Here is a 70188-nt window from a genome sequence, read left to right as displayed (position 1 = left end):
GTGCTAAGCAATTTACTTGCATTTATTTCATTTGAATCATGCAGTAATTTAATAATGTTGATACACTTACTTGCATTTCACAAATGGGGAAACAGACCTAGAAGGCCAGTTGATGCTCCCATGTTCCTAACTGTATTCCAGATGCTTACTTGCTGGCCTCTGCTGGCTTCATACGATCTTTGGGATGTGGTTATCTATGCCTGCATGCAGCTACCTTCCATCTTCATCTCTAGTTTGGACCATTTCTCTAATGTTCTCAACCAATCTTTACATCACTTGAATATCTTTACCATCTTAAGAACATTAATACCTTGTACCTCTTCTCTCTTTCTGTAAACATCAACTTCACTCCCGAGATTGCTTGGTGACAGAGGCTGGAAACTAGATTCTTTCTGACTCTCCTCTTCCTAATTGCCCAGACACCATCACACATGGCATCTTTTCTTTCTTTCTTTTTTCTTTCTTTCTTTTTTTTTTTTTTTTTTGAGACAGAATCGCACCCTATCTCCCAGGCTGGAGTGAAGTGACGCAGTCTTGGCTCACTGCAACCTCCACCTCCCGGGTTCAAGCAATTCTCCCACCTTGGCTTCCCAAATAGCTGGGACTACAAGTATGTGCCACCATGCCCAACTAATTTTTGTATTTTTAGTAGAGACAGGGTTTCACCATGTTGGCCAGGCTGGTCTCGAACTCCTGACATCAATTGACCTGCGCTCCTCGGGCTCCTCATGTGCTAGGTTTACAGGCATGAGTCACCATGCTTGGCCAGGCATCAGCCAATTCTTTCTACAAAGTGGTTTGCATAATTTTCAGGGACCAACCCAAATACCAGCTCCTTGTTGAAAGTGATCCCCAGTTGAAAGTGATCCCAATCACCCCAGTTGAAAGTGATCCCTGCCTCCTCTGCAGTTCTGCAGAGCACATTTTACATGACACTTGGAGCTTCTACCAAGTTCCATAATGAATGCCGTATACTATTTGTGAACATTTCTTATTATCTTTAATAGATGGTGTCTTTTCATTTATGTCCTTACCTTAATGAGTAAGTACATACTCAAGTCCTATGTTGCTTTCACCCTTTGGATAATAAGAATTGTTTTCAAATCCTAGAGTATCCCCTAGGATGCTCAGGATGAATATTACAAAGAAGAAATAATTCCAGAAGATTAAGGAAATAGGAAGAGAACGCTAGCAGCTAATGCAAAGACAACAAATGATTTACAACATGAGAACAATCTGAACACACTTATGGTTTAACAAAACATAAATAAATTCATGAGATACTGAGTGTGGCAGGCAGCCACTACAATGGCCCCCAATAACCCCTGCCTTTAGGGAATGCTGGTATTGTGCTTTGGTAGAGATATGATATGATATGGAGCAGAAGCTTACGAGACTGAAGGCCAGAAGACCAAGAACTGAACTCAGGGCTGCTGTGTTTCGGATGCCAGTGGGAGAAAGAGGCAGACCTGAGTGCCAGAGCCATCTAGAAGAAGCAATCAAGAGTTAATACAATGGTCGAGCATGAGAGAAGAAATTAAGAGAGGAGGCAGACTAGGGAGACTGCTCATGGGACAGGGTAGATGGCGGTCCCATTCATTAGAATTAAAATGGTGATACCAGCAGGCACTGAGGGAGACACGCTATGGAGAGAGACAGCCAGGGTTAACATATGACATCTTTTTCAAACAGGCTTAAACTAGTTTAGGAATGTATAGGCTTAGCAGTGATGCGGGGTTGCGTGCCTTTCCCAGAGTTTCTAAAATCATGCCTGACAAGATGGGGAATGACTCTCCTAATTCCTATGGGCAAAATCAAGGAGTGGATAAGTGTATGAGAAATTCATATACAGTTACCCTAAAGACATTTTTCTACCCATCTGGCGGCAATATTTTCACCACAAATAGAATGACGTGCATAATAGTGCCTCACCTTCTGCTTACACTGTGATACTCCAGTTGGATTCTTCCTATTTAATCATAGCCCTGTCCCAGTGAAATCTCACCCTATGCCACCTCTGGCCACCAGCCTACACAGTTCTGCTGGCTGCTTCCTCAGGCAGGACTTTTAGGGGACAGGTGGCTCTTACAAAACAATCATGAGGTCAACTTATCAATGGGCTGGCAGCCGAGGTGGGGAAGTGATGCGTCCAAGGCAAAAGGTGTGACTCAGGGGACTTTTTTGTTAAAATAGCTCAGCTGCCACCGTCCTTTCTTCAGAACTGGTAATTGAAATGAGCCTATTTACTGACGTGGTAATAGGCCATGGATGACTATTAAATAATTTGCTCATTGTGGCTGGTATCTCTGGAGCTGTTATTACGAACCTGGCACTGCCGTTGGTGCTTTAATGCATTTCTCTGACAAGAAAAGGGCATAAAGTAGGTATCAGAATTTTTACTTAAGGATAAGGAGGAGGCACAGTGGCTCATATGTGTAATCCTAGCACTTTGGGAGGTCAAGGTGGGTGGATCACCTGAGGTCAGGAGTTTGAGACCAGCCTGGCCAACATGGTAAAACCCCGTGTCTACCGAAAATACAAAAATTAGCTAGGAGTGGTGGCAGGCACCTGTAATCTTAGCTACTTGGGAGGCTGAGGCAGAACCATTGCTTGAACCTGGGAGGTGGAGGTTGCAGTGAGCCGAGAGCACACCATTGCACTCCAGCCTTGGCGACAGCAAAACTCTGTTTCAAAAAAAAAAAAAGATTAGGAAACTAAGGCTAAGACAAATGAAATAACTTTCTAAAATTTGAAGCCCAGGACCCTCAGGCTCAAAGATTATGCTAACTACTTGCTTTATTATTCAGATTATTGTAGTTATATTTTATATCCACGTTTTTGTCAAAGGTTTTTGGTGTGGGGTTTCCCAGTGGAAAGGTAAATAATTATATATGGTGGAGAATAAATGAGAGAGGGCTTGGGGAATGGAAGCCATACCTCACCCACTTGGCCCAGACCACAGGGCTACTCCTGTTTTGAGGATTTCCAGCTAACTGCCTTATAAAAGTACATAGCACGGTATTTATGGTGCTAGAGCACCAAGAAAAATTCAATAAAATGATGAATTTGACATCATCTCTGGCTCAATCTCCTCTTCAATATTTTTCAAGAGATTTTATGATTGCATATATTAGGGGCCAGCAAACTCTTTCTGTAATGGGCTAGACAGTAAATATTTCCAGGCATTGCTGGCCATGTGGCTTCTGTTGCAACTACTTAATGATTCTGCAGGTGTAGTACAGAAGCAGTCATAAACAAAACATAAACAAATGGCCGTGGCTTTGTTCCAACAAAAATTTATTTATAAAACGGGGTGGCAACTGGATTTAGCCAGTAGTCCATAGTTTTCTGACCCCTGGCATAAATTCGTGAGACAGTGAGTGTGTGGCCGGCAGCCTCTATGATGGCTGCCAGGGATCCCTGTCTTTGTGAAATGCTGTTATTCATGCTCTAGTGTAAGCCACTCCTTTTGATTATGAGCTGACTGCATTCACTCATTTCTAATAAATAGATTATAAGTCTATGAAGCAATAGATTATAACCTAATCTCAGAAGTCATGAGAGTAAGCTATAAAAAGGCTGTGGGTTCAGTTTTGGATGCCTTCTCACTCTTCTTGCTCTTATGGAAGCCAGCTGCCATGTTTTGAGCTGCCCTATGGAGAGACTTTCAAGGCAATGAACTGAGGGGGTTCTCTGGCCAACAGCTAGGGAGGTGCTGAGGCTCTGAATATACCAGCCCACACGGAACTAACTCCTGCCAGTAACCATGGGAGTGAGTTTAGGGAAGTAGATCCTTCCCTGTGTAGGCTTGGGATAAAACTGCAGCCCTGGCTGACAACTTATCTGCAACTTGGTGACTGAGCTTGACCTAGAAGCACCCAGCTGGGCCATGCCTGGATTCTGCAACCCACAGAATGTGTGAGATAAACAATGTTTGTTGTTTTCATCCACTAAGTTTTGGGATAATTTGTTACATAGCAATGGATAGCTAACATAGTGAGGTATAGTGCAAAGAACAGAAGAGATTTAGAGACCTATGTTCCAGTCCCAGTTTTCTGACAAATTTACTATGTAAATTTAGGCTAACTGTCAACCAAGTCAGGCCCTTCCATTTTTTATTCTTCCTACTAAAGGGAAAGGAATCATAGATTTCTGAGGTCATTACAGGTCTAAGTCTTCATGGTTCATTGAATTGAGTCAAGCTGATTCCTGCATCTAAACCAGAGTCTTGAACTGGAAACCTATGAGTCAAATATAGTCCATCAACGTATTTTGATATTAGGTGTCAACATTTAAAAAACTAAAAATTTTGTATAAAAATCCAGCTTTCTCACTTCTTCAGAAAAACGCAATGATTAAACCACCAGGGCTCACATTTCTACATGGAACACTAAGATTTATCAAAAAATCTCTTGTCCCGTTACATCAGGGGTCCCTAACATGTGGGCCATGGACCAGTACCAGTCCATGGACTGTTAAGAACCACGCCACACAGCATGAGGTGGGCGACAGGCAAGTGAGCGAAGCTTCCTCTGTATTTACAGCTGCTCCTCGTCACTCGCATTACCACCTGAGCTCCACCTCCTGTCAGGTAAGTGGCAGCATTAGATTCTCATAGGAGCGCGGACCCTATTGTGAACTGTGCAGGCCAGGGATCTAGGTTGCATGCTTCTTATAAGAATCTAGTGCCTGATGATCTGTCACTCTCTCCTATCACTCCTGATAGAGCTCTTTATTTGCAGGAAGCCAAGCTCAGGGCTCCCACTGATTCTATACAGTGATGAGTTGTATAATTATTTCATTGTGTGCTACAATGTACAACGTAATAATAGAAACAAAGTGTACAATAAGTGTAATGCACTTGAATCATTCCAAAACCATCTCCCCCACCTTGGTCCATGGAAAAATTGTCTTCTACAAAACTAGTCCCTGGGGCCAAAAAGGTTGGGACAGCTTCTTTACGTAGAATATGAGCGCTCCAATGCACTGCAGTACCCAATTCCTTACTCTCTCTCACTGGCCCGGCTCTGATGGACTTTGGGGAACCACTTGAATGATGCTTGATTTTATTTTGAGATCTTTCCTAAAACAGAGAAATTATGTTCTTTTACCATCTGGTTGTATCTTGGGTCCAGGACACTGGCTAATTTTTAGTTCAATGTGGCCTTTGCGAAGTTCTATGATGTCATAACATCTAGATCCACAAGTCCTGCCAGCGCAAACTTCAGGGAAATCCCAGATTAGAGCCACATATTCCTATGTTAGAACATTAGAGCTCTTATGTTCTTCTCTCTCTTCCTCATACCTAGAATACTTCTTATCCCTCCATCTTTATAGAAAAACACAGATACTTCTACATACACACACACATTTCTAGTTTCACACCATTGTGGTTGGTAAAACATACTTCATATGATGTTAATGATGTTAATCTTCTTAATTTTATTTATTTAAATGTATTAACTTGTTTTGTGACCTAACATGTGATCTACTCTGGAGAATATTCTATGTGCCCTTGAGAAGAATGTGTATTCTTCTCTTGCGTAGAATGTTCAGGATGTGTCTGTCAGGTCCATTTGGTCTTTAGTGTTGTTCAGGTTCACTGTTTCTTTATTGTGTTTCTTTCTGGATGACCTATCCAATGTTGAAAGTGGGGCACTGAAGTCTCTGCTGTTACTGAATTGCTCTTACTCCTTTCAGTTCTGTAAATCTTCACTTTATAGATTTACAATTATTATCTTGAGGAATTGGCCACTTTATCATTCTATGATAACCTTATTTGTCCCTTGTTACAGTTTTTGACTTAAAGTCTATTTTATCTGATATAGGTACAGCCACTCTTGCTCTTTTTGGTTACCGTGTGCATGGAATGTTTTTTCCCACCCCTTCACTTTCATCCTGTGTGAGGTCTTCTAGCTGAAGCGAGTCTCTTGTGAACAGAATATAGTTGGATCTTGCTTTCTTATACATTCAACCACTTTACATGTTTTGATTAGAAAATGTAATCCATTTACATTCAAAGGGATAGGTAATGACTTACTATTGTTATGTTGTTGATTGTTTTTCTTTACTGTTTGTAGTTCCTTTGCTTATAAAATCAATGTACTATTCTCTTTCTAAACTTCAGATCTCAGAGTGTATAAGAATATCACGTCTTTGAGCAGCTGCTCATTAATTCAGTCTCAAAACTGGGCATCTTCTTTAAGTCAAGCTATGAGATCCTCACGCCATCCTGTGCAATGGCAAACCAAAAATGTGCTTTAGTTTTTCTCCCAAGTATATTGAAATCTCTTTATCTAGTTTTTGCAGATGGAAGATTATGGGAGTGGAAGTCAATCCCCTCCTCTTCTCTGTTAATTTCTGATATAAGCCTGTGCACAGAGGTGGTTTTTGCGATTTCTCCATTTTCCGGGGGACAGCGTCTTTGAAAAGAAAGTCTTTTTTTCTCTCTTTTTATTTCCCTAAAGGCTACTCAGCCAAATAAATGAGATAACTGTTTATTTCCCTACCCAGCATCCTATTTGTTATTTTTTCAAGATTCCAACTTCTTCTTACCTTTTTTGCTATTTTCCAGGAAGAAAAAAATATTTAATTAGATCCTAACTTGAAGAATCCAGGCTCAACACCTCCTGAGATACAAAAAGAGGGTGACAGTGTGCCTTAATGATCCAAGAAGGCATGAGGTGGAGCAGGAAAGAAATCAAATGCTACTTTGGTGAACAATAAGATCCTAATTCTTGGGGAAGTGAGAAGCATCTCAGTAATCAAGGAAATACTTCTTTCTTCACTTTGGGTTAAGACTGTACAGTCCTCAAAACCTAACATTTGTCCTGGGGAGTTATACAGATGTTCTATCTAACAGGTTCATGAGCTGTGAAATAAGCTTGTCTGCACTCACCCTGGTGGGCACCCATGGAGAAAGCCTGAGGGTTGGACCAGTACCCAGTAGACAAAGCATTTTGGAGAGCTCAGCCCCTCAGGCTTAATGTTCTCTGGAGCTTGGGTGTGACTAGACACCCATGATATTTCTGCTGTTGTTCTCGGTGACTGTTTCAGCCTGTTTAAGGGAAGGGAAAGAGGTGCTGGGACAATAAAGTGGTGTCCTCCCTGCTGGCAGGTGGGAGGGAGCTATCCCAAGCAGTGAAGGAGAGAAGGAGGGTGAATGAAGGAGGAGGACAACTTGGGGTCAAGAGACTGAGGCTGGAACATGTAAGAGCCCACTGGCCTTTTAAAGGACCTAAGCAAAGAAACTTCCCTTTTGGAATCTGGGAAAAGCATAAACGTTCCAGACTTTGATTTGTCACCCTTTGATAAAATCTCCAGAAACTCTGGTAAAATGTTCTGTTTGTACCGCATAGGTCTCGTACAAAAGTGTGAGGGAATTTGAGGGAACTTGTGGTCAGGGGAGGGTCACTGTGGTCCACTGCAACCCTCCCGTGTGCTCCTGGAAAGAGGGCATCACCTTTTACATGGAGGTGACCACAGCAGAAAACCGTGACCCACACAGCAGAGCCTCGGCTCTGGGGGATGCTCAGTGCTCACAACACATAGGAGGACCCAGAAACACTTTGTTCAGGAAGAACAACTCTGTACTTCCAGCAATGGTTCTGAGCTCTGGACGCAGAAGCAGCACAGTGAGGTAGCTTAATAAAAACAGTAAAGATCTGCCCCAGACAAGGAAGTCAGGTCACTGTAGGAGGTGCCTTAGCACAATATTTAATTTTCAAAAGCGGCCAAGATGGGACCGAGAGCCACAAGATTAGAGGCAGATGACTCCTTAAGGATGAGGACACTCATCTGGCTTAGAGACACAACCCGGCCTGTAGCTGGTACCGTCTGCACCTCAGGCTTCTCCCTGTAACAACTCAGTGACAACAGCAAACTCAAATGTGAAGCTTTTCCAGTTCCTTTGGTTTTGCTCACCTATGACATGCACCACACCTAGCATCAAACATCGCAGCTGAATATTCAGTCCTGTGAGTCACCGTGACTCTCTGCCATCAGCTGGTCAGGCAGACGTGAGTTCCAGGAAGCCCGAGGCTGGCACATCCCCCTGCCGGGAACAGACCCAGTCCCTGTCCTGTCTTGTGGCGTGAATGTGCATTCCTGGTGCTGAGACTGTCCGGCCACCTTTACTCCTAGTCATGCTAGAGTCTGCCAGGCTTTCCTCACCTGGAGGAGGACACATGAGTCTTGTGGGAGGAACTGTATAGACGGACACCCAGCTTTAGAGGAAGGAGGATGGGGAAGCACAATGATGCCAAAATCCTGCCTTCCAAGACTTCTTCAGCTGTAGCAACTTTCCCCACTTCCAGGCACTACCACACGCCTGGTCAATCCTACAGAGAGGCTGAGAGTCTCTTTGTCACCTGGTCCCCCCATTGATGTCCCTCTACCCGGCCTTGCAGCTGATGCTTCTCTCCATGGGCTCCCCCACCCAGGATCCAGGCGCTGAGTCAACTGGGAAGCAGGAAGGGAGGACAGAGTCCCTTTGACTCTCCCCACATTCTGGTGGGGCTAATCTGTCACTGTTCCGGGTGCCAGTCATTGGGCTAGTCCTTAACTTCCTTCCTTCATTTCTTCCTTCCTTCCTCCCACTATCATTCCTCCCTCCCTTTCCTCCTTCTTTCCACAAACATAGGCATCCAGCTAAATATTCAGGAAAACAAATGGTGCACAGGTCACAGGCCCTGGGTGGCACAGGAGTCTGCCGTAGAGGACAGCAGACACAGGAGGCAGTTGCATGGTGACAGACTCCAGCTCCAGGTGGGCCCGGCAGTGGAGGAGTCACAGGAGGGGCAGCTAGCCACACTTGGTCCTGAGTGTTAGCTTCCCAGAGAAAGTGTAGCCAGAGCTGCCACCTAAAGGGTGCATAGGGGAAAATGTGAGTAACGCCCCAGATGTAGGAACCAGAGGGGGTGCAAAACTGGAAAATAAAAAAAGCACGTGAGTTCAGGAATTTAAAATACCTTGGGGCTGGAAGTGGTGGCTTAACACCTTAAAAAAACTAGCAGTGTGCAATGGTGCATGCCTGTGGTCCCAGGTATTTGGGAGGCTGAGGTGGGAGGATTGCTTGAGCCCAGGAGGTGGAGGCTGCAATGGGCCGTAATAGTGCCACTGCACTCCAGCCTGGGCAACAGAGTGAGACCCTGTTTCAAAAAACAACGGCAACAAAAACAATACTTTGGGCTGGTTGGAGATGAACAAGGTAGCGTTTCTGGCTGGAGAGTTTAGCAGGGGCTTCTGTACAAGGGGTCTTGGGGACCCTATCGGGAAGTTTGGGGCTAACCAGGAGGACAGCGAGCAGCTTGTGATGAGGTTTAGGCAGTCAGTGTGGGAGTCAGACTAGGCTTCAGGACAGTCAGCCTGATACCTAGGGAGGCCTGAGAGCACCAGGCCCAGCGTCAGGGAGGCTCCTCAGCTCCTTCCTGTCTGGTGCTCATCGCCCCTTTACAGGCCACCTGGCTTTGGTTTTGATGTCTTCGTCTTGCTTTTAGACCAAAACTGGTTGCTGGATCCATGCCCAAGGCCTGGGACCTGGCTTTGCTCTCTGCTGGCCTCCCTGTGCTTGCTTCCCGAGTCTTTCCCACTTGCCATTTTCAGCTTCCACGCTGTACCCAGGATCCCACCGTAGGAAGGAAACCAGCTCACTCTGCTACATCGAGTTTTTGCATCTCTCTTGATTTTCTGCACCGTGCAGACCCACTCGGGGACTGGGGGAGCCTACTGTAGTGAGGGGTCTCATGCCTGACCCTTCTCTCTCCCTGCAGCCCTGCATTGGAGTCCTGGAATATGAGAAGCTGGCAATTCAAGGCCTGACAGCAGGCTTAAGCCAGTGTCTAGAGGCATGGAACTGTGCCTCCAGTTCCATTTATTTTTTGAGTAGGAAATATGAACAATGAATTCAAACTTCTCCTTGGAAGTTCAGATGGCAGGAGGAGAGGCCTGCTGTGCTAACATGGATCAAAGGGATAGAGCCTTTCGAGTGTAAAATCGTTCACCAGCTTCTCCCAATACCCACTGCTCGCACAGACACAAATCTCCCTCCTTCCAGGACCATCTTGCCAGGCTCCTGTCTGCTTCCTTTCTCCCAAGACAGGGCAGCGGTCCCTTATCTCTCAATCTTGAGGTGAGCTCTGAAATACCTCGGGGTGGCTCCCCAGAGCGGCATGGAGCAAAGCCCACACGTCGTTTTCCACCTTGCCCAGATCCAGTAATACACACATTTGGCAGAAACCCCAAACTCCTTTCACACATGCCCACCAAAGCGAGAATAGGAGACTCCGCTCCTTTCTTCCACTTTACCAGCTGTGTGCCCTTGGGCAAGTTTCTGAACTTGGGTGAGTTTCCATTTCTTCATGTCCAAGTAATAATAACCACTTCACCGCAGATCAAGTGTACAACATGAAAAGCAATCCTTGATGCTTGGTCTTCTGTTCACCTTGTTGTGACCACAGAGGTTGTCGCAAGCACTATTTATTAAGAGAGGGAGAGCTAGAAGTGACATTGTGGGTGAACAGCGTGTCTCCTATATTTGATGGCATAGGAACCATGTGGCATAAGGGAAAGTGCACCAAGTTGGGGGCCCATCTGGGTCCACCGTTGACTTGCTCTGTGCAGACATGCCTCTTGAACCTTAAAATAGACATAGTAAAAGTCGGCTGGCTCCTGGCTATGTGGCTCTGGGTAAGTGACTTCACATCTCTGAGCCTTAGGTATCTCATCTGCAGTGTAGGCATATTCATGCCACTCCATAGATGACCATGATCAGGGCATGGTCAGTGCTTGGTATAAAAGCTGGAGTGGAGAAAGCATTCAGTAAGCTCCAAGAAGCTGGGAGAGGTGGTGTTGCTAGGTTTACCTGCAGAAGGGCACCTGGGAGTTTAGCAGCAGAGTTCTTCTATACCTGTATGCTGGACAGATCTGGTCTGAGCTCTGCATCTGCCTAGGCCTTGTCTATGCTGGTGCTTGTGTCCCGTCCCAGGGGCCTCCCTCTGGGTAACCACGGTGACCACGAAGCCCTTGCTGGCCTGTCTATGTGGTGGGCTACTCCTTTGTGTGCGTTCTCAGATTTAGGCAGAACAGGCACATGTTTCCCTGCAGGTGAGAACTATGACTAAGCTTCCAGTGGAGTCACCTGCAGAACAACCTGCAGTGATCTCACGCACACGTGACATCCCACGGGGAGGAATCCTGGAAACAGTTTGAACCTCTGGCATCCCGCCATCCCGAGGACCATCAGGATTTTAGAGACGCTGTTTATGGTCTTCTGAGTGTGGCAGACCCTTGCTTCTCCCCAGAGTGAGGGAGGAAGCCGAGGACCTTGGGTGAATTTCTTTTAGAATTTTGGGTGAATTTCTTAATGTTCAGGTGTCCTTGGCTGAGAAATGGTAGACTAGGTTCATTCCAAGCAGACGACATTATTTGTGTGCATAGAGGGGGATGCGGAAGGCAATTCCAAAAGAGGAATTTTAGTATTCTGAGCTATTGCAGTGTTATTGTTAAAGCACATACGTAGCCTATGGTCCTGCAAGAGTAGTATTTTGAAAGGTTTCCTTGTTTTGTTAAAAATCTGTCTTACCTCTTTATTGTTGCAGTATCTTAGCAGAGAGCCATTTTCAGGTGGTCGATAATCAGCCCAGGAGAGCTACGCTGCCCGTCTCTGCCTCATGTGAGGAAATAAAGGGGCTTGGAGGAGTTTCGGTGGGATGGACCTGCTCATCTCCCCCAGCACAGAATTGTGATGTGGATGGGATTTGGTGGTAATAAATCACCTTCAGAGATGGGTGGCAGGACAAGCGCCTCACCTTTCTGTGACGATTATTCGCATTCAAGGGTTCCAAGAGGTGGCGTGACAGGCCTGACTGCCTTGATCTGAAGAGCCCAGACCAACTCTAAAATGTTTAGACATTGAGCTTATGTGGGAGATTGGCTCATGCGTGGGTGGTTTAAAACTCCATTCTGGGCCGGGCGCGGTGGGTGATGCCTGCAATCCCAGCACTTTGGGAGGCCAAGGAGGGTGGATCACCTGAAGTCAGGAGTTCAAGACCAGCTGGCCAACATGGCAAAACCCTGTCTCTACTAAAAACATAAAAATTAGCCAGGGGAAGTGGTGCACACCTATAATTCCAGCTACTTGGGAAGCTGAGGCAGGAGTATTGCTTGAACCTGGGAGGTGGAGGTTGCAGTGAGCTGAGATCACACCATTGCACTCCAGCCTGGGTGACAGAGTGAGACTCAGTCTCAAAAAAAAAAAAAAATCCATTCTGGCTATAATTGCATAGTGAGGCACTATATGTACATGATACATGTATCTGCATGTGTGTAGTTTAGTCTCTAAATTACTCCAGCTGTGTGATGTTAAAATGCAATGTGCACTCTTTCCAGATTGACAACAATCTCAAATCACATTTGCTGTATCTTATTTGAATCAAGAAGATCCAATTATTAGTTAATAAAATGAATCACCTGTACAGTCCCAATACGGTATGGTTCACAAGGAATTTTATGTATCCTTTGCTTTCAAAATCAAAGAGCACATGTGTGTTCAAATTACCAAGGAAGGGCCAAAGCTCAGTGAGGTCAAGGACGGCAGACATAGGACAAGGATGCAGGCATTTTCATTCCTAGTTCAGGGCTTTTTCCAGGATGCCATGAGGCCCATCGGGGGATGGCTTTGTTTAATGACATCCTGGGTCTCTTTTCTGTCTATGATTCCATGAGGGAGGGACACAGGGTGCACACGTCACGCTGTCAGAGGCAGAGGCTCAGTGTGGAGGCTCAGGGGCCAGGGGGCTCTTCACTTCTCCAGACCCCACATGTCCAGCCTGCCTGTCAGTTCTGCCGCCTCCTATGGCGTAAGTGTTAAGCCCCTGAAAATGAAGGGGTTACAAGTTCCGTTGTGAGGCCCTATAATAAAGTAATAAAGGAGAGTTAATAAAGGCTTTGCCCCACCTTCTGACCGGATTTTTAGAGACGAGTACCCCAATGGGAGGGGGAACGGCTGGAATGAGAAAAGGAAGAAGGCGGTGAAACCAGGGGGTTGCGAGAGATAAGACAGGGATGCGGGCTTCAGTCACAGTGGGATTTCCCGACATCCCCTGGTGAAACCTGCCCCAACGCTTGGATTAAAAAGGACAGTAGTGGCGCACTGAAGAAGACCCTTGTTTGAGGCTTAGATTAATTCACTCATTCCTTCAACTTGCAATGTCCTGGGTCTCCCAGCACCTGTTCCCAGTTTCCCCTGACCACATGTGAAAGGTGTTTTAGCGAAGACAAGGCAGGTGAACCCTCAAGTTCAAAACGGATCTGGACTGAGGGCAGGATGGGGTGGACACAATCACTACTTTTATTTGTCCTCCCACTGAGGATCATACTCCAGTCTCTCACATGGATGCGGGGGAAGCCAGTCCAGGGAGCACAGCCGAGAGGCAGCCCAGGCTTAGTCAGAGCCACCGACTGTGGGCGAAGCTCCTGCTCTTTAGGGAGCTGCCTTCTGGCCTCTGAGGCCAATCCGCCTGGGCCATCCTGCGGTCACACCTCCAGAATACAGCGGGCAGGAAGAGGAAGCCTCTACTCTCCTTATCCACAGGGCTGTCTGTGCTGCTGGCCTGTCCCTATTCCCAAATAAGAGCAGGTGCACGACAGTACCTCAATAAATATCCCTGCGGATTCAGTCTGAACTTAATTCATTTCCACACACCTGGCGTGAATGGTACCCGGGGCAGGGCAGAGACAAATGAGGCACTGTAATCAGTGCCACGACATTCAGGCCAGAAGCGTTGGTAACCTGGGCCCCCTGGCTGTCCCCTGCGGTGACCCGAGCCGCTCCTGTCCTTAGCCCAGTGCCCACCTTCAGAACAGGTGGTCAAAAAAAATCCCATCTGCAGGCTCTGGAGGGGCAGCGCGCCCCCGCGTGGTAGGTATTGGTATTACCGCGATGCCTGCCTGGCCCAGGCCTTTCAGGCTTTGAAAAAGAGCGTTTTGGGGACTCTGTCTTAGAGCCACGCCAGCACTTTTTAGGATTGAGTTCAATCCTGTACAGACGGGGACAGGATGCTATGGAGATCTGCCCAATATCCCAGAGGAGCGGAACAAGAATGTGAGCCCCAGTTTTGGGGGCTCACTTCGTCTCTGGGCTGATCCAGTCAGATTCATTTTCAGGCCTCACAGAGACACTTTACATTGAAAAAAAGAAAAAGAAAAAACAGTCAAAAAGTAAACAAAAATTAAAAAGGGAACAGGGCAACTCCGGAGCTCGCCACTGAGGACTCCAGGAGCCTGCGCCGCCTTCCCTCCCCTCCCTTCCTCCCCTCCCCTCCCCTCCCCTCCCCTTCCCTTCCTTTCCCTCCTTCCCTTCCCTTCATGTTTACTTCCCGGAAGCCTCAGCAAACACTCCCAGGCAGCCTGTTTTGTGCTGGGCAATGCTATAGGTACCAGTTTTTTACCATTCCTGACAGGTGGACAAACACTTCCTTTGGAGAAGTTTTACTTAAGAAGGAGATAACATTTTCCACAATTTAGATGAGCCCAGGCCCAGGGTCCACCTTAAAAATATTCAATAATACAGCCCAGGGCCCATGCGAGTGCCCTGCTGGCCAGCCCTGGACTCTGCGGAGGGCTCCCTGGGGGTTCTCACCTGCACCACCCTGGCAGGGAGGAACAGGGTTCCCATCCTCCCCACCTCACCTGGTGGAGACCCCGTAGGTCCTTGGGTGAGGCTCTGCTTCCACACCCACGGGCTGCTGTGCTCTGATGGGGTCTGAGATTGAGCCCAGCTCCTTCATTTCATTTCTGAGGAAGATGAGGCCAAGAGAAGGGGCTGCTGTCTAACAGCACCTGCCCAGAAGTCCCATCCCCATGGAACCAGGCTCCAGCTCCCCAGTGCCCCTTCATGTTATTTTGTGTTTCTGGTACACAGGTCTGCTGGTGTGGGTTGGTGGCACTCCTGCCTGAGAATGTGTCTGCCTGTTCTGAGGCATGGACGTTTGCTGCGTTTCACTCTGAGTCGAGGCTAATAGGGGCCAATGCCCTTCAGGAAGTCATTCCCTTCAGGGATGGACCAATGGCTCTTCCCTCTAGAGGCATGACAGAGGGCCCTGCAGAGGTGCCTGTGCCTAAGACAGACTTACTCTGTGCACTTCCAGGGGTCTGTCTGATTGTATTCAGAAAAGAGGAAAGCAAGAGTGAGTTTAGAAGAGGCTGTGAGAGGCCAAAGGCATGATGCCAAATATTCATTGCAACCTCAGCTGGGAATTGAGACTGGGCCCCAAAGTGTACATTCTAGGGGGCTCTTTGGAGCAGCTCGGCTCATTCAGAAGCACACCGGACTCAGGCAGCGACACAAACAGGGACACAGAGTATCTTCCCAAGCCCCCTGTCAGTCGGGAGAAAGCTTGGCACGTGGTCTCTACCTCTCAGCACGTTTGTTTTTATTATGTTTTACATTCCTTACCTGTAATTAGTATGCACTATCCTTGGAATTAGTATTCAACAAATTCAAGCAGGATCCAGAGAAAGGCAAAAGGCAGCTAAGCATTCAGGAATCTCCATGAGCACGGGCCCTGCCTTGCTCCAATTGCACAGAAATATGTTTAGAAGGAACATAGAAGAATGAATGCTGGCTGATAGGCATACCGAGAATGCCATTTATGAATTGCTAGCCTGGGGGAAATGTGCTTCACCTGATGATTTTCATTTTTCTTTCATTCCTAAAATGGACCTGCTTGCACCTCATTATACACACTATCAGCTTGTTGTATTAATCAATTGAAATAGCCTAAGAGTAAATGCTGGAAAGCAATACTATCCCACCAAAATGTCACCTATTGGTGTTATTGCTTGAGGAGGCATAAAGGGAAAAGGGATAAGGTGCTTTACCATCTGGGTGAATAAGCAGGAGTCTAGTGCTGGGTGTGGTAAGAAAGATGTCATCAGATGGAAAACAGAGCAGCAGATTGGTTGCACTTATGTCCCTCTGAAAATCAGTTTGGAGCTTGGTTTCTAGTCTATTCCTATCTCCAGGTAATTAAGAGATATTCCCTTGACTAGGAAAGGAAAGTGGACTATCACGAAATTCTGAGACCCCTTGGAAAAGGCAGTACATGGAGAAGGAAGGAAGTTTAAAAAATTATTTTATCAGCTCTTCACCTTTGGTGCTAAATTCATTCAACAAATATTTATTGAACACCTACTACAAGCCACACATTCCTTTAAGCCCTTGGGATACGTCAAGATCCCTGCCTTCCAGGAGCTTATATTTTAGATTCCAGATCTGCCATCGGTCTTTGGCTTCTCTTTTCCTTCTTCATCTGTATTTGATACGCAACACCTATTCCAGGGATCAGAGCAAATGTCACGCTTTTTCTCACCAGAATGGCAGAAAAAAAGTCTGCAGGTCCCTTGCTGCATAAGGCAGATGGTATTTCTAATCCCCGGTGGAACATCCCCTATGGATACAACAGAAGAGAGTTGACATTTAACTCATATAGTGCAGAGAATAGGAGACGACCCCAGCCCACAGCCAAGGGTTGCTGTATTCTGACAATGCTAAGTACTTTTGGAAAAGTCCCAACGTAACCGAACTTTGGCTTCTTAGCTTTAAAACAGGAACGATAATTTATATCTGATACGTTGCCAGGAGGATGACAGGGTGTGTTGTGTGCATGCTCACCTGGCCCATCTAGGCCCTAAAAAGCCCATGCAGCTCTTAAATCAGGGTCCTCGAGCCTCCTGGTGAGAGACGTGCACTAGAAGGAAGCAAAGGGAGTTTTGGAAAACAGAAGTGGCCCAGAATGGGGCAGGTCTTGGTCTCTAAGGAAATTAGAAGTATTAACCCATTCTCAGCTTATGGCCCAATGTTTAGTTTTATGTCCTACAATGAAAAGGAGGAAATAAAACCTGTCTCCTCACCAGGACCTGTGGGCTTGTAAGTCGCGAATGACCACCTGAATTTTTTTATAACAACAGGACAGTGTGCAAGAGATGGTTGGAAGAAAGATCTTACTTATGTCAGAGCTGCAAATGCCACGTGCAATGACTTTAAACAGCAGCAGCAGCAGCAGCAGCAGCAACAACAACACAGTGTTGGTCTTGTGTGATTATGAAAACACTCTTGCACAACATCCAACCTCCAAACGGGGTCTAATCTCTGATTCTGTATCATTGCAGCCCTGTCACAGCTTGGAGGAGACAGCAAAGTGAAGAAGGTGGGGGGTCCATCTTTAGTCAAGACAGAAGAGCCCCCAGCCTGGAAGCGTGGAGACCTGGATTCTGGTCTTATGTCTGCCAATATCTCATTATGTCTCCCTAGACAACTCATTTAACTGGTTACACTTCAGCTTGCCCATCTGCAAAATGAGTTATATGAGCAAGCAGGGGGACTATTAAAAGTTTGAAGACCTACTGTGCCCATAATTATTCATTGCACAGTGGTAAATTAACACTTTCTCTGGACTTTGGTTTTCTTTTTGTAGAATATGCGGCTGCTATGGATGATCTCTGATTCCCTTCCAGCTCTGACATTTGTATGACTGTAACTTCCTTCTGAAAACTTTTCTCAGACTGCAGTGAGTGCTTCTCACTTGTATCACAGCAAACATACCCATTTGTCTTGTGTCAAGATCCTTGTAACACTTATGTAGCTTTTAAAAAACCTTCACAGGGGAGATCAAAATTGTCCAAGGCTGATCCCCACTGTGGCCCACCTGCACCCACTAACCACATACAGACACACCTCCACACTGTCCACACAGACACACACACAAATGGAATTCCTGCACGACCTTCCCCAGGGCTAACCAGGAGACATTTACCTGAGTTTGTTTGGACCAAACAGAAGAGAACAGCAAATAGAAAAAAGACCTTCATGTTTTAAGGTCCGTTGAACCTCCCTGCCCTCCCGTGAAGGAGAGCAAATATGATGAATGACGGAATGAAATGGAGCGGAGAAGTCACCAAATGGGACATTTATAGGTTTTTGGGAATACTGATCAGCATGAGCGTATTTATCTGCTCTGCTGAGTAAGGCTGTGGGCAGGAGGTTACTGACTACTCTTCCCTTTCTGCCTAAAAATAGACTGGCTTCCTGATATTCAGAGAAGCAGGGATCAACCAAGAATTCCATATACGGATGTTGAAGAGGAAAGTGAACCAATGTTGAGGTGTGGCTACTGAGTGCCAAGCGTTGTGCTAGGTGCTAGAGACATGGTTGTGTAAAGATATATTTTCTGCCTTCAGAAAGCTGCGGTGTCCACCACAGTTGAGCCAATAAAGAGCTTATTTCCCAGCAACATGACTCCCATCTACCAACAGAAACATAGGCCCATGGGCATCAGGAGACACGTGCGTGAACGTTCACTGTAGCACAGTTCCTTGCAGCCAAGAGAACGCAACCAAATAGTGTATTATGACAACAATAAAACACATAGTGTATTTCCACACCACCACAAGAATAGAAAAACAAGATGATGCGTACAACAACGTAAATGAACCTCACAAACGCTATGCTGAAAGAAAAAAAAAAAAAACCAGAGACAATGTACCACATTATTCCAAAAATTTGGCAAAACTCATCGATTTGTGAAAAGCCAGGACGTTGTCTACTCTGGGGGAAGACGACATGGTCTTCTCTCATTTGATGAAGTTATCCCCTGTTGGAGGTGACAGTTTAGTGAGGAATGCAGAGAGCCCCCGGGGGCTGCAGGGCTGTGTCATCCTGGGCTGGATGCCGGGGGTTGTGAAAACAGTCTGCAAGGACACGATTTTTTGTGTGAGTTTGTATAATGTGTGGTATTAAAACATACAGTTGATGAAGCTGCGCATTTTGCCCCTATTTGATTTTAGTCCCAGGGTCACTTAGATTTATTTTCCTTAAAATTCTCTTAAGCATAAGGGGAAAGTGAAAAGGATGTCTTCTATCTCCCTGGGCTTCATAACAATTGCTATTAGCTTCTTATTAATCCTTCCAGAGGTGTCCCACATATATGGAAGCAGAGATGAATCCATACCCCATTTTTATGTAGGCAATAACAGACTCTAGATATTATTCTGGCCTTGCCTATATTAATATCTTGCAGAGCTTTGTTATTCTTCAGAGCATCTTCCTCATATTTCTGCAAGCTGTCTTCTGCCTTCGTTAACCTGTCTACAACAACCATATCTCACCATGAGTCTTACCTAGGCATGGATTTCGAAAAAGAGACATCAAGCAGTGGCCTTGGACTTTCTGCATGGGTGAACAGTGCGAGCATGCCAAAGAGGCAGAGGCTCAGTGTTCATTTTGAACTTTCCATCTCTGGAGAGATTAAGCAGGACAGCGTGCCCTGGCAGGGATTGTGTGATTCACAGACCTTTCTGTACCTTGCAAAAGCACCTTTGAAGTTAGGACTTTAGGGGAAATTGGGCACTCCAAGCTGCTTTTGACCCTCTGCCAAAAAAAAAAAAAAAAAAAAAAAAAGGTCACCTTAAATGTTAGCCATGTACTAAGTAATTGTAAAATAGTTATGAATATTTGTGAGGGTCCAACTCAGTACATTAAAAAATTGATTAAAATGTGAAATTCTTTCTCTGTGGAGCATTTGTTCTGAAGACATCTCTGAAATCTCTCATTAAAAAAAAAGAAAAGAAAAGAAAAGCAGTTTCATTTGCCCCTTAGGGAAATTGGCTTCCACACCAAAATGATACCCTAACTTCAAGGATCCCAAGGAATAATGATAATTCTGAATGTATCCTGTGCACGGACAAAGTGGCTGTACGATACATGAATAATTGTTTGATAAAAACACTGAGTGTGTATATTCAAAAATTTGAGGCATTTTTTAAAAGTCACTAAGATGACTTATAGATAAAACAATAAAATGCATATTTTATACTTTATATTCATTCTTTCTATTTATACTACACCTTATTTGGGAAGGATCTAAGGTAAAGCTGGATGGCATATTTTTTCTAGCAGTACAGTCACTAATCAAATCATTGTGAAATTATAGTTTAAAAAATTTCTGTATAGTTTGGAAACAATAGACTATGTTGGAAAATAAACTCATTTGAGGGAGAAATAAATTAATAGTATCAAATTTTATCACATACCTTCTCCTCCAGACTTGAATCCATTTCCAAATCACAGATCCAGAAAGCAATCCCCAAGAAACTATTTTGTGGATAATTCTGAATAATAAGGCATATCATTTCAAAGAAATCAAAATAGAAAATCAACCTTATTGGCTAATTTTGTTAATATCTGGTCATAGGCTCATAGGTTCATCTAACTGCAGATTCGAAAGGAAATAGAGTTCAATTTGTCTCTACATACAAGATAATTATTCTGATGTGCATCGTACTCAGGAATGGAAAAGAGGAGTGTAAGGAGAAGAGAGGAAAAATACATCTGGGTTTGCAAACATTTGCAAGTAGAAAAAATGTTTTTGTATTTTAAAAAATCTTGATACAATTCAACAACAAAAAGGCAAACAACACATTTAAAAATAGACAAAGGACTTAAATAGATTTTTCCAAAGAAGAAATTCAAATGGCCAGCAAGCACACGGAAGATGCTCAATGTCATTAGTCATTAGAAAAATGCAAATCAAAACCATAATGAGCTACCACTTCACATCTACTAGGATGGTCATAAAAAAAAATAAAACTTCAGAAGTGGTGGCTCACACCTGTAATCCCAGCACTTTGAGAGGCCAAGGCAGGTGGATCACAAGGTCAGGAGTTCCAAACCAGCATAGCCAATATGGTGAAACCCTGTCTCTACTAAAAATACAAAAATTAGCGAGGCAATTAGCCGGGCGTGATGGTGGGCACCTGTAGTCCCAGCTATTTGGGAGACTGAGGCAGGAGAATCGCTTGAACCCCGGAGGCAGAAGTTGCAGTGCGCTGAGATGGCGCCACTGCACTCTAGCCTGGGCGACAGAGCGAGATTCCGTCTCAAAACGAAACAAAACAGAACAAAATTTCCGAAAACAGCAAGTGTTGGTGAGGATGTGGAGCAATTGTAACCTTCATATGTTGCTGGTGGGAATGTACAGTGGTGCAGCTGCTGTGGAAGTCTGGCATTTCCTCAGGAAGTTAAACAACATGAGTTCCAAATATGGCGTAGCAGTTCAACTCCTAGGTGTATACATACAAGCAGTGAAAATAGGTGTTCAAACCACAACTTGTACATGAGTGTAGTGTTCATAGTAGAATTAGTCACAACTGTCAATGGTGGAAGCATTGCAAATGTGCATCAGTTGATGAATGCATAAGCAAAGTGTGGCACATCCATACAATGCAATATTATTCGGTCACAAAAAGAAAAGAAGTACTGCCACATTCTCTAATATGGAGGAACCTTGAAAATCTCAGATTAAGTAAAATAAACTAGGCACAAAATACCACATATTGTATAATTTCATATATGTGAAATGTGTACAGCTGGCAAATCCAGTGGCTGCTTACTGGTGTCTCCTTTCGGGATGATAAAAAAGCTAGCTGGGGGTTCTCCCCACTTGTTTATCCTCATGGACAATGCTAATGTTACTCCTCTTGCTCCAGAGATTTTTTTTTTTTTTGTCTTTCAAGAAAGAGGCAGGGTTTGTGTTAATGAATTTAATCTCTCTTTATGAAGGCAGACTAGCTTTCCATTTTGGTCTTATTATTTGTTTCCGTTTTGGTCTTATCAACTAAGGGAGATTCCCTGGGTACAGAAGGTCATTTCCATGACCCAGAGAGGTAAGAATAAGCCAGGTGAGAGCAGGTCAACCCTGCAGGGTTGCAGTGACCACATGTAGGGACAGGAAGCAAAGACTAGAAGTGACCATTATTTATGTCATGCGAGGTGCAATGGGGTAGAATTGACTGAGACTGCCCACCTGTCCCTTGCCCCGCAGACCTCAAGCATTGAGGAGAAGACAGGCTTCCTGATGACAGGGATGCTCTGGGCAATGGATGAGTCAGAAGGATCAAATCCCAGGGAAAGCTACTGGGGTGCAGGGGAGGGAAAGACACTGGGCAGAAGGTGGGCGTGCAGAGCAGAATACAAGGCAGTCAGGTGTGCTGCAGTGGGTTCTGAGACAGCCTCCAGCAAGCTCCTAAGGACCTCTTCCCACTGCGGTACAGCTGGTGGCCATAAAACGTCAGCAGGGCTCCGGGGCCTGTACTAAAAAGCTGCCGTGAGAAGAACAAAGAATGCGTAACTAATGGAATTGCTGACTCAGGACTGACCTTGAGAATCCATTATATTTATTCAGTTGTCTCCAAGCAGGATGGCAAATTATTTTTTTAATGACTGTAATTTTTATTTATTTTTATTTTATTTTACTTTAAATTCTGGGATACATGTGCAGAACGTGCAGGTTTGTTACATAGATATGCATGTGCCATGGTGGTTTGCTGCATCTATCAACCTGTCATCTATGTTCTAATCCCCGCATGCATTAGGTATTTATCCTATGCTCTCCCTCCCATTGTCCCCAGCCGAGCACTGCAAATATTATAATACCAAAGAATGAGAGGAAAATAAAATCAGTTTCTACCTGTTTTTTATGAATCCCAGATAGGCTCCGAAATCTCTCTGGGTAACATGCTTTAATGTTGTATCATCTTTTTAAAAATTTTTTATTTATTTTTTACTCACCACTATACAAACAAGGAGTCTTATCATCTTACTGCCCAGGAAGTGCTTTCTTATGTTAAATCTGTGAGTTTCTGGGTGCAACTTAAGTCTACAACAGAATGTCTTTGCCTATAATTAAGGGATATATTTGTAAATACATATATATTTATTTTTAGGCATATTAATTTTGTTCTTACAAAGGTATATTTAAATTTTAAGAGTAATTCAATAACTTGATGGTATTTTTAAAGGTATAAATGTCTAAATATCGCCAACAATTTTAACATTAGAAACTTTATTGTTTTTGAACATACTTCTTACAGTTAATTTTATATCGAATATGTGAACATTGGTATCATAATTTTTAGGACAGATACGTATTTTGAAAATGTTATGCATTTTAATGGTTTTTCACTGTGTTATATTTATGATACCTAAGGAATATGTAATATCTCTGAGTAGATGTATTATACTTTGCTGATACAGTGCTCTATTTTGAATATTTTAGAGTTTTTTAGGTTTCTCAATTTTTTTTTTATTTCCTAGGATAATTTCTGAGCAGAATAACTGAAACAATGGGAATAAGTATTTTATGTCTTACATACATATTAAGATTGCTTTACGAAGAGGTTATTTAAATGACCACTGCTTCCGGTTTTGTATGTAAGTACTAGTTTCACATACCTTCATTATCGCCGGGTGTCAGCCCTATGTGAGTGTGCCCGTATGTAAGTTGATTAAGGAACAGCTTTGTTCAGAAAAGAAGCCTGGAAAGGTGGCATTCTGTAAAGGGCTCTGTGTGCCTTGCTTTTTCCTATGCTGAGCCCCGGGATCCTGATTGTTACCCAGATACTTGTATTTAGGTTGGGGCAAAACTAATTGCGGTTTTGACCATTATTTTCAATGGCAAAAACTGCAATTAGTTTTGTAGCAACCTCATAAATAACAATATTTGCAGGAATTTTTAATGTATGGGAATTAAAGAAAGCTGCAAAGAGAATAATGAGCTCAAAGTTTTGTGATATGCAGTTTATTATTAATTAACTTGAGTTTAAAGTAATTACCACTGATGAAGATTTTACGGACAGGTTAGGCAAATATCATTATTTCTTCCCTATGTATTTATTAAAGAGATCCATGAAACTTCTTTTAAGTAGAGATACTCTACAGAAAATTTTAAGACAAACAGCAGATTCTACCCACATTGATTCTTTGCCACCTCTCAAGCCTACCCTACCAAAGCAATCCTCCACAGCTGGTCTGCTTGAGCAAGTAGATGTTAGCAGTCAGTGTAAAACTAGCAGAAGTGAAATCAGCACTTTTAAAAACTGGAAGAGACTTAACTGAACTGGAATATGTGCTATGTCAATGGAAAAATGCAGTTTTAAAAAATCAATGTGTATTCCTAATGAGATTTGAGAAACTATGGTCAGCAAAATGAGAATTAGGTCCCATGAGAAAGTCACACGTTGAGAAAGAAAAAGACTATTTGCAAATGTAAGACTCTTTAAAAATAAATAAAAATCTAATAACTGAACCTCAAAATCCAAAAATAGTAAAAAAAATAGAAGGGCTCTACAGGAAGAGAAACTGATATAAAAATAAATATCTGCAAAGTAGAGAACAAAAGGGAAAAACATGAAAATTATGGTTGAAAGATAATGAGAGGATATTTCAAGGATAACTGGGGTTTAAACAGGAGGCATTCCAGAGAAAAGAAAGACAATTGATGGAGGAAATAATATGTAAGGTTAGATATAAAAGGAGCACATATACATGGATAAGAATAAAGTAGTAACCGGGCCGGGCACAGTGGTTCACGCCTGTAATCCCAGCATTTTGGGAGGCTGAGGTGGGCGGATCACCTGAGGTCAGGAGTTCAAGACCCGCCTGCAACATGGAGAAACCCCATCTCTACTAGAAATACAAAATTAGCTGGGTGTGGTGGTGCACACCTGTAATCCCAGCCACTTAGGTAGGCTGAGGCAGGAGAATCGCTTGAACCCAGGAGGCGGAGGTTGCGGTGAGCTGAAATAGTGCCATTGCACTCCAGCCTGGGCAATAAGAGTGAAACTCCATCCAAAAATAAAAAAAAATAAAAAATAAATAAAGTGTAACCCAATAAATTATTAAATTTTACAGAAGAGAAAAAATGATCAATAAACAAATGAAAAAATGCTCAACTACACAGTAATCAAGGGTGTGCCAGACTGACATCTGCAAGATGGTGGAATCAGAGGCTCCAGCCTTTCCTTCCTTCCACAGATACACCAAAGAAATAGCAACACACAGATCAGTTCTTTCTGAGAGAAAGCCAAAGACTGGTTGAAAGACTACTACACATCAAGCAACTGAGAAAATATTCATGTGAAAAGAGGCGGGAAGAGCTGAGATACACTCCCAGCACAATCCCTATCCCAGGCATAGCACCTTACAATCAATCGGTAAGGAAGTCCCAACTCCTAGCTTCTCCCTGAAGAGTGAAGGCTTTGGACCACACATACAGTACCCTGACCTTTATGCTTCCCACCCAGGGATTTGGCTCCTAAATCACCCAGCTTGGGGTTGATAGATCTGGCATCTGCAGGTCTCCCTAAACCACAGATGCCAAAGAGATGGTTGGACACAGATTTGCAAGCACTTTTGGCAGCTGTCTCCCTGGGCTCGGGCCAGAGCAGGCAGGCAAATGCCCACCTCCTGGTTTCTACCTGCAAGGGCTTTATCTACCCATTTTCCCATTTGCTGCCTGAGGGCTGACTTCTGGGTCTGCATCTGGGAGCCAAAGGGGCAGGGTAAACAGTAGACCTGTGGGAGCCTGAACAGAGATATAGATAGGCACTGTGCCTGCTCTTCCCCACTAGCTCCAGCAAAATCCAGGTCTCCAACTTCTCCCTAGAAGGAGAATACATCAAGCATAGTTTTATAGCTGCCACGTGGGGGACTGGCTCCTAAATCACTTATCTCTGGAAGTGAATGTGAGGCAGGAGAATTGCAGAGGAAACTGGAAGTTGGATAAAGGGCAGAATGAATAAAAGCAGAAACAGAAGCAAGGTGAAGGGGTGGGTGAGCAAGAAGCAATATAAGAGGCAGAAGTGAAGCAGCCAAAACAAAAAGTAAGATAAAGAACAGAGCAAGGACCCCATGGCCAGCAAGATCCAGACCAAACCAGGAAGTGGCAGCTCTTCAGAGACAGGCACGTGCATTAAAGAGAAAAAGTATCCTTAACAGGACCCCGTATGATAATCAGCTCATTAAAGCGCATGCATATGGATTGCATATCATGCATGTACTTAAAATTATAGGCTGGAGACAACACACAAGCCCGCAGAGGCTAAAGTAACTAAGCAACACACCTATCGATCAAAAGGCAAGCACCGCCTAAAGATAAGGCAGCCTTAGGAACAGAAGGAAAAAAAACATAAAAAAAGACCCAAGTACACCGAAGTCATGCTGATCCCATTTGGCAGAAGTCAGCGCGCTCTCCCCTCTCCGGGAGTGTAATATTGGGCTTCACACACTTTTGCTGCTTGCTTTGCTCTTTGAGTATCACATCCAGTTCTTTGTTCAGGACACCAAAAGCCTGGAAATGCACAGCACCATCGGGTCATAGATGGGGCTCTGCGTTTTGTGTCTTCTAAGGCCACGAAAAACAAACGAGTAGTTTTAAAGGGGCACAAGAGGACTTCCAGTGGGTATTCTTCCAGGTTTAGCACAAAGAGAACAGGCCGTAACTCCCAGCTCCCAGTCTCTCCCCAGAAGGCATTTGCCTGCACACTCTCAGCCGCTGCTAGAGAACAGGGCTTTGAACCGGCCTGCGTGTAGTTGCTGATGGGGCTGACGAAGAATGGGTTTGACCACACACCTAACATCCTGACTACATTCCACGATACTTAGAACAGAATGGACTCCATTGCACAGAACCTAGAATAGAAGTAGGTATTCAAAAAATAGTTTTTTTAAATAAAAGAACAAATTATTTGAATTCTTTCCAATGAAAGTTTATTATATCCACATTTACTAGCACAAATTGACAAATTGTGTGATTTTGAAAATTCTGTTTGTGTCAAGCTATATCATCGTCTTTAAGATCACGGGTAGCATTTTTGTCATTTATTTTGCCACAATAAAATATTTGAATTGTCTGGCACAAGTGGCAATACCTCCGCTCCCCGCTGCTCAGACACTTCCGCAAAAAACCTGCACCTGATTGGACAACGTGGCCCAGGAGAACCAGTAAGTGGCAGAGCTTTGTTTCTATACCAGCGACATCGGTTTTAATGTAAACAACACGCATCTTTCTTTTTCGAGCAGTAGCCTACTTGCGTTTCCAGATAATTACAGTATTCTTGACAGAAGCCTTCACTTCTCTTGCAGTCGACAATTCTTAAATCTGATTCAACTTCTGCATTAAAAAAAAAAAAAAAATCCAACATTAGCTTCTTAAGACCATCTCCAGAATCAAACTGTGGTCATTACAGCCCTGAGGGACAGGGCGGGGTGGCATGGATATGAAACAGCTGTCCATAGTTAATAGCTTCAAGTTCCAAACTAAAACATCAGCTCCAGATGTATAGCTCTTCCCTGCTAAATCTCCTGTAACCAAAGGAAGGAATAATCCTGTCTCATAGGAATGCCGTTAGACTAAATAACACATGCCTACTATTGCACCTGTTTATATTTGTTGTGCAATAATTGAGTTTTCTTTTTCCCTTCCCTTGGGAGGAGATCCAGATGAATGAGTCCTTTGGAACTGAGGGCCAGTTAGAAAGGGATGGGAGGTTAGGCAGGATGCTGCAGGTGTCAGATTCAGCAGGACATTATTTGCTGGATGTCACAGCAATTTGCCAACACCCTCCTGTCTTTCTTACTCTTGCTCACTGAGCTGCTAACCTAGTTCTCCCTGTCTTACGATCAGCAATGAGCTTGGGATTAAAGAAGCATCTTGGAAACTACAGGCTCCTCCAGGCCCTTCTGGATTTGTAGCTGGTCCTGTCCAGGGGTTTGGGGGTTGACCAGAAGCCTGGCCCTTCTGGAAGAGTCCAGATGCGTGGCTGTGGACTCAATTGTCCCTTGAAATTTCCTGCTACTTCCTCGCCTGAGTAGACTGATAATACAGTCTATTCTCTGCCCCCATCCTCGGGAAGCATTTTCCAGACTGCAATGGACACCTGGCACTTAGCAGGTATTCAGTAAATTCCTGTAGGGTGGAATGACCTCCAAAGCTAACGGCATGGGGTTGCAACCTGGCAGGAAGCCACGTTTCCACCAGCGTCTCCTCTGGCTCCTGTTCTTGGAGGAAGTCAGCAATTAGACGTGGCCTCAGATAATTTGCCTTTTGGCCCCTCAAAACTTCCATGTTCCACGAGGCCCTCAGTGATCCAGCCCCAGGGGAAGTTGTGAGACCCCCAGGGCCTCCCTGACAGGCAGGGCAGCCCAACGCACCCACACCATGTCTTCCTCAAACAATGACTGCTCACCCACCCTGACCAGCACAGACACCTTCCCATCTATTTGTTCCCTTTACATCTGCCCAGTGGATGCACTTGTTTCCCGTGTTGGTCCCCGACTCACCTGGGTAATGGGGGATGCGCCGTATTATGAGGGCCCGTTTCACTGGGTGGCGTAGCAGCTGAGACCCGTTTGTGCCTTGCCCAGTGGCTCCTTCCCGGAGTTCTCTGAGAGCCTCGGTGGCTGAGTGGTTAACATGTCTGGCTTGGGACAATCCTGTGCAAGTGGAAACACATGGCTGAGGATGCTCTGAGGCCTCCGCCTGGAAGACCCGTCAGCATGAGGTACCTACGCTCTACCAGGTGAGTGAGTGTGGGGGACTGGGTGGGGGAGTTGGGAGGGATGCTAGTATTCCATGTGTGTGCACATTTGTGCACATGTGTTGTATGCGCCTGTGTGTAGAGAGAGGAGAAGGTGAATGACGTGTAAGAAATGTATGCCATGAACAGTGAGTCTGAGCACCTCAAAGCCAGCGCAGCCAGAGAATGTATTTCAAGCGTCACTAATGCAGTTGTTAAGGTTCCCTAAAATGTAATATTCTTCTCTGTAAGGGAAAGGGGAATGTTAAAAGGATAAGAAAATGGAGTCGGGGTGGGACCCTCTCTCCTGGGAAGCAAGTGCCATCAGCCAATTCAGAGTGCCATTTATGAACCCAGTTCAGAGACCCAAAGCTCCACCAGGAATGTGTGCTCCCAGGACTTCATCTCTCCCTGCCCAGCCTGAACTCCCATACCCCAGATGACCATTGCAGAGAGATTCTAGCACCCATGCCTGGGTCACCTTTCCATTTTACCTGGAAACAGCAGAGCCACAAGGAGAAGGCTGGTGAAGAACGGGAGCAACCATTGCCTCATGTCTGCCAAGAGGACTGCAAGCCAGAAAGCAGCCCGGGCGGGTGGGCAGACAGCGGGGCTCCTTTGATGGAGTGGAGCTGTGTGTGTGGGCCCGGAGCGTGGGAAGAGCAGTGCCCCAGAATGACTTCTCATTCTCAAAGGACAATGTGGACGTGCTACTATCCCACTGCTGGTGGAACAAATACTTGAGTCACGTATTTCAGGGAGTAATTAATATGCCTGAATGCCTTGGATGGGTTTGGTGAATAAGGAAGAACAGAGAGAGAGTAACAGAAAGATTAAGGCATGGAGGGGCAGAACAAACATGAATTAACATAAAGTTGCCAATGTTCTCAAATGCTTCTCAAAAGCCCCCTGATGTTCATGAGAACAGGGACATAAATAAACTGCCATGTTGATTCTATCCTGTCTGCCAAACGTTTTTATTTTAGTGTTAAAAAATCATGCATAAGACATACAACAAAACCAGTAGGACCTGGTTTTACAAACTCTCCCTTCCTGAAGTTATACAGAGAGTTCCAAGGCTGCTCAAAATGTTATTTTCTTGTTCTTCTCCTCCCTGAGTCTCTCTCCCGTTTCTTGGTCCCCTCCACTTCTCTTTCCTCGCTTTGGACCCCCTTCCTTTCTATTTTAACTTAAATTTGAGTTGTCTTGATTTTTTTCTCCCCTTTCCATTCTCTTTACCCCCAGACACCTCCTGTTGATGTCACTGGGTCCAATTCAATTCTTTAAAAAAAATCTGTGTTTGAGCCTTGGTTTTCTCCTCTCGTAATATCCAAGCAGTGGGCTTGTCTTCCCTTCTCCTTCATCTCTTTAAACATTTTAACCAAGTGTGTGTTTCTTATTTGGCTGCATGAGCTCAGACATACATGTAACCCAGACAGGCTGCTCTGGACTTAACTAAAGGGATGAAGGCTTTGGTTGAAGAGTTTTGTATTCACCTAATATCCAATATAACATCAGCGATATCTGGAAAAGATAGTACTTTTCTCATATGTCTCATTTGCATGTGCATTTTAATCCAGACAGAGAAAACAACTTAGGTCATTTGTGTAAATAAAAATACTTATTCTCTACCTGGAGAAAGCTGGAAGCAAACGGAGAAAGAGGCAGCAATGACAATAGAGACCTGGGCATCCGGGGAAGCACCAACGAAGGACAGAAGGTTTGCAGCTGCGGACAAGTGCACACAGCAGCTGCCCTGGCAGCACAATGCGGAGGCCACTATCTTTCGGGTCTCAGGACAGATTCTCCACTGCAAAGCACGAGGTGCTGGTCAGGGAGAGCAGGAGCACCATTCATATCCTTTCACTTTAAGGAATTAGGAAGTCTTCCAATTCCAGGAGCACAAGGGGACATTGCGGAGACTGGGGACAACTGGCCCATGATAAGTTTCTTTAATCACTTACTGCATCAAATTCTGACAATTGGATGTTGGAAGAACATAGATGGTCAAGAAACGAGGTAGACAGCTGCTGCTACCTCAACCCTAAACGAAGATTTATTCGCTCATCTATGTACTCTGGGTATTTTTTATACTCTAGTTCAATAGCAATTTCTTACAGTTGTATTTGTAATTATTTAAACTTGGAATGTGGATCTTTTATAAAAGTGATCGAAATTTTGGAGTATATTGGTACTTTATTTCTACATATTTTTATCTTCTCTACAAAAGGAAAGGGAAAAAAAATGAGCCTAGTCCACTATTCAGATATTAATAGTAATGAATCATTAATCAAAATCATGACTTAAAATATAACAGCATTTGAGTAATTACCACCCAGGTAATGGAATCTTCTTCTAAGTCATTAAAATTATTTGATCTGATTTAAATGAAGAAACTGAGCCAAAAATAGTTAGATCTCACTTCCTTTGTCTAGGTCTTGAGATAAAATAAGCTCCCTCTCCCATGTTTCTAAAAAGAACAATTTTAAAAAGAGCAGCAGGGGAAAACCTACTTCTGCTCTTTGACAGGCAAAAGCTGGTGAAATTGTAATAATGGCAATTAATGTTACATCTCTCCTAACACAACAGTGCTCTCAGCTCCTGTCCTCTTCTGCCATATTTCTGTGTCCTAAAAAAATCTTTGAATAATTCTCCTGCTAAAAGCCACATCCATCCTGAGGGGGAGGATGGCAGAACCCATTATAGAGTATTCTAATAATTGTTTCAAGATTTTTTCTGGTCAATTCAAATAATAAATAGTATTCTTTTTTTTTTTTTTTTGAGATGAGGTCTCATTCTGTTGCCCAGGCTGGAGTGCAGTGGCGCGATCTCGGCTCACTGCAACCTCCGCCTCCTGGGTTCAAGTGACTCTCCTGCCTCAGCCTCCTGAGTAGCTGGGGCTACAGGTGCCTGCCACCGCGCCCAGCTAATTTTTGTATTTTTAGTAGAGATCGGGGTTTCACCATGTTGGCCAGGCTGGTCTTGAACTAATGACTTCAAGTGATCCTCCCGCCTCTGACTCCCTGTCCGGAGCTGCACGCCCAGGCCATAGCGAATAATAATTGACGATTAAAAACGCCTGAGCTTTATTCATTTCCACCTTACACCTCCTCCCTATCTTTGCCTTTTCCCCTGTATTAATACCTCATAAAAGATGGCGCTCTTCCTGCTTCTTCTTCACCTATTTTTCCTGCGCCGCAAAAATTGCTACCTGACAGCGCAGGCGCCACATGACGTTCGACCAGAGAAACCAATACCTACTTGGTCACACCCTCCGTGATGAGATCATCTCTGCCTCTGGCACAACCCCTTCCCCTCCAAGTGTATATAAGGCACTGCATTACCGCCATTAAAGAGAGACTTGATCAGAGCACTGTCTTGTCTTCATTTCTCCTATCTCTTGTCCCCCAAATTCCCACCCCCTCTTCCAGGGCCTGCAGTGACGATCCCGCGGGCCGGGATAACTCCCAAAGTGCTGGGATTACAGGCGTGAGCCACCCCACCGGGCTGAGGTTGCCAATTCTGACAAAACAATCGTAACATTTTAGAACTGAAAACTGTCTGAGATACCTAACCAATATTTTAAGAAGAGGAAATGGGGGATGAGTGAAAAAGCAATGTGTCTATATGTGTGAATTAAAGACTAACGATCTGGAGCAGGCTATGCACTGCAGACACTATTAACAGAATGGAGTCCACATAAATAAACAAAGCTGTGCTCAAGGTTAAAGGGAAAGGCAGCAAATTTGTTTGGGGAAGAGCAGGAGTTCATGGTGGTCACAGACATAAGAAGAAATGTAGTTTTTCACTGGAATGGTATCTTTTCTCCATGATGCTTTTATTTTTTGTGTGTAATTTCTCACAACTGGAAAGCATTTCAGCCCCTTCACAGTCCTCAGAGGTTGACCATTTTTTTTCTCTCGGATTCAGGCACAAAGGCAGCTCTGCCATTCACCATGTGTCTGCCTTTGACTTTGTCATGTTGGGAAGACTCAGGATCCCACCTTCTTTTACCCACAGGGCCCTCTGTGCCTATGAAACTGAGGTGGTCCCAGCAGTCCTTGTGGGCGTACCACAATCTAAAATTCAGGAATAAGAAAATCTATGTAGGAATCTCTGCTTCACTCATCTGTGAGACTCCTCCAGGCTAATTTTCTTTGGGTCATGTGGTAATGCAAGAGAAGGCTGATTCTATAGCAACTTCTGAGCACAAACTTGGCTGCAATATGTTTCCCCTTTTCATAGTCATATTTCCCAGGATTTAATGGGATGTCTCTTGGGAGGCAAGAAAGAGAATGTGCCACTGTTGAAAATCTTAACTACTGAATGTTGAAAATTTCAAGTTCTGCACTTTTGGATATTTTAATAAGGACCTGGGTGGTGGATTTGCTCACCCAGAGATTTTCTCTGTCAATCTCTGTCTCTCTCTCAACTTCAAATAATAAAAAATGCATAAATTATAAAGTGAAAAATATCTAAACAATCCTTTCTTCTGTAGATTTTCATTAGGCACATTTCAAAGGGTTACTGATCATTCATTGTGAACTACAGACTTCAGATCTGTATCCATCCTTTGGAGATAGAAGATAAGTAGCAATGTTATTGGGTTTCTGGTTGTGTTTGTAGTGCATCAAGTCCAAATTATTAAATATTTCCTGCCAATTCTGGAAACAATAAAATAGAACAACCTATCTTTGTCCTTTCACTGTAAAGCCCTGAAATTAAAGTAGTGTGACTTTGTGATGTCCTTAAGTGCTGAGGATAGTAGTTCATTAATATGACTATGTGAATTACACTTGGGGGTGGGAGGGGGCGCTGTTTCAGAAACCAGCCTCTTTAGAAAGCAAAACAACAGGACACCAGGATGGCAAGCCAAACCCAGGGCTCTTCAGAGAAGACCACGATACAAGTCATCAATGACAATGAGATAGCCTTGCTTTCTGCTTGTTATTGTCTCTCTGGCCACCACGGCTGGTGGCGCTGATTAAAGTCTGTAGAAGTCCCTTGCTTTGCTCTATATTTACACTGGGAAGTGCAAGATGGCCTCTCTTGGCAAGGCATCAAATTAAATTCTAAAAGGAGGCAAAAAATAATTTTAGCACAGGGTCAGCAGTTGGGTCTGTGTTTGTAAGTGTTGTTGGGCAAAATGGCCATATGGCAGGAGGGGAAATCAAGGTACAAGTCAGATAAGTCACCTTCCCAAGGTCACCTGCTGAGCAGTAGAGCTGGGATTCCAGGCTTTGTGTATTTGTACATGTCATGCTGTGCTGCCTCTGAACTGCACTTGAGATGTGGTGTCTAGGCCTGGTCTTGCGTAATATCCTGGCCAATGTTAGGAAAACACTAGTCCTTCTGAACCGTAGTAACAATGCCTAAAAGGTGAGGATGATGACACTTACCATGCCTAATTCAAGAGTTTATGGTGAGGATCAAAGAAGATTATGTGTTAGAAGTATTTTATAAAATATGAAATATGAGAATAATGAAAAGAGTCTAAAACAATATAAGAATAAAATAAATGTCACATTGTCTTATAGCGTGTTCTGTATGTTGCATTTGGAATGTGGCATCGTTAGTGGTGGTTCAGTAGTTTCTTCTTTTCCTGTAATTGCAGTGATGAGATCTAGGGGCTTGCCCAGATATACACTCAATTTTCAGCACAATATTTTATAGGTGGAATAGAAGCACACATCACCATCTATGCAAGAGGCCTTGGAGGTAAACAACCTGAGGCAGTATGTGGACCTTCCCGGATCCAGATTCTAATACAGCAATTCTTAAAAAGGCACTTATGACATGCTCAGGGTCATTTGAATACAGATTGACTATTAAATTGTATTAAGGAACAAGTGTTGATTTTTTTCCCGGGGTGATAATAGTATTGGGGTTCTATTTTACAAAATGAGTTGTTTCCCCCCTGAGTTGCACCTTCTGAAGTATTTTCAAAAGGGCATCTTTGCAATAATTTATTTTTATTTGAGATAATCTAGGAGAGGGTCTTATTCAGGGATGAAATAAGACTAACCACATGTTGAGGCCGAGTGATGGCTATGTGAAGGACCATTACATGGTTTTGGCAGAAAGGGCACAATCCAGCCTCAGTTTCCACCCTGAAAAGGTGAGGATGATGCCGCTTACCATGACTAGCAGCTCATACATGGCATTATGTCCTTCTATTAGGAAGCCCAGGGTAGCAGGTTGTCTTTCTGGCTTATTTTAATCACTGTTGACATTCCTTGGCTAGATCCCTGTCTCCCTATGTGTTTGCAAAATGGTGACACTCCTCATTTGTTAGCTGAACTACTTTTGAGGAGAGAAGCTTTTGACTACCTTAAAATTTGGTTTGGACAAGAAAGGCGGGCAGGCCAAATGTTCATCAGTCCCGTTTCTTTACCAGTTTTCAGGATCAAGAATCCACAGCTCAGCGCAGGGCTGCTCTCTGCTGCCCTCTGCTGCATGGGACTCTCCACAGACACCCACTTGATCAATCCCTTAAGTTCCAGTGGGTTCCCAAGCTTGTCATTACACATCACTTCTTTTGTTTTTCTCCTCAGAGGTCTATGTTTTGAAATACAGTGTATTCTAAACAAGGCACACTTAACATTGATTTGCTTTCCATTTTAATTAACAAAAGACATATACAACTTCTGAGCAAAACTTTTGATCAGAAAAGAAAACCAGCATTATCAGAATAAAAAGGATGTTTTTCTTCAGTTTATAGCTGATTAGGTAGACATATTTTTGGTTCAACTTATGCAGTGTTGAAACTCATGATTAACCTCCATTACTATTCTCCATTATCACAACCAGAGGGGCTTTCCAGGCTGTATTCTTCTTCAATCTCCTATATTGGCTTTGCATTGAGTGGAAGCTCAGCAAACCTTGTTTGATAACTGAATCTGTGGTTGCAATGGGGATGCCCTTGCTGCAAGGCCACAGGAAGGAAAGCTACTGAGGTCCTGCTTCCAGCGACTCTAGGGACCAGCACTACTGCGTTTCAGGGTTTTGTACGATTCAGTAAGCTCTCATCCCATTTTCTCAAACAGCATGCATAGGAGTTGGGACATCTTCCAATTTCGTATTCTTGGCTTCGACATTTGTTCCGGCAGCGGGCAGTCCCATAACCACATATTCTGTCCAATTCAAATTCACTTCTCACTAGACAACAGGATATGGCACTGTGATTAATTGCGCACTGACACCAAAAGGCAAGGCTTTGGCAGAAGGTGTTTTCGGAGGGGGATAGAGAATGCTAGTGCATGGTGGTGGAGGTTTTCCTGCACTCCCACCCTCCTCCACTTTCCTAGACGATCGACTTGACCCTCTGATTCCCAATGTATTTGAAAATACACATCAGTCCATGTCACACGTATTTTCAAAATCCCTACAACAGTTTACTATTGTTTTTTGATTAAATCTCACCAAGCCTCTTACTGGGTCTCCAAAGCAATCATGATCTGATCTTGGGCCACTTTTTCAAACTCATGCTATTCCACTGTGGCCCTCACTCTGTCCATGATACCCTCGCCAGCCTCCCTTCTGTTTCGTGTGAGCTAACTCTTTGCTATCCTAGTACCTTCACGTGCACTGTCCCCTCTGCCTGGAAGGTTTTTTCTTCCCATACGTGGATTCTTTGAACTTTTATGTCTCAACCTTAAGATCCCAATATTGGGCATATCTTTCTCTGTCTTTTCATGTATTTAAATGCCCCAAAACTATTTTTCTCCCTATGTATTTGTTAGTCTTTTATATTACTTATCACAAGTTGTAGCTATATATCTATGTATCTATATATATAGAGAGAGATAGATACATATATAGAGAGAGAGGGAAAGAGAGAGATACTACATACCTAGATATAGATATAGATATGTGTATATGTATGTATATTTTATTATTTGGTATTCTCAATGGAACTATGACCTCCCGACAATGAGGCCCATGTTTATTTATGTTGCTTACCATTGTGTAACTGGTACCGGGAACATAGCCTGTTTTCAGTAAGGACCTGGTGAGTGAATGATTGGATAGACTAGACAGGAGGAAACTAGTGTGGATGCAAGTAGAGTGGAGGAAACTAGAAAGGAGCAGAATCCAGATTGTTTGGCCCTTGGTCCAGAGCAGTTTTCAGGAGACATGGATTTAGTTTCTCAGTCTCAGGGTGTGCTCTCTGAGGCTAAAAGCAGCTTTGTAAAGCTCATTATCTCACATGCCACACTGATAGGATCTCACAGAGATATCAGGAAAAGCCAGAAGCAAGGCTGATGGTGGGGAGGACAGTGTAAGGTGGACGGAGAGAGCCTCGCTGGAGAGGGCTTTGCATGAGGTTCTCTAGCAAACTCAGCAGGAGCCAGGCTTGGGGGAGGGTGTCAGAGGAACCCTGGGGAGAGGAGAGTCAGAGCTGCAAGTAGACCTCTTTGCAGAGGTCGGGGCCCAAGGGCCCTAATTTCACTTGAGCCCTGAGTCCTTCTCCCCTGTTGCATCTGTTCATTTTCCACAAAGCAGCGGGGCAGGAGAACTGAAACGGCTGCTAATCCTCACACCAGGGTTTTATGTCTTTCCCTTGTTCCGGTAAAGAGAAGCCTCCTGTTTCTGATGCTTAGGTGTCAAGATTCTTTGTCCAGGATGTGGGTGAGGACTAAAACGAAGTTCGACCAATTCTTGTGGTTGATAGGATATTGAACGGGTTTATTTTTGGAATGGCCCCACAGTGGGTGACGAGGAAAGACTGTTTTGCTGTAACCTTCATTCAAAAGCAAGCCCTTGTGGTCACAGTACAAGGCAATTAAGAAAGGAGTGAGGTGGGCTGCGATGTGTATCATGCTGAGCGAGTGTGGAGGTTGGGCAGCAGATATGTGCCTTCTGACCTATCTGTGGCAGGCCACTTTACAACCTGTAGTTATAGGAGGAAAAGAACGACAACATGCTTGCTCAGGGAAAACAAAGCTTAGCATTAGGGGAGAAGAAGAATAGACTAGGAAGAGAATACAACCTTTAAAATGTTAGACTGTCAGTTTCAAGTGAGCCCTCACAGGCCATCTATTCAGAGATGGGAATTAAGGCTCAGAGAAGGAAAGTGACTAAACTGATGTCACACAGCAACTTATATGTCAAAGCTGGAACAAAAACCCAGTTGGTGTGTCTTATAGTCTGAGTAAACAGAATGCGAAAGGGAGAATACAGTCCATACACTGAGCCTGAAAAATAAATACATCCTAAGCAATAAATACATTCCAGGGTAGTCTACACTACACTAGTTTCTTTCTTGCATAAGCAATTTTCCTTCTCTGCTCTATAGATCCAGAAACTCCTAGACAGGTCTCAGATCTTAGTTAATGTAGAAGTTTATTTTGTCAAGGTTGAGAGCACACCTGTGACACAACCTCAGGAGGTCCTGAGGACATGTGCCCAAGGTGGTTTTGATATGGTTTGCTTGCTTTTATACATTTTAGGGAGACATAATACATCAACCAATACATGTAAGATTTAATTTTTATTTTTTATTTTATTTTTTTTTTGAGATAGAGTCTCGCTCTGTCTTCCAGGGTAAAGTGCAATGGCATGATCTCAGCTCACCGCAACCTCCACCTCTCGGATTCAAGCGATTCTCCTGCCTCAGCCTCCCAAGTAGCTGGAATGACACACATGCGCCACCATACCCAGCTAATTTTTGTATTTTTAGTAGAGACAGGGTTTCACTGTGTTGGCCAGGCCAGTCTCGAACTCCTGACCTTAAAAGATCCGCAGACCTCAGCCTCACGAAATGCTGAGATTATAGGCATTAGCCACTACACCTGGCTGATTTACATTGGTTTGGTCCAGAAAGGTGGGAATTCAAAGTGGGGGGCGGTTAGGGGGGCCTGCAGCGGTACAGTGGGAGGGTGTGGCAGGTGGCCTTCCAGGCTATAGGTAAATTTAAACATTTTCTGGTTGACGATTGAGTTTGTCTAAAGACCTGGGATCAATAGACAGGAATGTTTGGGTTGCGACAAGAGATTGTGTTGTGGAGACCAAAGTTGTATCATGCAGCTGAAGCTTTTAGCTAGCAGGCTTCAGAGAGAACAGGCTGTAAAATGTTTCTTATCAGACTTAAAGTCTGTGTTGATGTTCATGCTGGAAAGTATCATGAGGCATGTCTGACCCCCACTTCCTTTCATGGCCTGAACCAGATTAAATTTAACCAGATTAAATTAACCAGATAAAATTTTAAGAGCCCTGGCTGAGGAGGGAGTCCATTTGGATGGTTGGCAAGTGGGGTTAGAATTTTATTTTTGGTTTACAGCCCCCATCCCCAGTCCTTGTGGGTATCTGAGGGGTTGACAGTGTGTGACAGCCAAACTTACCCAAAGTAGGGGTGGCAGGAGAGGAGGCGGGCAGCGCATGTCATTCAACCTCACCCACTTCTGCCACTTTCCTCCCAAATCCTCTTCCTGCTAAGGGTCTTTCTGAGAATTAGACTACAGAGACCAGTCTGACCCAGTCCTCAGCAGTCAAGTGCAGGTAATGGCAGCCAGCTCTGTGGTGCATTCTTGGGGATCTGGAGGGATCCCTGACCCAGGCTTTCCATCCCAAGATGTTCTTTGTCTTGGGATCACAGGTTGAAGAAAACCTGTTCTTTGATAAATTGCTACCATATTTTGACAGACCTGGAACATGCTCATAGCAGAATTTCACAGAAGTGTCTTTGGGAAATGACACGGGAAGAAAGAACAAGGAAGAGTTAACCTAAACAGGTACCCTCTGAAAAGAATCATTAACCCATCTGAATCACAGCAGAGGCACAGCCTGGAAGGGGAAAAAGATGGGTGCTGAGTGTCTGTCAAAGCCCCACAAAATTGACTGAGCAGCTTGGAAGAGAAGATCCGATGGCCTCTATGAGTCAAAACAATTGGTTTCGTCCCAGCACTGCTAGTCTTATTAAGCAACTCTAAAAATCTTATTTTCTCTCACTGTACTATAGAGAATGTTGCTCAGCTTGTAAAAGAAACTGAGCAACATTTTGAGACTCTGTCTCAAAAGAAAAAAAAAAGAATGTTGCTCAGCTTGTAAGATTAGATTATGTGCTCTCTCATATCCATTCCAAATAGATAAGAAATATATGCTTCTAGGGACATAGAATAACGTAGGAGTCAGAAGATTTCTGACCTCTCAGTCTAACTTTAAAATTTACTTAGCAGAGTTCAAAGGCACCTGCTATTTGTGTTGTCAGTAATTTATATTCTTGCCTACTAAAATCACTGCATCCCCTTTTATCCTAATCATCTGACTTCATATGAAAAGTTGCAAAATTTAGGAGGATGAGTAGGCATCCATTCTGTGCAGAGTAAAGCTGTTCAGAAGGAGGAGGATGGGGGAAGGCATCTTATTCTACAAAATCAACAATGAATAATTACCTCTGACCTGCAATGGAACAAGCATGGCTAGTGAGTCCTCATCGCTGAGGACTCCATGAGGAATTGTTACCGTGTGTGGCCAGGGGGCCAATGACATCCAGGACTCCAGATCCCTACGTTTCTTTTTTCCTCCTTGAGCTAGTAAGCCTCGTGGCTGTAAGGTGCATACAAGGACTGCCACGTACTGCATTTTACTAATGGACCCAATGAAAACAAAGAGAAAAGGGCTGGGTTTGAATAAGGTTACTCCGTCCTTCAGGATTTATTTTCTAAATCAAATGTTTTTCTTCTCCACCTGTCATCCCCAGCAACTGTATACATTTCCAGCTGAGAGTCTCTTTTTACCTGGAAGATCTTGATAGAATAGAAGAGAAATGGCTAACAGCAGCACAAGTCTCCGCATAATGCTGGGGCTGCTGGCAAGAAGCAGACGGAAGTTGGAGGGAATCACCCCAGGCAGGAGCGGGGCAGGTGTATTTACGGGCAGAGGCTGTACCTGCTCCTGATTACTGAGGCTTATCAAAAGGCAGCGTTCCTCGGTGAACACTCACCAAGGCACAGTGTGTGTGTTTGGCGGGGGCGCGGGGTGTTGGGGCTACAGAAATGTCAGCGGGGCAGTGTTGAGGGTGGGGAGACAGGATTAGCATAGGTCAAGTCCAAGTCACTTCACTTGCTTCCTTGAATCATTTCTGAAGCAAGAATTGGATTAGATGATTTCTAAGATACCTTCCAGCCTTGACTTTCCTTGATTCTGGTGAGACGACTTTCTCTTCCGTTTCAGTAAGTTTCAGTCAGGAGATTCTTGTTAAAACGGTGGTGTGGGTAATGGAATCGAAGTCCATCACCCCCAAGACCTCTCTGAAGTAAACATTCAAAGAAACATACAATGTCAAGGAGAAGAATGGCACGGAGCGTGGGGAGGCCATAAATGCGTGAGGGCCCCAGCACATTTCTGTGATAGAAAGCGTGTAGGATGAGGATGACAAGTGACAACAAGGAATATTTGATGGTGGGCATTGTCCAAGGGTGGGCTGTGTAACCACAGAGCATCAGGCTGACTCAGGGCTTGGGTGAAAAGGAGGACAAGAGTGAGAAGAGAGGTTAAAAGGAGACGATTTATAGGAATGCTGTGTTCCTAACAATGGCTCCAAATAAAACATAACCTTCCTCTTTAACCTTCCAGACAGCATATACCCTGCCCTCAACCCAGGGTATATGCTCCCTGGATTTAACCCCAACCCCACCCCAGGCAAAACTACAGAGCATGCGCTCCTGGCATTTGCCCTTAGGGAAAACACCAGATAATTTTATTTTAAGAAAAAATAAAATTTTCTTAAAATAAAACGTTTTAGAGAAAGCAAAAATATCCAATGTTGGAAGCTGATATTCTTGAATAAGCTCCCCTCATTCTAGAACACAAATTAGGCAAAACCTGACAGACATACATTGCTTGCACATCCTAAGCAAAATCTAGCAGTCAGTGTGTCTTCCCCAGAGTTCTCACTTAGGGGAGAATGTGATAGAAAACCAGGTCTCCTTACAGGGTAACAGAATAGAATAGAAGATCAGAAATCACAAACTGTGCCAGTTTGGGTGCTCCATGAAGCATATATCAACAGGAATTAGAAAGGAAATAAATTTACTGGGAAATGCCTGTGAAAAATAAAGGCGGGCCAGGTGCAGGGCCTCATACCTGTAAATCCCAGCACTCTGGGAGGCTGAGCGAGGGAGGAGGATCATTTGAGCTCAGGGGTTTGAGTCCATCATGGACAGCATAGACAGACCCCATCTCTACACAACAAGAAAATTAGCCAGGGATGGTGGTGTGTCCCTGTAGTTCCAGCTATTTGGGAGGCTGAGGCAGGAAGGTCTCTTGAGCCCAGAAGTTTGAGGTTGCAGTAAGCTATGATGGCACTACTGCACTCCAGTGTAGGCAATAGAGCAAAACCCTGTCTCTGAAAAAAAATAAAATAAAAATTCAAAATGAAAAGATGCAGCAGGGAGGGAGCAAGATTGAGTAGGGAAAGTCTTCAGAATGTGATGTCAGTTAACACCTGTGAAAAGGTTTGGAGTCGGGGGAGCCTCAGACTGCAGTGCAGAAAATTTCAGCATTGCCAATGGGGAACCCCAGTGCAAGACTGTCCTACACCAGCAGACATGGCCCAGCTCTAGTCCACAATGTGCTCATTCACTGACTGGAAGCAGTCAGGGCGAGAGTGGGAGCCATGGGAATCCTGCCGCAGGTTACGTATATGCAGCAGGTGGAAGCCGTCGGATACTCTCCCTACAGCAGACACACAGCAAGCACAAACGTGCAGGAGCCATGGGACCCTCCTAGCCTGCCACATGTTAGGCTTTAGTAATTTTTGATGTTGAGCCTCAAGGGGAAAAAAATCAGCTAATATTCAAGGTCATCTATGTGACCAGGATTCTGAAGAAAATTAAAAAATTCTGATGATAATAAATATTCAGTAGCTCTTCAAAAAAAAAAAAAAAAAGGAATTCATATACAGGGACTGAATAACCAAACTTCAAAAGAAATCCTATATCTTCTTAGGAGAAAAAATAAAAGCTTGATTTGCTGAGTCTGTATAAAGTATTTCAGAGTTCTGGTTTCGGTAACTACAAGTAAAAAGACTGAAAGTCACTACTTTAATTCTTAAAAAAAGAAAAAAGAAAGCCAAATAAAAGGAGAAATCAATGACTTTTCTTGAACCCACTAGGCCACTGAGGTCTCAGGGCAAACCCATCGCCTGGAAATCTGGAGTCACAGCTGAGACGAGCTAATCCGGAATGGAAGCTCTGAAACCATAAACTAGCAGGGACACCTACGGTAACTTTGTCAACTTGCTGGAGGCTGAACGTGGACATTTAGGAGAGTGAAAAACTACTAGAGACCATGGTCAAAGCTCTCCCTTCTCAACCCCTGCTATCCTGGGTTTTAAATCCAGGAAGCCCCCAAGGTTATCATGGTGAAGAGCCAGAATGGAAGCCCTGGTTGCTCTGAAAGACGTGAAGAGTGATATAGTGAAACACGTCCAGAGGATTCCCCATAACAAAAGCCGCCTCCTCTGCAGGAAACATGATTTTACTAGAGCCATATCCCACCTGGAGGGGAAGACGTTTCCCTACTCCAGCCCCATCTGACCTTCCTGTCTCCCTTGAGGGATGGGGGTAGCTAAGAAGTTCTTGTGAGCCGGGCGTGGTGACTCACGCTTGTAACCCCAGCACTTTGGGTGGCTGAGGTGGGCGGATCACAAGGTCAGAAGTTCAAGACCAGCCTGCCCAATATGGTGAATCCCCATCTCCACTAAAAAAAATTAAAAATCAGCCAGATGTGGTGGTATGCGCCTGTAGTCCCAGCTACTCGGGAGGCTGAGGCAGAAGAATCATTGAATCCAGGAGGAGGAGGTTGCAGTGAGCCTAGATCGTGCCACTATACTCCAGCCTGGTGACAGAGATTAAAAAAAAAAAAAAAAGTTCTCTTGGCGGTCACAGTGCAGGAACACAGACCCAGGTAAAGATGAGATTTACTTATAAGATTATAGAATGCTTCCTTTTCCCCTGCCTCTTTTTTGTTTGTCCCTTGCAGCTGTCTGAGACATAAGATCCTTAATATCATCCTCAGGTTAGTTCCATTCAGCCATCGCCTCCATTTGCAGGCTGGACCAGGTCCCAGTATCATGTGGATAAATTGACAAAGATCAGGAAGTCATGGATTATATGCTTAAATGAAGATTCTAAATTCCTCAGCAAATTCCTGGAGGTTTTCCTTTGAGTTGGAGAAGTCTTTCACGATTTCTGTCAGTTCGGATTTTGACCAAGACATAAAGGTAATTAAAGAAGGCAGACACAGTTGATCTGAGGACCTAACTTTAGAAGGCATTTTCCTAACTTTCTTCTCATCTTCAGAGTAGAAAGGCAGCTGAGTGAAGAGGTTGGTGGAATCAGAGTAATTAGGCAGAGGAAGAAGAGAGAGAGGAGGAAAAGAAGGAGTATTCAGAGTTGAGTGAGTCCATGTACAATTTTTTATCATCACTGATTAAGTGCTTAAGCTTTTAATTTGCCTTTTGCAAAGAGTCTTTAAGAAAGGCAAGTTTTGATTTGCTTAGTCTTTTAGAAGCCTCTGCATGCCAATTAAAAACATATGTCATTTTTTTCTGAAGCATTTAAGATCACTTCTCTTGCAATGTAGCTTATAGATGAATAACTGTTTAGGTTAAAATTTCTTCACTGTGACCACTGTAATTCTAAGTTGTCATTAGGAAAGTTTACACATTTATTTAGAAAAACACAGGTTCTGGGTTCATAATTTTTATACATGAATGTAGCTAGAGTCCCAGATGGAGAGGTTCCAGACTACTTGGATAAGGACGAACTCATGATTCTTTGTCTTCCCCAAACCCTACCTTCTTAAGACCTTCTGTTGAACCCAGTTGAGTTTCTGTTGGATCCAGACACAGAGAGAAAGCAGTGAGTATAATGGGCTCAGCTGGTAACTCCATCTGGTTACTCATTGTCCCAGGAACCACCATCAGGGCTTCCTTGGGTCCCTCTTCTGACAATAGAACTGTTAAAAAATAAACTTAGGCACACAAACATCTTAAAGTTTTCTTTTGAGCAGGTATCAATTTAAGAATAGGGCAGGCTCCAAGTCACAAGTCTTCTGGGGCTCAGGCAAAGAGGCATGAGGAAAAAAAAAGGCTTTTATAGGGTGAAAATAGAAGAATGGCAAATAAAACATTTAATTGGTTAAAGTGGAGTAAAAGCCTTATTCGAATCATTCCAGTTGACAGTCCCTTGTCAGAGGTTAGTTGGTGGTTTCTGATTGGTTAAAGTTTTCTTTTACTATTCTAACTAAGTTGGGTTTTAGTTTGTTTATGTAGAAACCGAGCGCACTGAAGCTCCCTCAGTCTCAATGCCTCTCATTTAATTATTTTAACAAGAGAAATATTCTGTGTTCATATATATTGGAAAATTTAACGTTAAGGTGTCAATTATTTACAACTTGATCTATAGATTAAATATAATCCCAATCAAACTTTTAGCAAGATATGTTGTCGATATTTCCAAACTGATTCAAAAGACCTAGGATCGTCAGTACAATACTGAAAAGAACAAGGTTGGTAGGTTGGTGGATGATACGGTTTGGTTGTGTCCCTACCCAAATCTCATCTTGGATTGTTGCCCTCATAATCCCTACGAGTCATAGGAGGGACCTGGTGGGAGGTAATTGAATCATTAGGGTGGGTTTTTTTCTGTGCTGTTCTCATGATAATGAGGAAGTCTCACAAGATCTGATGGTTTTATAAAGGGCAATTCCCCTGCACTCGCTGTCTTGCCTGTCACCATGTAAGACATACCTTGCTCCTCCTTTGCCTTCTGCCATGATCGTGAGGCCTCCCCAGCTGTGTGGAACTCTGAGTCCATTAAACTTCTTTTTCTCTATAAATTACCCCATCTCAGATATTTCTTTATAGCAGTGTGAAAATGGATGAATACACTGAACTTACACTATGTTATATCAAGACTCACTATAAAACTGCAATGATGAAGGCAGTGTGGGAGTGGTGAAGCAATAAACAAATAGATCAAAGAGATCAATAGAACAGAATGGATAGCTCAGAAAAGACCAAAGCAGCTGCTGTCTATCAAAGAAGCAAAGGTAATGTAATGGAGGAAGAACAATCTTCTCAACAAATGATGCTTGAACAATTAGATTTCCCTATGCAAAAGAGAAGGAGAGGGAAAGAGGAGAAGAGGAAGTGATGAAGTGGGGGAAGAGAGAGAGAGAGGGAGGGGGGGAGAGAGAGAGAGAGAGAGAGAGAGATGCCCTACGATGGGGGAGTGATTAAACAAACTGTGGTTCATCCATATGCTGGAATACTGCCCAGCAATGAGAAGGAAAGAGCTATTGACACATGCAGCAACCTGGATGAATCCTCAGAAAGTGATGTTGACTGAAAAAAATCAATCTAATAAGGATAATACATTCCATTTATATGGTATTCCTAAAAGGATAAAATTGTAGAAATGGAGAACAAATCACTTATACAAGGGTTAAGAAGGAGGTGGAGGTGTGAGGGAAGACAGAGTGGCTCTGAAAGGGTAACATGAGAAGTCCTCCTGATAATGGAAATGTTATGCATCAGTGTCAATATCCTGGTTGTGATATTGCACTATGGTTTTACAAAGATGTTACTATTGAGGAAAATAGAGTAAAAGATCTGGGTATCTCTCTGTATTATTCTTAATTTTTTGGAACTATATAGGAATCTACAATTATCTCAAAATACAAAGTGTAACTAAAACATCCTTTCCATAAAAGGGTTATTGATTATAATAGAATTAAATCTATCGACTTTGAAAAATTAAAGGGGAGGTAAGGCAAGATTTCTGAGCCAGCAGGAAACCGAAACTAACTCTTAAGCATTGGAAACATGACAGGAAATTCTTACTCAAACTGAGTAATTGTCTCAGTCCATTCATGCTGTTATAATAAGATCTCTTATAATGGGTGATATGTAAACAATAGAAATTTATTACTTAGTTTTAGGGGCTGGAAGACCCCTAAAAGATTTGTTATATCCTGAGGACCCAGTTTCTGCTTCCAAGATAGCATCTGGTTGCTCAGGCTTCACGTGGCTGAAGAGACAAACTCTGTGTCCTCCCATGGTGGAAGGAGCAAGGCAGCTTCTTTCAACCTCTTTTATAAGGGTGCTAATTCCGTTCATGAGGGCAGGGCCCTCCAGGCTTAATCACCTCCTCAAAGGCCTCACCTCTTAATCACCACAGTGGGAATTAGGCTTCAGCATTAATTTTGGAAGAACACATTCCCACCGTAACAGTAATTTTGAGGCTTAGAATCAGAAGGTAAATTGTTAGCCAGTTCCTAGGAAAATAGTAGGCAGTGATTTGGGGAAGAGGATCTAAATCACTGGAGTTACTGAGAATCATAGAGGTATTTACAACCCCTCTGCCTGTCAGCAAATTTTATCTCAGATTTACATGGAGAGAACAATTCTACAGGAAATATTTAACCAGTCCCAATTAAAGACATGGAGTCATGATGATTAATTTAGACAGGTGAGTGTGTGACACATAAAAGTCCTTGATAAATGGACTGCCTATCCACCAATTTGTCGTTCATGTAGCTATTCATGTAAATGTGTGCTCATCTATGTGGGCATATGGCACGATGGTAAAAATTTTTTTAAAGTGTGCTCATTACCTATTCATCTTCTTTCTACCTCACTTTCTCCCTTTTTTTTTCTTTACTTTTGTTTACTTCTTTCATCTCAATAGGTTAGTAAGGCCCAACTGACTGAGTACAGGCTAGAGATTTGTTGATTTCTAGTCTCTTCTAGTCCTCTTTTAAGGAAAATATCATATGGCTTTGGGACAATTTCTTTATCTCAGAATGATAGAAAAACAAACCAGGATGGAGGGAGCATCAAGGTCAGGCAGTGTTGTTCTTCTTTCTAAATGAAACACTTGACAAACCGAGCAAAGACAGTCATTTATATTTATTAAAGTGTCTGCTTACAGTAGAGGCAAGAGTAAAATGAAGCTAGGTTATGTATGCGTCGCTGGAAACCTCAATCTTCTGCATCAGTCTGTAGTGTTCCCACATGTCTGGATGGTCCGACAGCATTTCAGAGACTTCTGGCAGAAAGAAGTAAGTTCTTCATTTTTCTCACAACTGTTCTTGCATGTCCCTCTAAGTTTGTTGCATTTCTCATCAAAAAATGCATTCTTGGCTACACGAGGGAAGGAGCCATTTGGATTAATTCCCTTTTCAGACACGTGTGTTTACCAGATACAGTTGTATGACTAGTTGGTGAAGATTTTTTCACAAGCTGTCATAGTGCCATATTCTACCGGTCGATGAGATGGTAGGGGACCTGATTTTTATCTGATATTTCAGTCTTGTAGTCACACAGGGTAAAATACCAGAAAGAATACATTTGTCTTTCAGCATTTGAGACCAAGCTGTGTAGGAGCTTTGGGAAACCTAAGCTATGGTTCTAGGATCGAAATCTGTTGGGGATAATTATCAACTGGTTCCCATAAACACTCGCAGAGGTGGCTCCTTTTCCCAGTGCACTCTTAGAGGCTGCTACCTGGTGAGAGTAGAGCAGGAGCTGAGACTGAGGAGATAGCTCCAGACCAGAGCAAAGGAAGGGATAAAGATACAAAAAGAAAATGAGTTTACTGTGCTAGATAGAAGCTTGCTTGGGAGGCTCAGCCTGATTTCTCCTCCATATTGCACCAAAGCATCTACTGTGGAAAACTTGTGCTTTAGAGAAGGAGGGTGCAGCATGTTCGGAATGCTTTTCTAAGATTTTCTCTGTTCAGTTTGCATAGAATTCCAGTTCCCACCTTAGGGCTTTATCAGTAGCAGTCTCAAGAGCAACCTGCTTCAAGTTAAGGACAGACAGGACATCTTACCAGGATCAACATTTTAGAGTTGCCCAATTTGTGTATACATAATGAAGGCATCAGATGTACAGAGATTGCATTTAATGTCTATACTATAATGTACATATATTTAATGTCAACATATAAAGGTGCCTAATTCACATCTACGTAAAACTTACAGCCAGATGGATTAGTGCCAGCATTATCCAGGATGAGCACATCAGTTCATAAGTGAAAATACTCCACTATTTCAAAGCTCGATGAACTCTGGCTCTCACTGCCAGGGGTCTATGTTCTCTCTGCCCTACTGTAAGGCAGATACTAATATACTATACTATAGACTACAGTGTGGTATTCAGATAAAATCTTTTGGTTTAGTATAGTATTATAGTATAGCTTAATATATACTATAAAAATACTAGTATTATAGCATATACTAGTATAAAAGTGTATACTATAGTATTATACTTGTATATATACTATACTATATACTAGTATATAATACTAGTAGCAATAATATACTAGTATAATATAGTATCTGGCCGGGTGCAGTGGCTCACACTTGTAATCCCAGCACTTTGGGAGACTGAGGCGGGTGGATCACAAGGTCAGGAGTTCGAGACCAGCCTGACCAACATGGTGAAATCCCATCTCTACTAAAATTACAAAAAATTAGCCGGGCATGGTGGCATGTGCCTGTAATCCCAGCTACTCAGGAGGCTGAGGCAGGAGAATTGCGTGAACCTGGGAGGCAGAGGTTGCAGTGCAGTGAGCCAAGATTGTGCCACTACACTCCAGCCCAGGCAACAGAGTCTCAAAAAAAGAATAATAATATATATATATATATAGTATATATACTAGTATAATACTATATAGTATATAATACTAGTATAATATTATACTATAATATAATATTACATTATACTATAATATATTACATTATACTATATTATACTATACTATAATAATATTATAGTATAATACCATATTATAATACTAGTAAATAATTATAGCATATACTATGCTATACTATAATACTATAGTAAACCAAAAAGATTTTCTCTAAATTCGATTATAGTATAGTATTATACTATAGTATATCTAATAGATAATTATTAGGTTATCTAATAATTATATAACAAGTGTTATGTAATGATAGATATAAGAATCTATAATTATATAATATAGTAAATAATTATCTATAATTTTATAATTATAGTATTATCTAATAGATAATTTTATAGTTTTAAATATCTTTTTTTGACTAATTATATAATAAGTATGAGTGATCTGAAAAAGATACCTCTGGCCAGTTTCCAACGTGCACATCAAAGCCAGTGGCCTGAATACAGTAGGTCACTGTGGGTCCTATATCCTCGTGTCCTGACACAGAATCTCCTCTCACAGGCTTGTCACAAAACAGACCAGAGCTATGAGCAGCTGATGTGAAAAGTTGAGCGTTACACATGGGATCGTATATCACTGGCATCTGGCACAAATTGGGACTTACTGTGGGCTCTGAGAATCCCTTTCTTTAGGTCTCTGGAGGCTCACATGAGCCTAGTCTTACGCCTTCATTTTGGAGAGGATACAATTGGAGCCATCGGAGATTCCCGGGAGCAGGAGAAAGTGAAGAGAGTTTCGATATGGGAAGGGCGTCTTTAATGCCTCTTACTGTGGCAAGGCAGTTGGGCTCCTGCCCTGGCTTTGTTTTGGTTATCTATATGACTCTGAGAAGCAGCCCGTCTGAGGCACAATGTCTGCATCTGTAATAAAATTTGTAAAATGGACCTTCAAACCCAAAAAGATTTTCTCTAACTGCCATTAAATTAGAGGTAGGATAGAGTTTTCCTTAAAGGCACTGGCATTGGAAGACTAGATGCATTTTATGTGAAACTCTCATCACAGTACGTGGCTTGATGATATGTGATTAAGAAATGGCAGTCCAAGTTATGCTGCTTTACCTGTTGCCATGACTGGCATGCATGCATAGGTGTCTCTAAGCTCAGATCCTTACCTCTCTCTCCTCCTTACCTGTCTCAATCTCTACCATAACTATATTTTAAAAGGTTCATAGACTGCTATCCTTGTTTTTAATTTTTTTTCAATTTTTGTTTTTGTTAGTGAGCATGAGACTGGATGCCAAAAGACATGTTTCCTGGCCTTCCTTTACTCTTTCAAACCTGTGACAGCCCCTCCTAGATAAGAATGTAAAATGCAAAGGAATTACAGAAGAGGCGTTGGGGGATATCACCTCTTGTAGTAGATGGGTTGATCACACCCAGGCGTTCACTGAAGGGGACCCTCTCTCTGGGACACCGCCTCCGATCACCTTCCCTGTAAAGATGCCCATTTTACCTGGGGTCAGAAAGAAGAGCACAACAAAGAGAAAGAGGAAAGTCCTCATGACTGGGAGCGTCTTGAGAGATCAGCGCCGTGTCCATGAGGAAAGAGCAGCAAACATCCGCATTTATACATTTCTCCAGACCAAGTAACATCTTGATCAGTGAGGCTTATCAGAAACGAGAGGATTTCCATGCTCTGCTGCACAGAGCCCAGCCAACCTCAGTGGGTGTCACTCAGTCTACAGCTCATCATTTTTTCTGATTCTGGCAAGTTTTCAAGAAGGAAAGTGGGGATAAAGGGAGGACAGAGTAAGGCAGACACAGAAAAAGTAAAAATATCTGGAGTCCAGCAGTTTGATTTCTAATCCTGGCTGCGCTTCTGAACAGCTTTTGGTTTACTCATATGTAAAATGAGAGTAATTATACAATATCTCAATGCTTCAGTTAAGAGCTGATGAACCACAGTGAGGTGGAATCTGAATTCCAGATTCAGTCTTTTTGAGCTTTGCAAACTTGGCAAAGGGCTTGACCTAAGCATATATTTGTTAAAAAATTTGAATCTTGCTGTATGCTGCACGCTTTTTGTGCTGGGTCCTGCCATGCTGCCCACCTGCATCATGGCACCGTTGGCATAGCAAGGGGCTGGTAACCATCATGCCTTGCCCTAGACACTCAGGGCTTAGACACTCAACTCCAGTCCTTTGCATATTCACAGCCATGCCACTGTGGGGTGGATGGTGGCTGGAAGAGGATAGTAAGGGGGAGGCCAGGTGGGGCCCAGGGTGCCAAAAGTGAGGGACGAGTGGCTAAGAATACTCCCAGGAAGGTGAAAAGGGAAAGGTGGTCTGGAGTGCACATAAGCCATGCTTCCAAAGTCCCAGAGCATGCTCCACTGTCCCATCAGACTTATTTACAATGCATATATTCAAAGGTAAAGTTATTAAGACTTTCAAAACAGTGACTGCAGAGCATTAAACCCCAAGTTAAGGCAGAGAACTGTGACTGCACTGGGCATTTACCTAGGAGGTTGGTCCTGATGCAGGCTATACAAAATGCCTAAAAGCTGAAAGCCCTGAGACTCGGCCCTATCCCCTATGTATACAGGCATTAGCTTGGATTCTGAATCTGAATTGTTTGCAAGTCACAGCAGCAACAAAAAAATGAGTGCCTTCCTGCATAGGTCAGAAAAGGTTCATGGTGAATTAATGAACTTGAAAAAGTGTTTACAGAAAACTTAGGTTCAAGGCTGAATAGAGAGAAATGTGCAGGTAGTACTAGTGATAGTAGCCAGGAACTCTGCTAAGTACTTTATATACCTTATCTCAGCAAGCCTCTTAAATGCTCTGTGACTAAGTACCATAATTATATATTCATTTTAAGGGTTAGGAAACTTGAGGTTCATCAAATTAAGCAACCTATCCAAGGTCATATACTTTGTAAGTCGTATACTTTGTAGTCTATATTTAAAATTTTTTCTACTTTACATTACAGAAATGAAGAACAGAACATCACGTAAATATAGGCAACAGGGTAGGAATAAGCAGAACTTATTTGAGGGGAAGATGGTATAAATCTTGCTTTTCATTCCACTTTTTTTGTGTGTTTTTTTGGTGTTTGTTGTTGTTGTTGTTTTGAAACAGGATCTCGCTCCGTTGCCCAGGCTGGAGTGCAGTGGCATGCTTATGGCTCACTGCAGCCTTAAACTGCTGGCTCAGGTGATCCTCCCACATCAGCCTCCCAAGTAGCTGTGACTCCAGGAACATACCACTGTGCCTAGCAAATTAAAAACATTTATTTATTTATTTATTTATTTATTTATTTATTTATTTTTGTGGAGACAAGGTCTCACTGTGTTGCTCTGGCTGGTCTCAGAACTCCTGGTCTCAAGCAATCCACCTGCCTTAGCTTCCCCAAAAGCTATGATAATAGACATAAGCCACACATCTGGGCCAATACCCATTTCCTTAATGAATTTAAAATATGCAGTAATTATGGCTTTGGTGTGTGAAGTGGTATCTTACAGGAAAGGGGACTCAGAACTAACTGGACAAAATGATTGCTGCCCCTCCTTTTCTCCCTGTGATACTTGTAGACAATAAAAATGAAAGCTAGAAAAGTGAGAGTTCACATTTACTGAGTTCTTACATGGTACCAGGCCTCCTTCTAAGCATTCCACATGTTCAAAACACTTCTGCGTTATAATCATACTAGATTCTTACAAAACCTTGAGAGGCAAGCAGAGTTTGTGAGTGGGTTCTTATCTTCTCCCAGAAAACAGAAGCTGGAAGAGATGAAAGGAGTCACTAGCTTCCAGCCCCTGCATTAGTATGGCAGAAACTAGCATGGCCTCTGCTCTTTCAACCTCTAGCCTGGTGTTCTCTCCACTACACCAGTTAGGCTCCCCAAAATAAAAGGCTTTCTGGATGCCAAGGGTTGTTATCCATGATATCATCCCTTGATCCTGGGAAATGGAGCATATAATTGTGCTTTTATTGATTCGCTTCACTGATCAAGAGCATCTCCTCATTACTTTTAAATAAAAATGAGCCTCTCGTTTGGGTCTTCTCAAGAAATCCCAATCTCTATTCTGAAGAGTCTTCCCTAAAAGATGGCCCTGATCAGGAAGACATTTTATTTCGTATTTGCCGTGTTCTTCATTTTGGTTCAACAGCCATCAGGTAAATAAAAATGGATGGGATTTCGATTGGGCAGATTATAAAGCCTGATGATTCTTCGATGTTTGACCTTAATGGTCAAGCTCTCATGGTGCCTGTCATGGGAATTTCTTAGACCTACAGTGACATTTTCTAGGAGCAAACTGCATATAGTATATATTTTTTGTGATTTGTTTTTGCTGGTTACCTGGAATGCTGACCTTGAGAAATAGAATAAAGATTGCAACTCTGTGATCTACTGCCTCCTGATATACCATGTCACACGTGGAGTTGGGAATGTTTTATACAGTGTTAATTCCTGTGTTGATTTTAATCTTCAAAATGTATTTTGTTTTGAATTTAGGGTGCCAGGCAGGACTTGAGTTTTCCGAACCATTTCCATCAGGTAAGTTAAATATCTTCTATATAATTATTTTTTCTCTTAGGAACTCTGGCTCTGTTAGCTCTCTCTGATGTCTGGAGACAAAGAGGGGACAGAGATAGTGGTGGAAACAGAATTGTCTGAAAAACCAGTTCATTAAGTTGTCTTCTTCTCTTTTTCTTGTTCCAAGGATAATATTTGGATATTTTTGATTTCATAAAAAAAATCTTTGTGACTGGACTGTAATTTGGCCATAGAGATGTGGACTCAGTGGTTTTTCCCACTAGCTGTTGGTGTTCACTAAACCAAGTTCTTAGATTTAGTCTTGTACCAGCCAATTAGCACTGCTCTGTGAACATGTCTGCCCATCTCTTGCAAGCTCTGCTTCTAAGTCTGGTAATAATATATGTCACAAATGCATGAGGTTAGTTGACGGAAGCTCAAATTAAAGAGTGAGGTTGCTTCAATGAAAACTCAGCACCACTGCAGAAAAACTATTCATAACGAATAGTCCCCAGATCTTTTCTTTTTCTTTGAAGTCATCTTACACAGAAAGAAAGCACATTGTAAACAAAACTAAAAGAAATATTGTAGACAAAGTTGAAAAGGTTTTAGACAGAATTTCAAAGTGAGAAACATTAAGGTTGCTACTAGTACTTGAGTGTTTGCTCTGTACTAGGCATCCTGTTAAAAACTTTTCACGGAGTTTGTCATGTAATCCTCAAAACACTCCTATGTGGTAGGTATTATTATAACAAAAATATTTGCATATAATATTCCATTTGATCCCTAAACAGATTTAAAAATGTAGTCAGGTGCTTCTCGAATGGCCACTGGACAAATGAGAATGTGGACCTTAAGAACCTGGCGATTACTAGGCCCAAACAAGAGTTGAACCTAAGTTTCTTAACTTCATCTTCGAGGATCTTTTCAAAACCACAATATACCCCTCCCATTTTTGTCTAGCAAACTTCACAGTCATATCAGGTATGTATTTTTATAGTTCTGTAATACGTAGGTCTCTTTGTCTGCCTGTGGTTTACTTTTGATCCCTGCAAGATGACAAACACTTGGAGAGTAGGAATTGTGATGATCTGTTGCTTAAAAACTAACTCTCCCCAACTCCCTCCTGCAAAAGGCAGGAGCTCTTTTTGAAAACTCTGGGCCCGTTCTTGAAAATATTCCTTGTAATCATACATACGAAGTCTCCCTTTTTTTTTGGTGGTGTTTCACATGTTCCCCATTTCTAGACATTTCCTGGAAAGCTCCGTCAGCAGCTGTTTCTTGGCACAGGGAGGTTTGCCGTCTGCGAGTCGTGCAAGCTCGGTCGGGGGAAATGCAGGAAGGAGTGCTTGGAGAATGAGAAACCCGATGGAAGCTGCAGGCTGAACTTCCTCTGCTGCAGACAGAGGGTGTGACAAACCAGACCAGCACACTGATGGCCATAGAAGCAGGCCTGGGTATTCAAAGACGTTCAAGGGAAGTTATGTGGTTTATCCAAATCACACAGTGAGTGAGTCTCAGAATCAGTCTCATTTCTTTCTCTCTTTGTTTTATTTTTATTTTATTGCTTATTTTTAAAAGACGACTGGTTTTTTTTTTTGTTTTTTTTTTTTTTTTTTAGATGGAGTCTCACTCTGTCACCCAGGCTGGAGTGCAGTGGCTCGATCTTGGCTCACTGCAACCTCTACCTCCCGGGTTCAAGCGTTTCTCCTGCTTCAGCCTCCCAAGTAGCTGGGACTACAGGCTTCTGCTGCCATGCCCTGCTAATTTTTCTATTTTTACTAGAGACGGGGTTTCACCATGTTGGCGAGGCTGGTCTCGATCTCCTGACCTTAGGTCATCTGCCCGCCTTGGCCTCCCAAAGTGCTGGGATTATAGGCATAAGCCACCACGCTGGGCGAGATGACCTTTAAAAAAAATGTGTACCTAGTATCTGCTCAGTCAGATACCACTACTATGTATTTGTAGAGTACCTTATGATTTATGAAATATTTTCCATACTTCTCTCATATGACTCATGATTACCTTACGAGGTAGGTTTTATTACTCCTATTTATATTTGAAAATATTGAGGCTCAAGAGGGTGTCAGTTCTTCAGAGTCACAGCTAGGATCCAGTAACTGGTGTGCACATTGCTGTCTTGTTCTGTGTATCCATCTGTATGTACTAACTATGTTAATGGAGTAATAACTCTATCAAATACATTATTTTTATATTCACATTGTTTCTTGGTTTGCCTAAATACTGTCATTCATTGATTCTAGTACTTATGGTGTATTTACCTGTGAAAGAAAATGATTAGAGATTAACTTAAAATGTTCAACACAGAATGTACATAAATGGTTGACTGTATAACTTTTGCCTTGTGAAATAAAATCCAGCTTCACAAAATAAAGGTCAAAATTACCAGCCCTATGACCAGTGACTTGAACTTGGTTACTTAGTTTTAACGGATGAGACTAAACAATGTTTTGTTTAACATTTGGGCCTATTATTTGTCTCCCTGTGCTCAAATCTGTTCCTTGTTTTTTTTCTGCTTTGCTGAGTAAAATGGGAACTATTAAATGCAAACTACATTTTCTAGGCTTCCTGACTTCTGGCTGGTTTTGGTCACTGTAAGTGTCTCCTAGGAGAATGGGAGACTGAAGAAGGGAGGGCAGTGTGTATCTCTCCCCGACTCCCTCTCTTCTCTAGCAGTGGCTCTTCCCGCTCAGCCAAGCCCCTGCTTCTCTGTCTTCTGCTCTCACTTGGCAGTCCCACCGCAAGTTTAGCTTCTGCCAGCCAGTGCTCCTCCCAGGCTCACACAAATCCTTCCGTGTTTCCTCAGACCTTAGGGCAGCGGGAGATTTCAGCTGTGACTATCAGTAAGTTTGCCTCATTGCTCCCGCTTTGCATGGTCATCTTTTCCAACACTTTATCTGTACGTATTAAATTCTTTCTTTGGAACTATCCATTGGGGGAAACCTTTTCATGCTTGATTGATTCAATTTTTAGATTCATTCTATTTACATATGAGCCACTGTTCTCCAAAAGAGATTTGAAACACAGCCCTCAAGAAGCCGAGAGTGTTTCCTACATTTCTACAAGAATTACCCCAGGGCAGTGGGAAGTAGGGTATTTGATCTTAAGAGTCCAGTTCACAGTAATTATCTGCTCGCAGATGCTCCTCCTCCCCAGGTCTCCACAGTGCAAATGCAGCTGCTAGCTTACAGAACACCAGGAAACTGGAATACTACTTACTCATTCCAAATACTGCATTGTTTATCGTAAAAAATGCTCTGGAACCTAGTTGAAGTTTCTTCTAATGAAAGATTCATGTGAGTGTCTCAAAGTCATACAACGTGGTAGACCAGTAGCTGTGCCCTGATAATGACCTCATGTAGCATCCAGATGGCAGCTTCAGGGGACATTTCCCACAGGTGCTCGCCTAGTCACAAATTATCCCCTTTTGTGGCAGGCCAGGTCTCACTAATCCAAGCCTCCATAACAACTGTTTTAGTACTCACTAAGTGGTTAAGTTAAATATTAAAAGCTTAAAAAACAGTGCCCTCATATAAAGGCTGGAATGTAACAAAATTCCAACCAAGAGTTTTGCTTAGGCCTTTCCTGGGCCTTAAAGCATGACAAAATAACGAAGGAGTTCTTAATAGGACTCGTTTAGGATTAAACAAGTTTGTGGGAGGTCTGAAGAACTCCCTAAACATCAGTGATTTAGCAGGAGACAAGATAAGGGTCATCACCCCAGCACCTGGACCCATTTTGATTAAGTACATTTACCGAGGCTCCAGAGGAATGTGTTCAGGACTCAGACCTTAGGTATAGATTAAAAGAAGTTAATCACTTAGGTCTTTAGTTGAATGCACACTTACACATAGACATATAGTTTAGAAGATATATAAGCTCTGGAAAACTTTGTAATTTTAAGTTGGTCTGGTGATAATTTCCAGGCCTTCTCCCTGTAACTGGTTGCAGAAATAAAAGCTCTCTTCCTCCCCAGTTTATTTGCATCTCGTTATTGGGCTGTGAGAAATAGCAGCCCGACCCTCAGTTTGGTCCAGGGACACTTTTTCTTTACACTTTAGATTCATGGAAGCAAAGAAGCTGAAAGTAAAAGGATGGAAAGAGATTTGCCATACAAACAATAACCAAAAGAAAGCTGTAGTGGCTATACTAATAGTGCACAAAACAAACTTCAAGACACAATTGGTACCAAAGACAAAGAAGGGCATTTTATAATGTTAATGACTTAACCCATCAAGATAATATAACAAGTATAAACACATGCCCCTAACAACAGAGTGCCAAAATACATGAAGGGAAAACGGACAGAATTGAAGAGAGAAATAGAGAATTCAACAGTAATAGCAGTAGACTTTAATATACCACTTTTAATAATAGACAAAACAACTAGAAAAAAGATTAGCAAGGAAATATAAGATTTGAGCAGCACTGTAAAACAATTAGACCTCAAAGTCATCTGTGGAACACTGCATCAGTTACAGCAAAATACACATTCTTCTTCTGTTCACATGAAATATTCTTTAGAATAGACTGTATGTTAGATTTAAAAACAAGCTCCCTCAATACATTTAAAAGGATAGGAATCATACAAAGTATGTTCTCTGAACACAATGGGATAATAGAAAGAAATTTGGGAAAGTCACAACTACGTGGAAATTAAACAACACAAGTGTAAATAAATGATGGGTCAAAGCAGAAAACATAAGGGAACATAGAAAATATTTTAAAGGGAATCCCCAAAACATTTTAAAATACACAACACAACAACAACTTACCAAAACTGTGAGATACAGCTAAAAAAATGCTTAAAGGAAAATTTATAGTTGCAAATGCCTATATTTATAAAGAAGATAGATTTAAAATCAGATAGATTTAAAATTCCATCTTGAGATGGAAGATGGAATTATTTTCCATCTCAAGAAAATTAAGGAAGAGCCAACTAAACCCAAAGCAAGCAGAAGGAAGAAAATAATAAATATTAGAGTAAAAATAAATGACATAGAAACTAAGAAAACAATAGAACAAATCAACAAAAAAAATTTATTTTTTGAAATGATCAACAAAATTGACAAGCCTCTAACTAGACTGACTAAGAAAAAAAGAGAATACTCATATTACCAAAATCATGAGTGAAAGAGAAGTTTTACAAATGATCTTAGGAAAATTTTTTTAAAAGTATTATAAAGGAATACTGTAAACAATTGTATGGCAACAATTTTGATAACCTAGATGAATAAATGCCTAGAAATGCATACATATCAAACCTAATTCAAGAAGATATAGAAAGTCTAAAATGAACCAATAACAAATAAAGTGCATGAACTGATAATAATAACACTAACAAAACTCCCACATAGTAAAACCCAGGACCAAATGACTTCACTGCTACATTGTAAAGATGTTATTCCATTTTCTTCTGCCTCGATTTTTTTTTTTTCAGACAGGGTCTCATTCTGATGCTCAGTGCAGTGGCATGATCTCGGCTCACTGCATTCTCTGCCTCTGGAGCTCAAATGATCCTCCCACCTCAGCCTCCTGAGGTGAGAGATCACAGGTGCCTGCCACCATGTCCAGTTAATTTTTGTATGTTTTGTAGAGATGGGGTCTCATTATGTTGCCCAGACTAGTCACAAACTAAACTCCTGGCTCAAGTGATCTGCCCACCTTGGCCTCCCAAAGTGCTGGGATTACAGGTGTGAATCACCACACCTGGCCTGGCTTGCGTATCTTTTGATGAGAAGTTTGCTGCAGCTATTCTGCCATCTTTCTACCGGCAGGAGGCATATATGCCTTCTCTGTTGACAAAGTAGAGGATGTCTTTTGTTTTTGTTTTCTAATGTGCTCCCTTCTCCTAGTTCTCCTAGCTTTAATATTTTGTTTTGCATTTTTTAGATTGTTTATTGCACCAGTGCTGTACAAACAAGTGTTGTTCTTCCTCTGGTTTCTTAATTAAGAAATTAAGACTTTCTTTTCCATATAAGAGAAAGATTCTTGCAAGCTTTCATTCTTTCTCACAGTGGCTGCTCTTCCCCTCACCCAACTTACATCATGAAATACTCTGATCTTTTCTGTAAGCACCCACTGAGTCTATGGAGAAGACATTAAACGTTGGTGTGAATTTCTCTTTTGTCTCTGACTCCAGAAGTTTATATTGTTTCTCCAGTTTATACTTGCTCTTAGCAATTCTTTACAGACTTTACTTGAAATCTTTTAAATCATATTCTGGGGGTAATCCGCTTCAGTGAGCAAGCTCTCATGTTCTTCATTTTTTGGAGGTTCCTGTCTTTTCTTATATTTGTAGGTAGGTGGCTGACTTGTGACCTTAGCTTTCCAATGAGTTCAAGAAACTGAATATTTGCAGGTTGCCATGTGTTTTTCTGTGTATTTGTTTTGTGTGGGATGATTTTCTTTACATATTTCTACATCTTAAGCAGAAGCCATTCTTCTTTTAATAACATATTTAATTTCTTTAAGAGATATAGAAATACTTATATTTTCTGCTAATTCTTGTGTCAATTTTGGTAAGTTAAATTTTTGAGAGAATTTTTCCATTTTATGTAAGTTGTGAAATGTTTTGGCATATACATGTTGACAAAATTTTTATATTATTTTAATGTTTCTTGGATCTGTAGTGACAACTTCTTTTTCATTTATTCTGTATAATTGGGCTTACATTGTTCCCTTTTCTAAGGTTCTTAGAGCATAATTTTAAGTCATAGATTTAAACATTTCTTCTTTTCTACAATAAGTATTTGGATACAAATTTCTTTCAAAGTCATTGTTTTGTTGTGTTCCACAAAATTTGATATATAGAAATGATTTCCAATTATTCTCATTGTTCATTCTTTGATGCATACACAATCTAGAATTATGTTGCTTTATTTCCACATATTTGGAAATATCCTAAATAGTTTATTTTATAGATTTCCAGTTTAATCACCTTGTGGTGAGAAATATACTCTGAAGAATTTAAGTGTTTTTAAACACATCAATATTTGTTTTATGACCTAGTATATGGTTTATATGTATGAATGTATCATATATACTTGAAAAAATGTGTATTTTTCAGTTATCTTATGACGTGTTCTATAAATATCAATTTAGTCGATGGAATGGTGGTATTGTTCAGATGATGTATGACTTTGCTAATTTTTCCCTGTGTTCTATCAGTTGCTGACAGACTGGTGTAAAAATGTTCTGCTATAAATATAGAAATGTCTATTTCTCCCTTTAATTAAATCAAATAATATAAAAACATATTAATGGTTTTTATGTATTTTTGATGGATTAACCCTTTTCTCCTTAAGCAACAGCACTCCACGCAATAGAGTGTCAAAACAAAACAAAACAAAACAAAAACCTGCCCATGTACTCCTGAACTTAAAATTAAAGGTTTTTGTTTGTTTAATTTTTTTTAAGAATAGGTTTTACGTAAAATCATGTACTAGGAAAAGGATGGTGGTTATGTATCTTATTGACATGGTAATACTTGAGATAAGACTTGAAGGAAAAATGAGAGAAGTCTAAACAAAGACACAGGATAGAATATTCCAGGCAGAAAGGCAGGGTTCTCAGCGTTTCTCTCCCATAAATGTGATTTAGATAAAATCTGATCCATCAGCCCACGCTTGAATCAGTGGAGCATGGAAAATAGTTATGTTCCCAACGAACATTACAAACCAAAGTTGACTTCCAGCCCCTTCAGGGCAGTAGAACATATTTTAATCAATGCCCCTTGATAAAAGAGCTTGATTCCAGCTACTGCACTTCCTTCTTCAGCTCTCCCCTGATTCCTGGAGCCATGAAAATATTTTTCTTTATTTTTGCTGCTCTCATTCTTCTTGCTCAAATTTTCCAAGGTAAGAGGGAAATTCTTTTAGAGGTAGAGATGATAGTCTGCTCAGGATGTCTTTTGAGAAGAAAGCTTAACTTTTACAAAGTTGAAGGTTCCAAGGCAAACCAGTCACTGAAAATCTTTTCCTGAGCTCAGACACAAAACAACGGGAGCACATTGACCAGGACGTCTCCAACCTTAACAGTATCTAGTCAACTTCCCTCAACAGCTCTGCCAAGGAATTCAGACTTCTTTGTACTTTTAGATCTCTTTCCTCCTTTTATAATCTGCAACGCAGGTTCAGCACTTTTTTTTTTTTTTTTTTTTTTTTTGAGATGGAATCTCACTCTGTGGCCCAGGCTGGAGTGAGTGGCGCGATCTCGGCTCACTGCAAGCTCCGCCTCCCGGGTTCAGGCCATTCTCCTGCCTCAGCCTCCCGAGTAGCTGGGACTACACGCACCCGCCACCACGTCCGGCTAATTTTTTTTTGTATTTTTAGTAGAGACGGGGTTTCACCGTGTTAGCCAGGATGGTCTTGATCTCCTGACCTCACGATCCGCCCCTCCTCTGCCTCCCAGAGCCCTGGGATTACAGGCAGGAGCCACGCGCCGGGCCAGGTTCAGCATATTCCAAAGTGAATTAAAAAAAAAAAAAAATCTCCAAGGCAAATGCCAAACATATTTGTTAAGTTAGGGAAGTACAGCCTTTGTAGTCTAAATTAAACCGAAGTTATGTTACTAGATCCTCAGACAGCTAATTTTTTTTCAGGTCTGAGTCGTTGGTCCAAATATCTTATCCATAAATTATTTTAGACTTTTTGGCTTTCACACACTGGTTGAAAATTACACTATTAAAACCACTAAACTAACATCTTGCTTACTAATCTCTTAAGTCTTTGCATCTTTGAGATTCTCTGCTTGATACAACCACGACTGTGTTCCTAAGAAATGTTTATGTCCATACCTCCTCAACTATCCTTCGTTCCTTCTGTTGTGAAGCTTTTCCTATTAGAGGTTCTCCATGCATCACGAAGCCCCCTGTCTGCTCCTTCATGGCTCCTGAATTTCTATATTTCTTTAATATACATTCTGTCCTCAGTAGTCCTAGAAAACCAATAGATATTGAATGTGTGCTAACCACTTACAAGAAATTGTTCTGTCCACTACGATAAAGGTAGGTAAAATAAAAAGGTAAAAATATAATTAAAGCATGGACATTGACCTTAATTTGCTTGAAGTTATTAGTCTATTCTTTCTGTGTTGTTCAAAAAGACATTGCCTGTAGTGGTAAATAAGCTTTCAATACATTTAACATGTATGAGTAAGTATATCAATGAGACAGGAAAATACACAAATAACTTTAATATGAAACAGTTTTCACAAGTGCCGTAAAAGATGCAAAGTATAAAGAGAAGCCATAGATGTGGAAACTTGGTTCTAACTAGGAAATACAGAAAGGTTTCCTGGTAGTACTGTACTTCTGTAGTACAAATACTGCAGAAGTAGTATTTGTATTGCACATTTGGAAATAGATAAGACTAGAACTAAAGAACAGAGCCAAAGAACAATTTCCCCATGAAAGTTTCAGTGACTCCATTATTTCAGTGACCTCCTTGACCCCATGAAAGTTTCAGTGACTCCATGAAAGTCTCAGTTGTAAAATCAGTTCCCTATTTTCTGCCCTCAGCATCTTTTCATAGATGTCAGACAATGCTCCGGGATAGATAAACTCCTTTTAAATTGTCTTCCCCACCCACTTTAATCAGTACTCCAGTTTATTCAGATCGGTCTATAGATGTGGAGGCATAATAGCTACCTGCCCACAAAACTCATCTCAGATGTATTTGAATTACAATAATAAGCATAGTTTGGGCACAAATTAGAACCACTACCATCACCATAATCACATAGAATCTCAGAGTTAGAAGTGAATTTAATGGTCAATATAAAAGGCAATAAACATAGGTTGTTAGGCCAAACTGTATGAGTTTGGATCTCAGTGCTAACGTTTATAAGCTGTATGTACCCTCTGTTTTACTTTCCATTCTATAAATGATAACAATAATAGCATTGTTTTGAAGATGAATAAACTTGTTATGCTAATTAGAAACTAACTTGTTATAATCAAGAATCTTAATAATAGAGTGACTGAAGAAAGACAAAACCTTATTTCTCTTTCATGTAAAAGTCCAAAAATAGCTAAGTTGGCTAGGTGAGGGTAGAGGGTTCTCTTTCACCGAGTTTTGTTGTGATTTGGGCTGAAGGTCAACCCTGCCATCCTAAACAGTTGACTGTTTTATTTGGTTCCAAGGATGTTCTAACAGGCAGGGTTAGAAAATATAGAACATGATTAAGATTACATAGAAGCAGTTCACATCATTCCACTCCTTTTTCATTTTTCCAGATTTGTTCATGTGGACATATAGAAATAGGAAGCTAGGAGCTGATGTGATTAGCTAAATATTCATGTGTCCAGAGAAACTCAGAGGTTCTATGACTAAAAGTCTGAAGGTAAAAATAACTGCTTTGGGACAGTTTGACAATCTTTCTATATAACTGCTTGGGCAGTGGCAGGCACATACTCTATGCTATGTTAGAGTTTACCATTGTTTAACTGTCATTAGTTCTTCTACTTATTTTTTTGTTCTCTGCCATGATTCAGTATTCAACACCCTATACATGATTATATATATGTGTGTGTGTGTGTGTTTGTGTGTGTGTGTGTCAATTGATTGTTCAGATGCCTGATAAATTTCAGTGATCTATAGCTCACAGTATCCCAAGTTCAACTTTGGACTATTTAAACATTTCTCCTTAATTGGAGCAGAAATCTAAGTCCCTGAAATTTCTTTCCATTAGTCTTTGCCTTAACTTGGCACTAACAAAATATATTCCACATGATAATATTTCAGATATATGGCAGCTAATATGTACTGTTCTTCCCCCAAAGTTGTTATTTCCAGGAATAAACGTTACTCCTTTTGAGAATAACTGCTACTTCTTCCACTATTTTTTCCTAAGACTGTATCTTACCAATTAAAAAAGTTCCTGTTTTGACATATTTTTTTTCTCTTCAACCTAATCTCTGTTATGAATGAATACACATTGCCTATGTCCCTCCAAATTTGCTTGCCAGAACTAAAAACATGATTCCATTGGTGTTCTTTGCACAGTAAATTTGAGAAGGACTAGCATCATGTTGTTTATCTTTCTACCTAAAACTGTGAGACTCCAAAACCATACGCCAGGGCATATGATCTACTATTGGTCTGCCTGTAATGTAACAGAACAATCTTTAACTTTTGCTGTAAATCAGAGACTACTTGGAGACACGAAAAAAAAATCTGTTGATAAGGATGGTTCATTGGAATTAGAAAGTACTTTGTCACCTTCCTTGGAAGAAACATTTTGTTTCTGTACAAGCTAGATATGATTTTGACATATGAAAATCTTTTCTGTTTTTTCCAATTAGCTATTTAATAAGGACATTGATTATATTGTACCAGGGGTGTGAGCTCAGACATGACTATTCAGATAACATTTGATTTTTCTAATTTCTAGGTTTATAGTCTGTGTCTCTAGGAGTTATGGTAATGAGGAAGTCTGAATTTGGCCTGGGCAATGTAATTTTATCTTATAGTTACTAATTAATAGATAACTAAAGACAAATTGCTTTCTTTACTTAGCCAGGACAGCAATTCATAGAGCACTAATTTGTAAGAGAATGGAAGGTCACTGTGAAGCTGAATGTCTTACCTTTGAAGTAAAGATTGGGGGCTGTAGAGCTGAATTAACACCATATTGCTGCAAAAAGAGAAAGAAAGATTAAAAACTAAGCACCAGCTGCAAGAATGAAAGAGGTGAAGATTCTCTGGCTGCGATATCAGTGGGACAAATCTCTCTGCACCGTCTCTCTTTGATCTGCAAAGTTTGGATTATCTGAAACCATGTCAGTCCAGCTTCCAATGCTACAGGGAGATACCCTTCCTAGGCTGTGAACTTCTTCCAGGCAGACACTATATCTTGTTGACCTCCGCACTGTCAATTCCTGACACAGGGCCTATTCATGATTTTTTTCACTTTATAAAAAAGTGAGCCATTGAATAAATAGATAAAACAGATGGAATGGAATGGTTGGACTGGCACTCAGGTGAATTGAGTTCTAAAGTTATAGCTCTGGCTTTAAACAGTTGTAGGACACTGGGCCCTCTGTGCCAAGATTCTGATATCTATAATGTGAGCAGATTGAACCTCTCAGTAAAGGGAATACCTGCCAGATGCTAATTGTGGCTGCTTCAGCAGTATCACTGTCATGTACTCCTTTCTCTCTTTTATAGGTAGGAATTGTTTAGAGTCTTGTTCATTTACCTGTTAGATCTAAAACATCAAGTTTTAGAATGAAATGCACCCATATCAAAATTCAAGTTGACTGCAGGTGGAGCAATATCTTCATTCTGGCCATTTGCAGTGAGAATGGATCAAATCATGGGTTTCTGAAGCAGTAAGTTCCCTAAAGGTCATCGAATTCAATGCCCTTATTACAAATGAGGAGAGTGAGACTCAGGAAGGTTATACAGTTACTGACTTAGTCACATTTCTATTCCAACTTTGGGCTTTCTGGACTTGTCTGCTTAGCATGTCCACAAAATAGCATGCTGGAGGGTAACAGAACAACAAAAGGCAATCCTAAAGATGGAACGTTTCTCAGCGTGTTCAGGTGAACAGTTAAATGGAGGAAGAAATGGAAACAAACTGAAAAAAAAAACATAGAAAGAAAAAATGAAAAGACACTTTCTAAAATCTCTGTTGTGATCCTGCAATCCCTGCCCTTTCAGATGATAACAATGATAACAATGGCAAACCAAGGCTTGCCTTTTCCCTAATTTGCCAACATTTGGAGTCCCAGCTTTCGAGCAGAGGAAAGCATATATCACAGACTATTTCATCATAGAAGTCTTATAGCACACCCTCCCAGAACAGAAGAAGCAAAATCCCTCTGCGCTGCTCCAGAAAATTTTCTTCTCTATTCAATTAAGCTGGCTTCCTATAGAGATGCAAATAAAAGAGAAAAAATATCTGGAATAAGACAATGTGTAAAATGTTTTAAAATAAGAAATAAAATGTATTTTTGAAAGATCTTCTGGTATTGCCACTTGTCTTCATGGTGCTAATTTTCTTATTCTTAAAACTATGCTGGAGGAAATTATGTAAAGTTATCTGCCTTAATCAGAGGATTTTTCTGTTTCTGCATTTTCCCTAGAAATTCCTTATCCATTGTCTCACATAAAACTAACTGCCTTTGAGAATGTAAGTGTGTTTAGGCTTTCTCATTTCTTCTTTTTTTCTTTTTCCTTTTCTTTCTCTGTCAATGTCAAATGACTTGAAATACAGCATACATTTCCTGTCTCCAGTGTTTTCATACCCTATTTCCTTTTCAACCTATAGAAATGTCTTAAAGCCAGGCATGGAGGCTCATGCCTGCAATTTCAGCACATTGGGAGGCCAAGACAGGAGGATCCTTTGAGCCCAGAAGTTCAAGACCAGCCTGGACAACAGAGGGAGACCCCATCTCTTCAAAAAATTTTAAAAATTTAGGCCGCGTACAGTGGCTCACGCCTGTAATCCCAACATTTTGTGCGGCCGAGGTGGGCAAATCATGAGATCAGGAGCTCGAGACCAGCTTGGCCAACCTAGTGAAACCCTGTCTCTACTAAAAATATAAAAATTAACCAGGCATGGTGGCACACATCTGTAATCCCAGCTACTCGGGAGCCTGAGGCAGGAGAATCACTTGAACCCAGGAGGCAGAGGTTGCAGTGAGCCAAGATCATGCCATTCTACTCCAGCCTGGGTGACAAGAGCAAGACTCCGTCTCAAAAAAAAAAAAAAAAAAAATAGCCAGGTGTAGTGGCTCACACCTGCAGTCCCGATTGCTTGGGGGTTGAGCCCTGGAAGTTGAGACTGCAGTGAGTCAGTGCACTCCAGCCTGGATGACAGAGTGAGACCCTGTTTCAAAAGAAGAGAAGGAGGAGAAGGAGGAGGAGGAAGAAGAAGGAGAAGGAGAGGAAGAGGAAGAGGAAGAGGAAGAAGAAGAAGGAGAAGGAGAAGGAGAAGAAGGAGAAGAGGAAGAAGAAGAAGCAGCAGCAGCAGCATCAGCAGCAGTGGAGAGGAGGAAGGAGGGACGGGGAGGGGAGGGGGAGGAGAAGGAGAAGGTGAAGGAGAAGAAGATTATTTTAGCTGTCATCATACTAATGGAATTTCTCTTTATAAAGCTACCAGGTACCTCCTTAGTCACTTAATAGTAGCTGTTCTCTTAATAAATTTCCAGGGCTGACTCCAGTGACCTACGGCCAGTATTCATCTTTCAGGCCTTTTCTGAAACATTTTACAAGGTGATCTATCTCCTGCACCTTAATTTCTCTCTCTTCTGCCTGTGAGAATGTTTGTCTGCTGGACATTTCTCTTTGTCTTCTCCACACATTCTCAGTCTTCTTTGCTGACTCTTGCTAATATTCTCTTGGCTGGGATTGCTTTCACCTATGTTTCATTCTCTTCTTATTAAACATGTTATCTCTAAACAATCTCCTCCATTCCATTGGTTCTCACTCTTTATGTACTAATGACATGGTGTTACTTCTTTACTTTTATGACTTCTTTGCTCTGTGGTGCTGTGCTGAGACTCTGAAAACTACATTTGTCATACTTCTTGGCCAGTTAGCACCTTTAATGAAAGGTATTAGCAGGAGAGTGGAAAACAAAATGAGGAGTGAAGGCATCTGTTCCTATGCTATTTTTGTCAGCAGCATTCCAATGGCACCAAATGGTTGGCTCCACGCTTCAGGCTTTCTATTCTTTCCACTTTTTCAGCAGCCCCACAAATGTGCTAGAAAAGGACCAGCAGCATCTTAGCTCTACCTCCTTGGTTGTAAGAGGACCAGCTGAGCTACAATCTGCTTTTCTATGCACCTTGTCTGTCCACGCACCTGTTGGACCATGTCTCCTCCTCAGAAGTCTGAACACTGGCTATCAAGTGCCTCTGCCTCATTTGCCTGCACATCAGTCATTGAGCATTGCTCCCGTAAAATTTTAAGCATGACTTATGTGGTGTACCCCACTAAGAGACTTGGGCACCTGGTACTGTGTCCCCCCCCTCATAGGTTCAAGCTCTAGCTACATACAAGGAAGAGAATTTTGAGCAGTAGCCCCCAAGAGTACCTTTACTCCTTTGTTCCTATGTTTAAAAGTGATATCGCTTTTGTGTGGTTATCTCTGTGCCTTTTCAACCTTCCATTACTTATATATCCAATTTAAGTTTATTGAGCTACTCTAAGTGGATTTCTGATAGGCACTTCAAAAGTAATGTCTTTATTGCAATTTATTGGTTTGTTTTCAAACCTGGTCTTCATTGAATATTCTAAACCTTAGAAAATATTGTTATCATTTACTTGATATTCAGGTTAAAAGTAGAGGTTTACTCAGGAATGCTTACTTTTCTGAATAAGTCACACAATTTACTCATGACATTAATCTGCATAAATTGCTCATTAATCCCTGTAAATCTTAATGCAATTATCTCCTTCCCTCTTCCTCCTCACTGATGTTGTTCTAGATCAGTGCCTTATTATCTTCAGCCTCTACTCTTACTCTGTCAAACTTGGTGTTAACAAATTCATCCTCACTACCAATTATCTAAAATTTACTTATAATTCGTGGATTGAACTTTGCATGAAGTAAAGGAAGAGTTCTACTTTTTCATGATGTAGGAGCACACACATGAGCACACACACACACATGAATTGACAAACCATAAATATTAGTCTAAGATTTATATTCAGATGTCTACGACTCCTTAGAACACTCAAATATTAGAACTAGAAGTAGCCTTAGAGATCAGTTAAGTCCCAGTTTCCAGAACTATATTGATTAATTATAATCAGTGTAACAAGCCTAGAATACTTACAATTAGAGCTCTATGCCCCCACTCTAACACTTTCAAATTGGGATCTCTTAAGCTAAGAATCTAAATTTGTAAAATGACTTTTCCAATTAAGTCTCCTGCACAGTGACATTTTAGACCTGTTGATCACTGAACACAGAAGCATCTGAGATCCGTTGATCTCTGTCCCACACCTCCAGTTAGTTGCAGAAATAGATCTAGGCTCAAATCCAGGATTTCTGCCTTCATGTCCAGTGGCATATCGCTGTGTTGCACTTTTCATTTGTAAACGAGATATGGAGAGGGCATGACCAAGTGGTTTACCTTGCCCAACCCCAGAAACAGAAGCTCAGACTTTATTGGGTAGACAGACACATGTACAGCAAATGAATGTTCCATGTGTTAAGTTCTATAGCCGGATCCAAGACATGTGTGAGTTTAGAACATGTGCAGTTAGACTAATTATGACTGGAGTCATTGAGGTCAAGAGAGATGTCACAGACAAAATGCCCTGTGACCATTTAAACCAACTGGTTTATCAACTTAGCGTAAATCACTTTAACTGAAACTGAAGGAGTGTTGTTGCTAAACTTCCTTCGTTGCCAATATGTTCGTAGTTTATGTTCCCATTTGACAATCATTTCCATTCAAAATTGCTCACTTTCATTCTTCTGGGGAACTGAACCGAAAGTGTTAAGGACTCTCTGTTCTCTTATGAAAGCCATTCTGCTCATATGGTGCACTTCTGTCCCTGGTTGCCTATATTGAGGTACAGAAAGGTCTTTTTTTA

The 70188-nt window shown here is 42.0% G+C and overlaps 5 protein-coding genes across 9 annotated transcripts; 2 read left to right on the top strand and 3 right to left on the bottom strand.

Moving 5' to 3' along the window:
* Window positions 1–13325: 13325 nt before the first annotated feature.
* SPAG11B (sperm associated antigen 11B) lies at window positions 13326–29126 on the bottom strand. Of its 5 annotated transcripts, XM_025394421.1 has the most exons (4): window positions 28905–29126; window positions 28175–28327; window positions 16371–16448; window positions 13326–13616 (listed from the first exon to the last, which is right to left on the bottom strand). In XM_025394421.1, exons 1-4 carry the CDS (start codon window positions 29095–29097, stop codon window positions 13582–13584), a joined length of 459 nt encoding a protein of 152 aa, XP_025250206.1. In that variant the 5' UTR covers window positions 29098–29126; the 3' UTR covers window positions 13326–13581. The 5 variants fall into 5 exon arrangements, with proteins under 5 accessions (XP_025250206.1, XP_025250207.1, XP_025250203.1 ...); XM_025394422.1 differs by lacking the exon at window positions 16371–16448; XM_025394418.1 differs by lacking the exon at window positions 13326–13616 and having other exon boundaries at window positions 16114–16448.
* A 6229-nt stretch (window positions 29127–35355) lies between these two features.
* Window positions 35356–40214, bottom strand: LOC112630548 (beta-defensin 104A). The gene is made up of 2 exons (XM_025394909.1): window positions 40149–40214; window positions 35356–35568 (listed from the first exon to the last, which is right to left on the bottom strand). Exons 1-2 carry the CDS (start codon window positions 40204–40206, stop codon window positions 35408–35410), a joined length of 219 nt encoding a protein of 72 aa, XP_025250694.1. The 5' UTR covers window positions 40207–40214; the 3' UTR covers window positions 35356–35407.
* A 7100-nt stretch (window positions 40215–47314) lies between these two features.
* LOC112630531 (beta-defensin 106A) lies at window positions 47315–50643 on the bottom strand. The gene is made up of 2 exons (XM_025394884.1): window positions 50583–50643; window positions 47315–47563 (listed from the first exon to the last, which is right to left on the bottom strand). The coding sequence occupies exons 1-2, from the start codon at window positions 50629–50631 to the stop codon at window positions 47415–47417; spliced, it is 198 nt and encodes a 65-aa protein (XP_025250669.1). The 5' UTR covers window positions 50632–50643; the 3' UTR covers window positions 47315–47414.
* A 2483-nt stretch (window positions 50644–53126) lies between these two features.
* On the top strand, window positions 53127–55065 carry LOC112630597 (beta-defensin 105A). Its single transcript, XM_025395009.1, has 3 exons — window positions 53127–53247; window positions 53588–53633; window positions 54903–55065. The coding sequence occupies exons 1-3, from the start codon at window positions 53178–53180 to the stop codon at window positions 55021–55023; spliced, it is 237 nt and encodes a 78-aa protein (XP_025250794.1). The 5' UTR covers window positions 53127–53177; the 3' UTR covers window positions 55024–55065.
* A 6359-nt stretch (window positions 55066–61424) lies between these two features.
* LOC112629805 (beta-defensin 107A) lies at window positions 61425–65291 on the top strand. The gene is made up of 2 exons (XM_025393401.1): window positions 61425–61488; window positions 65149–65291. Exons 1-2 carry the CDS (start codon window positions 61431–61433, stop codon window positions 65289–65291), a joined length of 201 nt encoding a protein of 66 aa, XP_025249186.1. The 5' UTR covers window positions 61425–61430.
* Window positions 65292–70188: the final 4897 nt, after the last annotated feature.

Source organism: Theropithecus gelada, chromosome 8 (assembly GCF_003255815.1).
Source record: "Theropithecus gelada isolate Dixy chromosome 8, Tgel_1.0, whole genome shotgun sequence".
Taxonomy (NCBI): Eukaryota; Metazoa; Chordata; class Mammalia; order Primates; family Cercopithecidae; genus Theropithecus; species Theropithecus gelada.
This window is presented reverse-complemented; position numbering and strand designations above follow the sequence as displayed.

What these genes read in the sequence shown, in the direction of transcription:
- SPAG11B (XM_025394418.1), bottom strand. Translation starts at nt 29,097, where the DNA reads ATGAGAAGTCATTCTGGGGCACTGCTCTTCCCACGCTCCGGGCCCACA. An exon ending in TGTGGCTCTGCTGTTTCCAG is followed by an intron (nt 28,328 to 28,904) that starts GTAAAATGGAAA and finishes CCACTTGCACAG; the next exon opens with GATTGTCCCAAGCCAGACAT. An exon ending in GCGCATCCCCCATTACCCAG is followed by an intron (nt 16,449 to 28,174) that starts GTGAGTCGGGGA and finishes TTGTATCCATAG; the next exon opens with GGGATGTTCCACCGGGGATT.
- LOC112630548 (XM_025394909.1), bottom strand. Translation starts at nt 40,206, where the DNA reads ATGCGGAGACTTGTGCTGCTGTTAGCCATTTCTCTTCTATTCTATCAA. An exon ending in ATTCTATCAAGATCTTCCAG is followed by an intron (nt 35,569 to 40,148) that starts GTAAAAAGAGAC and finishes CCTGTTGTCTAG; the next exon opens with TGAGAAGTGAATTTGAATTG.
- LOC112630531 (XM_025394884.1), bottom strand. Translation starts at nt 50,631, where the DNA reads ATGAGGACTTTCCTCTTTCTCTTTGTTGTGCTCTTCTTTCTGACCCCA. An exon ending in GCTCTTCTTTCTGACCCCAG is followed by an intron (nt 47,564 to 50,582) that starts GTAAAATGGGCA and finishes TCCCTCGTGTAG; the next exon opens with CCAAGAATGCATTTTTTGAT.
- LOC112630597 (XM_025395009.1), top strand. Translation starts at nt 53,178, where the DNA reads ATGGCCCTGATCAGGAAGACATTTTATTTCGTATTTGCCGTGTTCTTC. An exon ending in TTTGGTTCAACAGCCATCAG is followed by an intron (nt 53,248 to 53,587) that starts GTAAATAAAAAT and finishes TTTTGAATTTAG; the next exon opens with GGTGCCAGGCAGGACTTGAG. An exon ending in GAACCATTTCCATCAGGTAA is followed by an intron (nt 53,634 to 54,902) that starts GTTAAATATCTT and finishes TGGCACAGGGAG; the next exon opens with GTTTGCCGTCTGCGAGTCGT.
- LOC112629805 (XM_025393401.1), top strand. Translation starts at nt 61,431, where the DNA reads ATGAAAATATTTTTCTTTATTTTTGCTGCTCTCATTCTTCTTGCTCAA. An exon ending in TCTTGCTCAAATTTTCCAAG is followed by an intron (nt 61,489 to 65,148) that starts GTAAGAGGGAAA and finishes TTCTTTACTTAG; the next exon opens with CCAGGACAGCAATTCATAGA.